The sequence below is a fragment of the Quercus robur genome, chromosome 10, assembly GCF_932294415.1.
Source record: "Quercus robur chromosome 10, dhQueRobu3.1, whole genome shotgun sequence".
Taxonomy (NCBI): domain Eukaryota; kingdom Viridiplantae; phylum Streptophyta; class Magnoliopsida; order Fagales; family Fagaceae; genus Quercus; species Quercus robur.
The window spans coordinates 29,570,818-29,642,906 of record NC_065543.1 but is presented as its reverse complement, the minus strand read 5'-3'; the positions used below and the strand labels follow the sequence as shown (position 1 = coordinate 29,642,906).

The following is a 72,089-nucleotide window of genomic DNA, read 5'->3' as shown; positions in this document are numbered from 1 at the left end:
CAAAAATAGATAAATAAAAGTACGTAAAGAGAAAACAAAAATTGTATTGCAATGTAAATGTAAAGTTTACATATAAATTACTTGTGTCTAGTCATTTTGATATTGACATTCGTGTCTAGCCATTCTAATATTGCCATAAGTGAGGAAATAATCTGCACAATCAATTAAGAACACCAAATCAAAAAAAATAAATCAATAATTATGATGAATTGCATTATGTAAAATATTTTTTATAAATCATATAATTTAAGTAATAATTGAACTACATTAATAGAAAAATAGAAACGCAAAAAAATAAAAAATAAAAAGAAGATAGATATTCTCACTAAAAAAAGCCAAATCCTTCCTTTTGCAGTTCTTCACTTAATTTTGGTTTTTTATTGATTGATTTTAGCATTCTTAAGTAGTCAAATAGAGTAGACTTAGTAGAGTTTTAGTTCAACTCAATTTCTCTTGGATTCAAACTTAATTTGTAGTGGTGTGAAAAATAATCACGCTAACTGAATTAAAAAGAAAAAAAAAATACAGCTACAAACAAGTTCTATAAGAACAAGAGAGATTGTGACTTGCACCAAAAATCAAGAAAAAAGAAGTTTATCAACCCTGTAAATTTATCAACACTACCACTTTCATGGGGACTCCTCTTCCTCACAATCAGAGTTTCCTTGTAATTGTGTGCTTAAATTTCCAAATAAATATCCCAAACTTGGAATGAATCTTTCAATTAGATTAGAGAGTCGAATCCTCTTTGGTTGTGGTATGTTTACATCATTAAAGTTAGAGGTACCTTCTCTACTAAGTCCAGCCTCATTCCCACCAAAGTCATCACGATTTCGCTTAATTTTGATATTTTTTGTTGAATCTTCTAAATCATCCTCATAAGGAGTGATGCTGCAACTACTAGGCCTAACCATATTTTGTTTGAGATCTTCAATGTCTTGCTCAAATACCAAATTAGACCCACATTTTGTAAACTCCAAGCCTAGACCATCGGTTTCAAATATGATCTCAATCTGACTAAATCCATTAGCATCAACTCAATTCAATGCTTGTTTCCAGCCCCTATTGAAAAATAGAGGGGGAAAATATTGCAACCAAAGGTGATGCAATTTAATCTTACAAAATTCATCAGATAAAGGAAAGTTCTAATGGAACACAAAAGCTCATGTATAATTTTGGAATATCTCCAATTAGGTTGGTTAACTGGTTGATGCTCTTGGAATATAAAAACAGCACATACAGCAATTCCCATCAATTTATTACATAAATCTAATGGCACTTGTGCATTCACTAAATCCCCCACACTTTGATGGCTAAACTATTTTGGAATTTCAATTCTAGGAATTTGGAGATCACATAACTCTTCATGTCTCTAAAACAAACAAATCATGATACTTAGAACTTTACATAAGAGAGAAAGAGACCGACCTTGATGAAAGATCCTTCTTATTGCGTAATCGATTAAGAACAATAAGAACCTTCTTATTGCATATTCAATTCCCTAAAAGATTGACTCCCTTAGGAATATTCCATATGTTTATCTTGCTTTCCATAAGGATTTTAGAAAGGAGTTGTTTCTGTAAAGAAACTAGATGTTGATTTTTAATTTCTTCTCTAATGTTAGCAATAAAGATTCTACTTTCAAAGTTACTACAAATTATTTTATAAATTTCTTCTGCAAGAGTTGTTTTGCCCATTCCACCCATCCCGCAAATCTCTACAAAGTGAACACCACTCAACCCTTCATCCAAATATATATCCAACATTTCCTTTACACAGGAGTCTATTCCAACCAGGTCCTTAGAATCAGTACTAGAGAATTTATTATTCAATTCACTAAATATGCTTTTAAGGATTTCTTGGATAATTATTGATTCATGCCTACAAAGAAGATAGCAAAAAAAAAACATTTTGATCAGACAAAGGTCGTCATATTATGAACCTAAAATAGTTAGCGTAGCTATAATCTTAGCAAAATGAGACAAAGTTAGCCACATCATGAACACAACATTTAAGATAAAAACAATCTTACTTCGTTCAGTGGTAAAAATGGAATTCAAAATATGTATAATATAGCACTGTATTTAAGGTTTGATTTGTTTGGCAAATCATACAGTCTAATCAAGAAAGCTTTAGGCCTATTTACTTGTGTTAGAACATATGTGAATCATGTTAGAAACATATGTCATCTAAAATTGGCTAATCCTTTGACAAAATGCACTTTACTTGTAATTGGATAGATCTAGGATGTGTTTAATACTTTATGAAATAAGAGTTCAAGTCCAAGTGTTAAAGTCATGCAAATCTGTTCAAAAAACAAGTGAAGAAGTGCTGGAATTTAAAGCTTGACAGCTAACTCGATAGATAGCATCTATCGAGGTTTAAAATGGATCTTCAGCCTGATGCTCGACAGCTACTTGATAGATAACATATTTATTAAGATTTATGAAAATCAGTTTTTCAGATCTAATTTCACACATATTGTATAATTATTTAGGCTTTCTTTTCTCACAACCCTAAACATATATAAGGATTATTTTAAGGGCCGTCACAGCTAATGCAACTTAATGCAAAAAAATTTCACAAGCATATTATGACTGGAGACATATGCCCTAGTTCATCTTTCTTTTGAAGAAGCTGCTGCATTTGTATGTCGTAGGGTTTTGTAACCAAAGAGCTTCGTGATCTTCATCATGTTGATAAATTAAAAAACTCTGTAGCCAACATCCTTCTCAAATTGGTAGTTAGTCACGTACTTGGATCTGTGCATTGATTGGTTAGTCACATACTAGCAACCGTGCATTGAAATGGAGAGATTGTCACAACAGAACAAGTCCAATTGAGTATTGGGATAAGGGGTCAACTGTAGGTTGGTATAAGGTACTGGGATTCCTTTACTTGTAACCTCTTGTTGTGATAATAGTAGATTCTCGAGAGTGGTAACCTTAAAATCACCCGATAGTGTTTTTGCCTTAGAGGTTTTCCCCATTTGTCAACAAATCACTGTGTCAACTTTATTTTCCGCTGCATATTAACTTAGTTGGTGATTTGTTTGTGCTACCATACGTATTGCATGTTATTCGGATTAATTAACTTGGCTAATTAATTAGTTAATTCATCACAAGAGGTTAATACATTCTTGGCCTATTAAGTGGTATCAGAGTAGGCACACGCTGATTAAGGTTAATTTTTGTTGTGTGATCCATTGACCCTTATTGTCATGGATAGAGGAAAATCGTTGATTATACCTCTTTTATTTGATGGTACTAACTATGCATACTGGAAAGTATGCATGAGAGCTTTCTTGCAGTCATGAGATGAAAAAGTGTGGCAAGCTATGGAGATAGGCTGGACAAAGCCAAAGGAAGCGTTGGTTGATTAGGATGATGCTAAGATCAAGGCAGCTAAATTCAACTGCAAGGCATTGAATGCTTTATTCAGTGCAATCATGAATGAGGAGTTTAAAAAGATATCCTCTACCAAAACTACCAAGGAAGCATGGACTATCCTCCAGGCAACCTATGAAGGAACCAAGGCTGTCAAGAATTCGAAGCTTCAGAGGCTTACTACAAGCTTTAAAGAGATCAAGATGGAGAAGGATGAGTCGTTCGATGAGTTTTATGCCAAGCTCAAGGATATAGTGAACTCAACCTTTAATCTTAGGGAAACCATTCCTGAACCTAAGATTGTTAGAAAGGTGCTTAAATTTCTACCCGAGAGATTTCATGCCAAGATCACCTCAATTGAGGAATCAAAGGACATTGACAAAATTCCTTTGATAGAGCTGTGTGGCAATTTGCAGACCTATGAGTTGGGGTTGACAAGGATTAGGAAATCGAGTAAGGGAAAGAGCATGGCACTGAAAGCCAAGAGCGGTGACATTGATGAGTCTTCAGATGATGAAGATTATATAATGAAATCCTACATTACAAGGGAGTTCAAAAAGTTTATGAAGAATGCCAATGCTAAAAGATTTGACAAAGTGATGAGAATGCAAATTGTCATATTTTTCTCCCTTAATGTTTAGTCTTTTATATTTATTTTGGTGTCTAAATGTACTCATTATTCTTATATTTTGATTTAAGATGCAAATGGAGGCATTAAATGCAAAACGTAGCTAATTGGGTGATTCTGGACAGCTTTGACATCGCTTCGTAATCTGAGCAAGCTCTGATTGAGATGATTCAAGATGCTATGGAACGCCAAGATAAAGCTCTATAACTTTCATGTTTTGAGTTTTGAGAGATACGAGTTGATCAAGGTCGAAATTGGGCTTGAAGTTGCTGCACCTGCACTGCTGACGTTCTGGAATGTTCCTTTGCCTGAAATTCTAATACGCGTATCTGATGTGGTTTATTTTTGGAAGCCTCCAGATCTGGTGCACGAAATTTCCAGCTGAAAAACATCACTTTCTTAGTTGTATTAGGACTTTGTTTTGTTTTTAATATTTTTCCTTAATTAGTTAGATTTGGATATTATTATTGAGAATATTTTTAGGAGATTTTGTAGGCTTGGAAAAGGGGGAATTAACGTGTAAAAAGGGGAGGAGAAATCAGAATTAGACACACACGCCTCTCTGTCCCCTCTTCTCTGATTTTTTTCCTTTGAGTTTTCATCATGGCTTTGATTGGTTAAACTTTTATACTTGGTCGAAGGAAACTGAAGCCTTGGAATCAATAAAACTGTGATATCTAACTTGTTTTTATTGTTTGATTTATGCTTTGAATATCGGATGTTCTTCTGAGCTTATTTTCATGATTGTCTTGTTTAATTATTAGGAGGCCTACTAGTTTATTTTTTGTTGCAATCTATTGCTAGGTTAAATATCAAATCTATAATTATTTGATCTCTCTAACTTATGAAGCAACCAAGATTTAATGATTTGCTGCGTCAAAAATGATTAGATCTTAGGAAGAATGCTCGACTAAATTAAATGCAACCGCTTGTGTTTGTGCTGTTTAGTTTCATCAATCTCTCTAATTCTTAAGGCTGCTACTAGATTAAACCTTTAGTGCTTGTCTTGGGTTGTTTAGTAGTTAGGGTTTATTAGATCGCTTGTTTTCTAATTAACTTCGACTAAGGAGAGATAGGAAAATAGTTCCAATGGTGAATATTCAAAGTGTGAATTGATATATACTTGCATCGATGATCAGTTGTAAAATTCCGATGGGGGATGTTGACTTGGACCAAGGTTTTTTCTCTTGATTGATTTCGATATTTTAATTTGAATTGTTCCTTAATTGTTTTTCTTAAAATTGTTTTCATTATACTCAAACCCCCCCTTCCTTATTCACATAGCATAAAACTAGGCTAGATACTCTCCGTGGGAACGATCCTTACTCGCATTACTACATATATTTTTAGGAGTATAGGTTTTATTTTAGGTTGCCTGCAACAGCACACCATAAAGACCATAACCAATCTAGCTTATCTCAGTTCAAAAGCCAAGACAAAGGGAAGAAAGATGCTAGGGATGGTAGTCAGTACACTGTTCCCTCGAGACCTAAGTGTTTTGGATGTCAAGACTTTGGACACATGAAACAAGAGTGCCCTACGTATCTTAAGACCATTGGGAAAAGCAAGGCACTTGCTGCTACCTTGAGCGACACTGAACCTGAGGATGATTTAGAAAATGAGGATGATGGAATCCTGAATGCCTTCACTGCCACTGTAAATTCTATTGAGGGGATTGTTGAAGATGTGGATGAAGAAAAGAACTTGGTGGAGTCTAAGTTTGAAAAAATGGATAAGCAAGATGACATCCACACAGCCTATGCAAAATTATACAAAGTCTCAAAAAAGCATGAGAAGTTGTATAGGTTGGCCACCAAGAAGCTCAGTGATGTGGAATTTGAACGAGAAGAAATCTCCACGAAGTTTGATGAAGCCAATCAGATCATTGGAGCACTGAGATTTAAGAATAATTTCTTAGTTAAGAGACCAAGAAGCTTGAAGTGGAGCTGTTTCAAGTCAGAGCTCAGCTGGAGAGGACTTCAAGTGCAAAACTTGATGAGATGCTTAACTTTCAGAAATCTGCTTCAGATCGAACCAGTTTGGGGTATGATTTCTCTTCCTCTAATATTGCTTCTTCTAGTACTACTGTGTTTGTTTCTCCTATTAATAATGTTGATTCTGAGAACAATGATGTGAAAAATGTTTTAGCTAGTGAGAAGTCTATCTTAGGAGCACCCCCTAAGCTTGATAAGAAAGAGATTAAAAACCCTAGGGCGAAGAAGAGCAATACTCAAAAGTCTAAATATAAGAAGTAGCATCTCTGTCATCACTATAGAGCAACTGGACATACTCGACCTAATTACTATAAGTGGTTAACCACTTAACAGAGCAACAGTATGATCTCATTGGGAAACCAGAATGAGTTTCCATCCTCTCTTGCTCCTCTTGGAGATCTACTTAAAGCCCTCATGTTCCTTTCGAACTTGAACGGTTTCAATTCTTCCCCCTCACCACTAGATCAAGGGTTTGCTAAACGAAAAAGTTCTTCCAAGGTGTGGAAGGAAAAAGGCTCCAATTGATTTAGTCACTTTTTCTCTCTCTCCCTTTCTTGTTTTTAAGTATGCACTACTTGTGTGTTTTTGCTTTCTTGTTTTGAGTCAATCTAGTTTTATGCTTTGTTTTTTTTAACTGTTTTTGTTTGTTTGTTTTCAGTTTTGCTTTATCTTGTTTTTCAAAAAAAAATAATAATAAAATAAATTGAAAAATCAGAAAAATACAAAAACAGTGTGTGTCTGTGTACATTGGTACTTGTGTACCTTGGATGGCCATTGAAATAAAGTTTTCTAAACTTTGTATCTTTTGTAGTTTAGATGAGCATCTTAATGCACAACTAAAAGAGCTTTATGGCTCATGTTTGTGATGAGTAAGATTAAGTAATCTCTTGTATTTAACACTCATATCACTCTTTTTGACAGGAAGGACAAGAAAATCTTAAGAGAAAGTCATAAATAACCATCTCACCACTTGTTGAGGACTATTTTTTCGGCCCACGTGGCATTACTTCATTGGTAACCCATGCCACATCAACATATTATGGATTTTTTGGGTAAATCTATTTAAAACCCAAAATAAGCTCATATCTCATTCAACTACATGGATTGGGCTCACATGGCCCATGAGATCCTTACTTCAAGAGGCGAATTTATGGCCCACATTTCCTTTTCATCAATTGGGATCATAATCCATGATATCATCAACATCAACATATGGATCGGGCTTAAGCAATGAACCAAAACTCACGGCCCATATTACCTCTCTTACACTCATGGCAAGCGACTTCTTCAACAAGAGCCCTTATTTACGCAAAATAACAACAAAACCTGAGGTACGTCATCTCATCTTCGGCTTATGACCCAAGCTCATAAGTCTCTTTGGGGAAACTCTGGGAGTCGTGGCTTGGAGGGCCAAGAGGTATGTTCAATAAAGCTCCATCGGTTTAAAGTTGATAAAAGAAACATGTTGCTTGGCGTGTCTTCTCCAACTTCCTAAACTCTGACGAATCCGTGTGTAGTGGGTAATATATGGTAAGCGTCTCTTATCACGTAGCACTTAAAATAATAGAATTCCTCATTGCTCTTTTCCTAAAGCTTAATATTCATCATGTGACAAATACTCAATATCTCCGACCGTCTAACTGTTGGGAAGATAACTGTTCATTCAATCCATAACTGTTGCTATACATATTTAGAAACTTCATTATTTTATTCTACACAAATCTCATTACTACTTTCAGCTAAAATCCAACTCAAACACCTGGCCTAATCTGATTGGCTATCTTTTATCTCCAACTATATACAAAATATTCATGATATCTTTTATACCCAGCTACTGTTTGCCACAATCTGACCTTATATGTCTCTGCCAGTTGCCAGAACAGAACATTAAATACTCTTCTTGCTCACCAAGATTATGTCACAACCCAATGAGACCTTGACCAAATCTCTAAAGCTTCCTTAGCCTTCAACCAATCCTTCTATTACTTGCTAGAAATGTGTTGTAATGGAACCTTGCACCAAAAACACAAACACCCGAAAAGGAAACATTTCCAGCTGAACCCCAGCAATGCATTCAGCACTTGACACCTGACTGGAAGTGATATCATCGGCCATTTAATGTTAAAATCCCAGCAACCAGCTGTTATACCCAAAATAGCAAGATACCCTTCAAAGAGATCTTACCATTTTTAGCCAAATCTATCCAATAAATGCTGAATGACCTCTCTAGCAATCTGAAATCACCCATCTGACCTTATTGGCTTCTGCCCAAAGCAAACAACTTTTCCTGACAGCTGGGACAACTTTTTCATGATAACTATCACAGCTTTTCCTGACAACTAGAACAGCCTTTTTCAGAATAGTTGTGACAGCTGACCCAGTAGTTTGAACATCATTGATTTTTCCATATTTGGCTAAAACCAAAACCAACTATTGAAACTACCTTTCTCTTGTTGAAATACCTTCCTTTTCTGTTACTTTTTCCCCAGTAACTCTTACCCGAAATAGCAAGAATATCTTAAAGCTAAACATACCATTTTTGGCCAAATTTTAAGATGGATTCTCTAAAGATTCATTGCTGTTTGGGACAGATTTTGGCTGATATTCTTTGCTAAAATACTCCCTTAAACTCAACTCTAAAGGGGACCCTTCATCCATACCTCAAGGGGACACCAAGGGAGGAGAATAACTCTCTCATAAGCTTCCCTATTCTTTCTCCCTTTAATGATCTTCTAAAGCTCTGAATGAAGTTCTAAGCTTCTGAGTTTTTAGTTTCCAAATTAGGAACTAAAACTCTTCAGCCCTTAGTTCATAAATGCCTTCATATCCCAGCAGAAAATCCCAGCAGCTTTGCTAAACACACTACAATACTATTACTCTCATATACTCATTATCTCACTCTCCATATTCTGAAAATACATATATCTTGCTGCCCATATTTCTAAACATCTTTTTCTTCACTTCTCTTACACAATCTCATACACACTTACTACACCATTACATATAACACACCATAACTCTTCTAAGCTCTGCCCTCGTACTCTCTCACTCTGAAATTCTACTGTTTTGCTGCCCATAAACACATCTCAATACTCTTCCACACCTATCTTACTGCTCCTATCTCCAAATGCCTAAACACATCTCCATACTCTTCTCTTACAAAATCTTTCCTCTTGGAAAGCAATCTCTACAACTTTTCCAGCAGTTATAATCTCATATTTTTACTATCTTTAACCTCCATATCTCTCATACTTCATATATCATACATATTACAAATGCTACATCCCACTAAGCATCTATATCTTTTACCGTCTCCACACTTCTCAAGATATGCCAAACACTCATACTAAAAGCCCTTCTCATGGAAGGCATGAACTCCTATTACTAAAGCCCTTCTCCTAGAAGGCCCCAAGATCTTATATCAAAGCCCTTCTCTTACAAGGCACAACTACTTCTTACATAAAGCCCTTCTCTTACAAGGCACAACTACTTCTTACATAAAACCCTTCTCTTAAAAGGCACATATACTCCATACAAAAGCCCTTCTCATGGAAGACAACTCTATTCATAACTTCACAACAATTAAAAGAGCATTGTTAAAGGGAAAACTTATTTAAGTGCATGATAAGAGGGGCAAGCTTAACCAGCCCCTACACACAGCTGGACATACTCTCTCTCTCTCTAGTTGCACCCATTTTTCCCCCTCAATCTTGAAGTTATCATGGCAAACTGCCTCTCTACCGCTGGGGTCATTCTACTGGAATCCCATCAGCTCACAGAAGCTGTACAGCTGGGCTACAAACCATCAGAGATAAGTGACCTTACTTCCTTATCTTTAAATTTACATCATTGAGTATATGATTACTTTACCTCTAAATAAATAATACTATATTTCAACTACTATTACAATTACTAATCAAAGCTATCATATCAAACGCATATTAGATATTTATTCGACCATTATCACAATTCTTAGACTTTGGCTTTAATAATTTTATAGGCTTAAAAAAATACGCCGGTAGCCGTTAGATCACGTGGCCCAATGTTGAGTTCCGGACGCAACTCCCCAGAAAGAACCCAGGCCTAATAAGATTATCCCTCCAACAGACCACACGTGGCTGGGCATCCGAAAAAGGCCCTCGAACACCACTGTTGCTCGCCAATCATGAAATGGCATATGTATGCTTCGGCATAGTAAAAGTGCAATTTCAAAAGCTTAACATTATTGGGTATCTCTTTTTACTCTCTTATATGCTATGCTTTACAAAGAAAATATGCAAAGAAAAATAAAAGCAAAAAGAATCAAAATGTTTTATACATGATTTCAAGCGTGCCTTCTAAGAGATGTGGGAGTTATAAGATGTATCTCAAAAGTGATTGTCCCCATTAAGCAGTTATGATTGTATATGAGTTAAAATGATTTTCTCATATCTAAAATCGTCATAACATGTAGACATTTATGTAATCTTGTGATATTTTTCACACACAACACACAATATGTGAATCATGTTAGGAACATATGTCATCTAGAATTGGCTAATCCTTTGACAAAATGCATTTTACTTGTAATTGGGTAGATCTAGGATGTGTTTAATACTTCAAGGAACAAGAGTTCAAGTCCAAGTGTTAAAACCATGCAAATCTGTCCAAGAAACAAATGAAGAAGTGCTAGATTTTAAAACTCGACAGCTAGCTCGACAGATAGCATCTATCGAGGTTTAAAAGGGATCTTTAGCCCGATGTTCGATAGCTGCTCAATAGATAACATATCTATCGAGATTTACGAAAATCAGTTTTTCAGATTTGATTTCACACATATCTGTGTATAATTGTTTAGATTTTCTTTTCTTACAACCCTAAACATATAAAATGATTATTTTAAGGGTCATCACAGTTGATGCAACTTAATACAAAAGTTTTTCACAAGCATATTGTGACCGAAGATATATGCCCTAGTTCATCTTTCTCTTGAAGAAGCTGTTGCGTATGTACGCCGTAGGGTTTTGTAACCAAGGAGCTTTGTGATTTTCATCATGTTGATGAACTGAAAATCTTTGCAGCCAACATCCTTCTCAAGTTGGTGCTTAGTCATGTACTTGGATCCGTGCATTGAAATGGAGAGATTGTCACTACAAAACAAGTCCAATTGGGTATTGAGGTAAAGATTCAACTATAGGTTGGTATAAAGTACTGGAATTCCTTTACTTGTAATTGCTTGTTATGATAATAGTGGATTCTCGGGAGTGGTGACCTTAAAATCACCTAGTGGGGTTTTTGCCTTGGAGGTTTTCCCCATTCGTAAACAAATCAACATGTCAACTTTATTTTCCGCTGCATATTAACTTAGTTGGTAATTTGTTTGTGCTACCACGTATATTGTATGTTAATCGGATTAATTAATTAACTTAACTAATTAAATGGTTAATTCATCACAAATGGTCAATACATTCTTGGCCTATCAACTTGTTCAAGACAATTTTTAAAACCTGCTCATCAAAGCAATTCTGTAGGAAATGTGAATTAGTGAGACAATGAGGATAAAATGATTGTTCGGGGGCCTATTTCGGATGACCAACCACGTGTGGTCCGTTGGAGGGATGACCTTATTAGGCCTGGGTTCTTTTTGGGGAGTTGCGTTCGGAACTCAACATTGGGCCATGTGGTCCAACGGCTACCGGCGTATTTTTTAAGCCTATAAAATCATTAAAACCAAAGTCTAAGAATCGCGATAATGGTCGAATAAATATGTAATATGCATTTGATATGATAGCTTTGATTAGTAGTTGTAATAGTAGTTGAAATATAGTATTTATTCAGAAGTAAAGTAATCATGTACTTAATGATGTAAATTTAATGATATGGAAGCAAAGTCACTTATCTCTAATGGTTTGCAACCCAGTTGTGTAGTATCAGTGAGCTAATAGGATTCCAGCAGAATGCCAACGGTAGAGATTAGTTAAGTATGCCCCTTTTATTATGCATTTAAATGAGTTTAAGCCTTAGTTAATAGTTGTAATAGTAGTTGGAATAAAGTAATATGTATTTAAATGTGAAATAATCATATACTCAATGATGTAAATCTAAAGATAAGGAAGCAAGGCCACTTATCTCTGATGGCTTACAACCCAGCTATGTAGCATCAGTGAGCTAATGGGATTCCAGCAGAATGCCAACGGTAAAGGCTAGTTTATCATGCATTTAAATGAGTTTAAGCCTTGGTTAATAGTTGAAATAGTAGTTGGAACAAAGTAATATGTATTTAAATGTGAAATAATCATATATTCAATAATGTAAATTTAAAAATAAGAAAGCAAGGTCACTTATCTCTGATGGTTTGCAGCCCTGCTGTATAGCTTCTGTGAGTTGATGGGATTCCAGCAAAATGACCCCAGCGGTAGAGAGGCAGTTTGCCATGATAACTTCAAGATTTAGGGGAAAAATAGGTGCAACTGGAGGGAGAGAGAGTATGTCCAGTTGTGTGTAGGGGCTGGTTGAGCTTGCCCCTCTTATCATGCACTTAAATGAGTTTCCCCTTTGACAATGCTCTTTTAATTGTTGTGAAGTTATGAATAGAGTTGTCTTCCATGAGAAGGGCTTTTGTATGGAGTATATGTGCCTTCTAAGAAAAGGGTTTTATGTAAGAAATAGTTGTGCCTTCTAAGAGAAGGGCTTTTGATATAAAATCTTGGTGCCTTCTAAGGGAAAGGCTTTAGTAATAGGAGTTCATGCCTTCCATGGGAAGGGTTTTTAGTATGAGTGTTTGGCATCTCTTGAGAAGTGTGGAGATGGTAAAAACATAGATGTTTTGTGGGATGTAGTATTTGTAGTATAAGAGATATGACGGTTAAAGATAGTAAAAATATGAGATTATAACTGCTGGAAAAGTTGTGGAGATTGCTTTCCAATAGGAGAGATTTTGTAAGAGAAGAGTATGGAGATGTGTTTAGGGATTTGGAGATAGGAGCAGTAAGATAGATGTAGAAAAGTATTGAGATGTGTTTATGGACTGCAAAACAGTAGAGTTTCAGAGTGAGAGAGTGTGAGAGTGGAGCTTAGAAGAGTTGTGGTGTGTTATATGTAATTGTGTAGTAAGTGTGTATGATATTGTGTAAGAGAAGTGGAAAAAAAGATCTTTAGAGATATGGGCAGCAATATATATGTATCTTCAAAATATGGAGAGTGAGATAATGAGTATAAGAAAGTGATAATAATGTAGTGTGTTTAGTAAAACTGCTGGGATCTTCTGCTGAAGGATGTATGAAGGCTTATGAATGGCATTTGTGAGCTAAGGACTGAAGAGTTTAGTTCTTAATTTGGAAGCTAAAAACTCAGAAGCTCAGTACTTCATTGAGAGCTTCAGATGATTATTAGAGGGAGAAAGAATAGGGAAATGTATGAGAGAGTTGTTCCCCTCCATTGGTCTCCCTTTTAAGGTGTTGATGAAGGGTTCCATTTAGCTGAGTTTAAAGGGGTATTTTAGCAAATAATATCAGCCAAAATCTGTCCCAAATAGCAATAAACCTTTAGAGAATCCATCTTAAGATTTGGCCAAAAATGGTATGTTTAGCTTTAAGGTATTCTTGATATTTCGGGTAAGAGTTACTGGGGAAAAAGTAACAGAAAAAGAAGGTATTTTATCAAGAGAAAAGTAGTTTCAATAGTTGGTTTTGGTTTTAGCCAAATATGGAAAAATCAGTGATGTTCAAGCTACTGGGTCAGCTGTCACAGCTGTTCTGAAAAGGCTGTTCTAGCTGTTAGGAAAAGTTGTGATAGCTATCATGAAAAAGCTGTCCCAGCTATCAGAAAAAGCTGTGACAGCTATCATGAAAAAAGCTGTCCTAGCTGTCAAGAAAAGCTGTTTGCTTTGGTCAGAAGCCAATGAGGTCAGATGGGTGATTTCGGATTGCTAGAGTGGACATTCAGCATTTATTGGATGGATTTGGCTGAAAAATGGTAAGATCTCTTTGAAGGGTATCTTGCTATTTTGGGTATAACAACTGGTTGCTGGGATTTCAGCATTAAATGGCTGATGATATCACTTCCAGCAAGGTGTTAAGTGCTGAATGCACCACTGGGATTCAGCTGGAAATGTTTCCTTTTCGGGTGTTTGTGTTTTTGGTCCAAGGTTCCATTACAACACATTTCTAACAAGTAATAGAAGGATTGGTTGAAGGCTAAGGAAGCTTTAGAGATTCAGTCAAGGCCTCATTGTGTTGTGACATAATCTTGGTGAGCAAGAAGAGTATTTAATGTTCTGCTCTGGCAGCTGGGAGAGAAATATATGGTCTAATTGTGGCAAACAGCAGCTGGGTATTAGAGATATAATGAATATTTTGCATATATTCAAAGATAAAAGATAGTCAATCAGATTAGGCCATGTGTTTGAGTTGGACTTTAGCTGAAAGAAGTAATGAGATTTATTTAGAATAATATAATGAAGTTTCTAAATTTGTATAGCAACGGCTGGGGATTGAATGAACAGTTACCCAGCAGTTAGATGGCTAGAGATATTGAATATTTGTCACATGATGAATATTAAGTTTTAGAAAAAGTGCAACGAGGAATTCTATTATTTTAAGTGCTACGTGACAAGAGATGCTTAACATATGTTACCTGCTACACACGGACTCATTAGAGTTCAGGGCGTTGGAGAAGACACGCCAAGCAACATGTCTCTTTTATCAACTTTAAACCGCTGGAGCTTTATTGAACATACCTCTTGGCCCTCCAAACCATGACTCCCAAAGTTTCCCCAAAGAGACTTATGAGCTTGGGTCATAAGCCGAAGATGAGATGATGTACCTTGGGTTTTGTTGTCATTTTGTGTAAATATGGGCTCTTGTTGAAGAAGCCGCTTGCCATGAGTGTAAGAGAGGTAATATGGGCCGTGAGCTTTGATTCATTGCTTAAGCCCAATCCATATGTTGATGTTGATAATGTCGTGGGGTTATGATCCCAATTGATGAAGAGGAAATGTGGACCATGAATCTGTCTCTTGAAGTAAGGATCTTGCGGGCCATGTGAACCCAATCCATGTAGTTGAATGAGATATGAGCTTATTTTGGGTTTTAAATAGATTTAGCCAAAAATCAATAATATGTTGATGTGGCATGGGGTGCCAATGAAGTAATGCCACGTGGGCCGAAAAACAGTCCTCAACAATGATTAGTCATCATCAGTTGTAGTTGTTGTGATAAGTGTCATGGTCGTGCACTGTTGCAAATCATACCAATAGCCTTTTGAATCTGAAAATTTACAGCTTTTAAAAATGGTTCCCATCTTTTTAATTTCCAAAAAGTAATGCTCTTTTTAACTTGATTTTTTATTTGTTATAAATTTACTTTTGGAATTTATCTCCATTTTAAAATGACCTTATTGACACCTAACTTTGTTAGTAAGGTTACCTACAATCTATTGATAACAGTTTCATACTACCGCTAAAAATTATATGGGATGAGAAATCTACTACGAAAAAATTATATATGGGTATTTTTATTTATTTATAGAATATATATATATATATGGGCTTTTAGACCCTGCGTATTAAGAACTTTGGAAATAATAAGCTTGTTAATTAGGTTTGTCTACTTTGGAAATTATAAGCTTGTTAGTTAAGTGTGGGGCAAACTCATGGTGGCCTGGTAGCGGTGGCCTTGAGCAAGGTGTACTGCCCTTTGGGTCCATTAGAGGCCGAAGCCAAAGCTTTGGAGGAGACCATGGACTTCATTTGGGACATTGGCATAAGGGATGTTCATTTTGAATGTGATTCAAAAATTATTGTAGATGCCGTGCTTGGTGTTAGCAGTCCTTAAGTGTCCATCTATAACATCATCATAGGCATTTGTTAGAAGTTACAAGCATTCAGGACTTCACAGATCTCACATGGTAAGTGAACAGGGAACCGGCTAGCTCACATCTTGGCTCAGCATGCCAAGAGTATTGAGAATTATGTAACTTGGATAGAGGAAAATTTAGCTTTTATTGAGTCCGCTTTGGCTCAAGATGTACTGAATTTATCTTCTTGTTAATAAAGTTATTGTCTTTTCATAAAAAAAAAAAAAAGTATGGGGCAAACTGGCAAAACTTAATGAATAGACTACCATAACTCAAAGGTTCTTCAACCAAAGTCTAACTTGATCTTATAGTTTCCTAAGTTCATAATATAAATCAGGGGACAAGCTGAAATTATCTCTAGTTGGATTGGAGTTGAAAAAGCTAATAAAATTTGTCTCGTTAATCAACAGGATAGTCAGCAATAGAGTTTTTAGGGTAGAAAATTACATAATAATTTGAAAAAAATTATTCTGCAAAAGACAAATGTTACCTATCATGTAAATGCCATCAAGAGATACTGCCCACTTCTTTCAAAGCAGCCTTCCATGCTTATACATCCTCTATGCTAACCTTGGGATCTTTTTCATGTTTAGCAAAGTCTTCAACAAGAGTCCCCAAAACCCATATTTCCATTTAAAAAGAGTGTGAGTGTCTTTTTAGGCTATTGGGCTAAGGCTTTCTGCAAAGGATATAGAAGTTGGGCTTGGCCCTCTCTGTAGGATTCTCTTGGAACCAATCTGTGCACAAGACCAAACACTCCAAACAAAGATATATATATATATATATATATATATATATATAGTAACAACAGAATAACTGTTAGTCTGAGAATATTAGCAGCAGAAATAAATAGTAATTACAGCAAACAAAATCATAAAAGTAAAAGGGCTCTCCACAAACTTAATTAACCTTATTACCCCACAAGGCCATATAGTTATGTAGTTTGGAGAGTGGGTAAAAATAACTATCCTTTTGATTGAGATGATAGAGAGTATGGTTTTGTATAAGGTAGGAAAAACGTTGCCTAGTAATGGATGTTAGGTCTGCCGTGTATATTTTATTTTCTCAACTCTCTATTCTCTTTTTACGTTTCACTTTCTTTTCCTCTTTCTCTCTTCTTTCACTTTCAACTCAATATTCAGATTTTCTTGATTACTATCTTGTTCTTGTTCCCACCATTGTTGATGTTCCCATATTCATGGGTGCTATTCCTTTTAGACCCAAGATCAAGACTACATGAATTCCCTTTTTCTGTCCTTGCTTTCCATCAACCATTTTATTTGCTGTAGGCATTTAGCCAACACCCACAATGTACCGTTTTAGCCATGTGCAAGTGGGTTCAATTCCACTACCTTCTAGTCGTTAGAAGTGGGTTTAATCCCACTACTTGCTTAGCGACGGACTTCCTTCCTCTTTTGGGCAAAAGCCAATCCAGCCACAATACCCTTGTCTCTCTCCTTCCCTTAACGACAAAACCTCATTAATCTTTATTGCCATCACTTCTTAACATGCATCAGATGGTTCCCAACGATTTCTTACCTGCTTTGGTAAATATACTTTTCTAGCAGAGTATCTCCCACAAGAGGTCTTGGCAGGATACCAAAACTAGGTCTTTTCCCCCCTCCATCGAACTACACCATCTGTTCCTCTCTAGCTGTAAGCCCTGCTTCCCTTGCATTGGGTGGGTTGTAGGTCAACGGGGCTCCAACTGCTGTACTTCTTGTTCTTTGGCTTCTTCCTCTTCATGTGCTTCATGCTGCCTTTAATTTTGTCTTGTTTCCTCTTTATGTGTTTCTTGCTACCTTTGATTTTGTCTTGTTTCCTTTTCACGCGTTTCCTGTTACTTTTGATTTTGTCTTGTTTCTCCTTCATGCATTTCTTGCTGCTATGAATTTCTCTTGTTTCTTTATGCATTTCCTGCTACTATGGCTTTGCACGGTTTCACCTTGCTTTACCTCTGCAAAATTAGAATTCATCCCCTTATACAAGGGCATTATGGGCTTTTTGCCATATATTGGGTTGGGCTTGTTGACTCTTTTGCTTTCTTTTCCCTTCATTTATTCACTACCATTGGGTTGGGCCTATTGACCATTTTGCTTTATTTTCTATTTATTTATTCATTATATTGGGTTAGGCCTGCTAACCCTTTTTTTTTCTTCCTTTAATTTTGCTGGACCTCACTTATTGGGCTCTATTTTGTTTCTCTACCTTTGGGGGTTTTTAATACCCATTTTACTCCTTAAGAAGGGCCCCCTATTACTTATCTCTATTCTCAACATTACTCTTCAAGAAGGGCCTTTTATTACTCCTCTCCCAAAAGGGCCCTATGGCCTACCTTGGGCTTTATTTTTTATTCTCAAAATACTTATCCTTTTTAGGCCATCACTTGGACTTTATTTGTGCATTCTCTTCTCTTTGGGCATTTGGAATGCAACTTGATTACTATCTTTTTGCTTATACTCTAATCCATCTCTTGGGGCTTTCTTGGGCTTTTCTCCTCATGAGCTCTTAGATACAAATTTGCAAAAATTGGTATTAACAAAGAGAAAAGCAAAGATAGAGAAGGATATAATTCCCATATTAGTCAAGCCAAAGTTGTCTAACTCTAAATATCCAAAGTTGCTATAGTAACTGTGTATATTTACATAGTTATTGTTCATTTGCGTTAGTATATTTTATTATTTTTTCTCTCTCCACATATCTGATCTCCTTCTCTCTCGTCACTTTCCCTTCACTCTCTTCCGGCCAAAATGGGAATTTAACCCTGATTTCCAAACATTATAATTAGTAGGCTGCATTTTTAAACTATATTTTTTACTAGCATCTCGAGGCTAAGAGACTTGATTTCAGACTATAAATCGAGTCTTTGAAGGTCGGTTTTCATGTTCTGATCGGGTTTGAGTTGGCACTTTTTCCACATGGCGTCCACTTGTAAATCGAGTCTCTAAGACTCGATTTACATCTATATTACATTTATAGTAAAAAGAAAAGATTTTGGCCTTTACACCTTCTCACCTTAATAACAAAGAAAACCACAATGACAACAGCAATTCTGAAAATATGTGTTCATCAGAGAAAAAAAAAAAAAAAACCTAAAAACAGAAACATGGGTTGCAGTGAGAGAGGCCTGGGTCTCGAGCGGCCTGGGTCGCGCTGGGCTGGGGTCACACTACAACCAAGGTCTAGCGCGGCCTAGGTCGACTTGAGCTTGCATCTCCATTTCTTCTTCTTCTTCTTCTCTCTCTCTCTCTTTCTTTTTTTCTTTCTTTCCGCGTTTTTGCTGTTTCTGCATTTTGTGTCTTCTGAGTATGAATGTTTGTAATTATTATTTTTGGGTTAGAAATTGAGTCTTAGAGACTCGATTTTCAGGTAGACGTCACGTTGAAAAAATACCACATTAGATGTGATCAACCCATGAAAATCGAGTCTCTTAGACTCGAGATGCTAGTAAAAAAATATAATTTGAAAACGTAGCCTACTAATTATAATGTTTGAAAATCAGGGTTAATTACCCTGAAATGCCCTTTCTTCCCCTCACTCTCTTCTCTATCTACCTCATCAGACATGCTCTCTTCTAAACACAAATATCTCCACATACCTATCATCAAATACTTTAGCTATAGAAATCTGTCCCTCCAAACACAAAATTCTCACACAATCTCAACATCAATTACTTCACCTACACAAACCCATAATCAAGACCCACACAATCTGGGTTTTTTTTCTCTTATTTGGCTTCAAGCTTGGTGGATTTTTGTGGGTTTGCTAGAATTGATGTTCAACCTTGGAGAATTTTGTGGGTTTGTTGGAATTGATAATAGAATGTGTGGGTTTTGTTTTGGTATTGATTTGCGCTTCTGTCTTTGGCTGGGTTTGGTTGATGGGGGTGGTAAATTGAGGAAGATTGATTGAGGGAACTAGGAAGATAGAGAGAGATATGAATTGAGAGAATGATAAAGAAGAAGATGAAAGGGAAAGTGTTCAAATGAAGGAGGAGAAGAAAGAAATAGACAATAAAAAAAGAAAAAGAATGAGAAATAGAAAGGGAAAGTCTTCAGTTGCCATGTGTGCCAAAGTTAGTGGGTCATGGTAGGTGTGAAATAATTAAAAAAAAGTGAAAAAATATTATTTAAATAAAAGAGGGGTAGAGTAGACGAACTGATGTGGGTGTTTTGTAAAAGTGAGTGTGTAAAATAAAAAAAATATGTTTTTTTTTTTTTTTTTTTGCAAAATAGACAAAAATTTTACATTCATTGACGCAGATGCTCTTAGACTATCTATTTCACACAACGTTTCATTAAAATATCAATTTTTCTTAATTTTTTTTTGAATTGTTTTTCTTTCTTCACACACAATAACCATTATTCACACTCTTCCTTTATTCTTGAGATGCGTAAAGAAAGAATAAAAAACTAAATGCAAAGTGATTAGTTTTAGTGTAAATTTACATAGCTGCTATAGTAATTTTGCAAATTTACAAAGTTTTAACTTGATTGATGTGGATGATTTTACCGCTTAAATGTGTAAATTTGATACATTTTTTATTTTGTACCGTCTAATGCAAATGCTCTTACTTATACAACAAAATTTATCTATAAAGAAGCCTAGACAAAATTCTATAAAGAAGCCTAGACAAAAATTTTACAAAAGAAAATTGAAACTTATTAATGTGGAAAATTTTTAGTGGGAGATAAAAAAAAAATGGTGATATTAGTAATGAAACAAATCAGTGAAAACTCGCCTCCTCCTATGCCAAAAAGTTATCAAATTTTGTGTAATATTAATCCGTATCAACATGTATAAAAGGGGTTATCAAAAAAAAAAAAAAAAAAAAAAAAAAAAAAAAAAAAGAAAAGAAAAGAAGGAAAACCTGTACAATCTCTGTTAGGTGGCCCAAAGCCCAATAACTAAACGAGGTCAAATGATCCTTTCCTCCTCACTACATAAGCAAAACCCGACCCCCTCTCTCTCGGGCAAGGGTTTTTCAAAACCACCATGCCTACTGTCAGCATTGGAAGAGATCGTCTCTTCGAGGCTCTAGGAAAAACTTACAGTCAGCTTTCTCTCTCTCTCAATATCCAATCACAATTTTTTATATTTATATTCGTTTATAGGAGAAACATTTGGATTGTATTGAATCAATCTCACAGCGGAAGAAGAGTTCAAAGAACTTTGTTCCAGGTTCGGGATTAAGCTCGATGACGTTGCATACGTCGTAAGCACTCGCATTTCTTTCTCTTTTAAAATATTAATTTTGAAATGATTAATTACTTTTAATTATTTATTTATTTAATTTTTTTTTTCAGACTTCTGAAAAGGAAAAACATTTGGATAAAGGAGCTAAAGGCAACGGAGAAATTATCTACAAAATTATAGTACCTGATCATAGGTATTTTATTAGTCGGTATATATTTTTTTGGGTCTAGTGTCGTAAGTCTGAGAAGTTTTTATTATTATTAATTTTGGATAAGTTTGTTTTGGCGGACATGGATTAGATCAGTAAGAAAATGTCATATTTTGTAGGCATTTTAAAGAGACACATAAACTACTAAAGATAACTTTGTCATTTTTCCTACCTATGTGCCACATGTCATTTATTTATTTTAAAATGGGAGAGAACAGAGGAGCCGGACCCATAGATTTAGTGCATGCATTTGTATGTATGCATTTGTATGTATGTACGCATGCATGTATCTACGTGGCTTTTTGTTTATTTGGGCAAAGTTGCTATTTATTATCTCTTAATAGAAAAATAGATGTGCAGAATTCGATTAGAATTGCATGTTCTTAGAAAAAAAAACATATAAATAATAAAAAGTTACATTTTTAAGTTGTAACAGCAGCTGGTTTAATTTTTTGAAATTTTAGTTTGAATTTTAAACTTCTTCATTTATATAATTTGTGTTTTGTTGTTAAATAACTTTCAATTAAATAATAAAAGGGAGTTTTTTTTTTTTTTTGATATATAGATAATTGTTTGAAGAGGGTGAAAAATGAGGTGGTGAGTTCAAAAATCAAAGGGGTGTGTAACTTATCAATAAAAATGAAAGAAAATACTCTGTATATAGATTTGATAATATTTATATTAAATTTTATGGAGGGCTCTAAAATTGATTTATGGGTCTGTAAGAAAAGGAGTTTTTGCATCAAATGTCAAATATCATCAATTGGATGATTCTTTTTGATATATCTTACCATTTATGGACAAGTAGTGCATAACATGGCTGAAGGAACTTAAACTATGTTTTTCCTCATTGATTCGCAAGTTGACATAACGAATAGTAGTTATCCTGTGCGATATACGGATTAATTAAAAATGCATGTAAATAAAAAATATATATATATATTTCTATTATTTTCGGAACTATCTCAATAGCTATTGAGCAATTTGAAACTATTATAGGGTTTCTCCCAGTTAATTAAATAATTTAGTTACTCGAAACTTTTGATAATAGAATTTTAATCAAAGCAGAATTTAAAAATTTTGAAACCTAGGTAACAGAGTTTTACCAAGAGTAAACTATCCTAAAAATTGGTAATTCGCTTGATATATTTTTAATAGATTTTAATTTAAGGTAAACTATCTTAATAATTAATGAGAGTGTAGCCATTTGTCACAAAGAGAAGATAGCACTTGGCAAAACCAAAACTTCTAATATCCCAATTTTATTTTTTCTATAGCATATATATATGATGTTATTTTCACTAATAAATTTTGCTTATATTACTTTGTAATATTATTTGTACTTCGGTTTACATCATGAAAAAGTCAAGGTTTTTCCACTTATACACTACTTATTGTTGTTGTTATTATTATTATTATTATAGTCTTATTTCTTCTAATTTTTATAGTCATATATGGATTTTGCTTATAATTTGAGTTGGTTTCACAAGTGAATATTATGTCTTTTTTATTTTCATTTTTATAAAAAATTTTCTTAGTTTTATCAATTAGTTTAGTCTTGTGTACACTTTTGTGGGATATGCTAAAAAATTTGAAGTTTTTAAGTGGGTAAGTTGTCGACCTTCTTATGTACCATAATTTTTTCATTTATTATGGATATGAGTCTTTGAAATTAGTTATTGTCTTCGCTTCTCACATACTATTTTTTTTGTGCTTTATATCATGGATTTGCTTATAAGTTATAATCTGAGTTTTTCAAGTGAAATAGTTTTACAAAATTTCATCTTCTTATTGGGCATTGCTTTTTTGAGCAGTGTTGGTAAAAGCGCACTTAAGCCCAAAGTGCAAAGCCCCAAAGTTCTAGTGCTTTTTGCCTCTAAAGCAAGGTGCACTTAAAGAAGCGTGCTTTAGGCGCAGTTTTTTGTGCTTTAAAAAAAAAAAAACCAAAATTGAATTAAAACTTTAGAATGTTGACATTATTGATATAAGCCATTGATTTGGCATATTTTTAGTGTAACTTACTTAAAAAAAAAAAAAAAAAAATGTAAGTTTGAGTGTAACTTGTCCTAAAACCCACAACCCCCTAGTTCTTCTCTATTTTTATTTTTATGTGTTCTTCTCTATATAAAATGTTTTATATCAATTTATATGATAATTTGATTGTATTATTGTTGTATTTCTTATTAACAATTATTTTTAAATTTATTAAAACTTTTTTTTTTTAATATGCGCTTCACTTCAATTAGGTGCGCGTTTTGCATTTTGTGCCTAGGATCAAAGAGGCCTTTGCACTTAAGTGCGCCCTGCGCTTTTAGCAACACTGTTTTTGCTAACTCAATGTGGTTAGTTCATTTTTAAAAAACCTTAAGAGCTAAGAGATTTTTATTTAATTGTTGTGGAGCTGCTTGCTAGAATTTTATATTTTGATAATAAAAAATATGAGAGCAATATTAATTATACTCCTCTTTGATATACATGCACAGATCTGATTTGCTTTCCCTTGAAGGGATTGCTCAAGCGCTTAGAATCTTCAATGGGCAGCAGGAGATACCAACATATAAAGTGGCTAACATCAGTACAAAATCAATGATTAAGATGCATGTGAAGCAAGAGGTTATTATCTTAGAAATTCACTAGCCTATTGTGGAGAAAAATTGCCCCTTAAGTGACCCAGTTGATTTTATGGTATTCGAACCATTTATCTCTTTTCCCCTTGCAGACGTGTTCAGTTCGTCCCTATGTTCTTTGTGCTGTTTTAAGAGACGTAACATTTGACACTGCAAGTTATAACAGCTTTATTGATCTCTAAGACAAGCTTCATGAGAACATTTGTCGGTAATGAATTCTGAATTCCAGATTCACTTATCATTTGTAACTTGGCATTCTGTGTCTTCTAACTGATTGTACAACTACAGATTGAAACACTTTTGAACGATTAAAAGTTAAATATTTTTGCTGAACTATTGATCATATTTTTCCACTAAATCTAAAGATGAAATGGTTAGTCATTTTTGGTTCTAGTTTTTTCACAGTTTGTTTCAAGGTTGATTTGCATGGGTTATGCATGGGATGTATAAACAACATGGTAATAACAAATAATGCAAACATCAGAATGCATAATGGTAATCTTAAGAAATATTCACAATGGTTTGCTTAAATGCATGTGGTTTTATATTTACTCTCAATTTTCATCTAAACTTTGAAAGATATATTTGTTCTTCCATACTGTTTAGTAGCCTTGCACTTAGATGTAGGGTCTTTATGAGTTGGGTTTGGTCGGGAGTATCAACCTGCTATCCAACCCGATTATGTCAAGTTGGGATTTGGGAAGTTTACAACCAGTGCTTACTGAAACGATTGGGTTAAGCTTACTGCTATCGGCGAACATTTAAGGATTTGGATAGATCCAATGACCAAATGCTCGCTCTCTTTTTTGGTTCTCTTTTTGATTGGACTAAGGCTTGGGGACTCATATCTAGTGATTCTCTTCCTTTATTCCTTAGTTCTCTTCTCTTTTGTTCTTAGTGTTTTTCTTCCTTTATGTTTGTTCTTCTCTTTCTTTTCTTGTACGTTATGTTCTGCTAGTGCTTCTTTGCACTTAGCAGTTTTTTTGAATATACATATCTCTTACCTATCCAAAAAAAAAAAAAACTGAACATTGTTTTCAGTTTGGCTATTGCATCTGATTAGTTTTGTTAGCTTGGTAAGTTGACAATGACCACAAAGAAGACTCTTAAGGGAGAGAATTGGAATTAAAAGAGGGAGAGAGGGGGGCTGATGAAAGAAGCAACAATGAGGGTGTTGATCTTTTCGTTGTAATAGGCAGCCCAAGGAAGCATGGACATGGCTCCTTGCACAAACTCATTATACAACTGCATGGTGTCATGGTGTCAGTTGATTATTATTATTATTATTATTTTATTTTCAAAATTTTGCCCACAGTTAAGACATGACGGAGAAACGATTGCGACACAATGACCAGAAAATTGAGTAAAAAATAAAAAATAAAAAGATCAAATCTATTTAGTTTTGGATGGCTGGGGGGAGATATTTTCATTTAAAGATTTAACATATTGAAGATGGGCTTAATGCCTTGAAAGGTTGATGGGATGGGAGAAACAAATTAGCTAAGAGAGGTAGAGATGACACTTATGAGCTCTAGCTTATTTTTTTTTTTGATAACATAAAAATTTTATTAAAAAACACACAGCCCAGTACATAGGAAATGTCACATCCTGTCTTAGTAAAAATAAGGTGGAGGGTGAAGTCGACCTGCCAATAAAACATAAGGAAAATTTTTGGATTTGCTTTGTCTCTAGTTGTTACATTTCATTGAGTCAATGGTCTTAAAATTATTTTTCTTGATCATTTGATATCTTGTCTAAAGATTTGTTAAAATTAGCAAAAGAAAAATGTATCTTTCTAGATGCCTCAAAGTTTCTTTAATGACTACCTACATCATGATACACAATTACATTTCAACAGTATTTACGGTATCTTTCTATGCAATATGAAGTTTTGGTTTGGTCATTTGCTCAGTTTGCAGATGATAGGCTTTTGGCTAAACAATGTTTGATATATTCAAAGCTGGAAAATCTTAGGTAGTTGGTTCCAGTCAAGTTGGCCTTGAACCTTTTGCATGTCCAAGTGGATAGCAAAACACCTGGCATACACCTGCTTGAACCAGGTTCATTTACAGAGTCAAAATATTCTTTATTGGCTACAATGATGAAAGGCTGGGGTGGGTTAAACAATGTTATCCATGGATAGATTTTTGCTTGAACATATGTTATATGTTTTCCATGTGGTAATTTCACAGCTCAAATTAGGATAAAATTGCTTAGTGTAGTGTGTACACTCCTACGTTTTTGTGTTAAAATCTGAACTAACAAGTAGTAATCATGTGTCTTCACCACTTCGATTCTGATGCTAAGCTGTATTACACCTGTCACTGTCTTTATTATGAGCAGAAACTTGTTTTTCTGTACCATGTTCTGGCTAACCTCATATTGTTATATGTCTAAATCAAATAAGTACTTTCGTTGTATTACTTATCCAAAACAGAAAAAAAGTTACCTGCATAGTGAACTTCTGTAGGATGTAGAGTTGTTTCAATCACCAAAATGTTTGTTGGTATAAATACTATTAATTTCCTGTTGCTGCAACCTTGGTTTGTTGCAGTTGTCAATTGAAACTAAAATGGTTTGGCTCTGTGATTTTTTTTTCAACTATGGGGTATCTGCCATGTATCTTTTTCTGCTATTGTGTGCGTGTGACCCCACTTTAGTTGGGCTTAGTATTGGTTAAGCTGAATTTTTATGCTATCATCTGTTTTTCATTGCTTTGTCTTGAATTTATGTTTACTTTTGTTTTATTCTTTTGACTTTTCAATTGGAAGGTTCTATGAATATTTTATGTAATTTATCTTTCCACATGCTTGCAATTAACATTTGTTTTAGGCAAAGAACCCTAGTAGCGATTGGGACTCATGACCTAGATACATTACATGGCCCTTTCACATATGAGGTAGATATTTCTTGATAATAATTCTCCTTTCTCATGGCATGTTACATGATTTCTTGGTGTTTTGTTTCATTTGGTATTGTCGTAGGAATGAAACTATTTCTGAATGTATGGGTATGATTGTTCTTTCATTTGAGTTCCTACCTTTGTAGAAGGAAGAGGGAAGGTCCATTTCCAAGCCAAGAGTTTTTCTGGACTTACCAACCATCTGGTCCTCTAATACTTAAAAAAATGCATATGGAGTGGAGATAAAACTTTACTGACTCTACTTCCTTTATGAGTAGTCTGTGTGGCCTATACATGAGTTTTGAGTTAGGAACTTCTTATTCTGAATGGTTGAATTAATTTATTCCTCAATCTTTTTTGGCTTGTCCGATCCTATGATAGTTAAATTGGTTTTTATATTGTTAGTCTGAGGGTCTTGATGATATTTTTTGTTTTTTTTTTTTGTTTTGTTTTGTTTTGTTTTTGTTTTTGTTTCTGTTTTTTTTGTTTTTTGTTTTTTTTTGTTTTTGTTTTTGTTGTTGTTGTTGTTGTTGTTGTCGTTGTTGTTGTTGTGACTAGTTGTGGGAGAGTTTAATTCTAGTTTGTTTAGCATATCCACAAACGTTTTCTGCTTTGGCAAGTTTTCTTTCTCTCTCCCTCTCATATTCGTACAAGGTTGTTGTGCTTAAATCTGCTTAGTGCAAATGTTACTCGTAGGCTGTATGAAATGAGGTAAGACACATTACTGCATCAGTGACTCACAAGAATCTCTTTATTTCAGGCTTTGCCGCCTTCAAGTATAAATTTTGTTCCACTCAAGCAGGTAATGTTTATATTTTTAACTCAATTATTTACAAAGGACATAGTTTTCTATTGTTACTTTGTGAGCAGGACTGGTACCTGATAGGGTCATTAAAAATAGAATTATGCTCGAGAGACTGAATGTCATTCTATGCTTCTGATTAACAGAATGTCATGAAATGCCTTCCTTAAAGACACTGTAAAAGAATGACTTTTCCCTGATGAGATGAAACTTGAATTCTTGTAAATTATAATTCCAGGTTGTCTAATGTGGTTAGTTTGGCAGGAATGTAATAACCATATCTTTGAAGATAATGAGAGATCCGTTGATCTTTTAAAACATCTTTTTGGTACTTTATTTTAGTGGGCTTGTACTTGGGGTTTTATACAATGTATTTCAATTCCTACTTTCTTACAATTTGTTAGCTTTAGCTTGAGCTTTTTGGATTTTTTCATGTTCAGAGTGTTCATCATCTTGAACACAATGTTCATTTTATTCAATAAAAGTATTATTACCTATCTAAAAAAAAAAAAAAAAGATACACGGAGTTTTGAACCAATCTGGTTCCCACTGGTGTATTGCTTGACATCTAAGCTATCCTTTCTCCTGGTATGATATCCAATTTTCCAAATCAAAAGTATGGAATCACGTGGTAGACAGCTTCCAGAAGCAGACAGTTTTTGCTCAATTGCAAGCCTCTTTGTTTTTCTTTCGGTGACCTTTTTTTGGGTTGTTTTGGCACACTTCTGATTTTTGCGTTTCCCTTTGCCAATAAGATTCAGTCTGTAATGTTAGCAAGTTAACCTACATATTACTTGGTTATGAGTTTCACTTTATCTGATTCATTTGAGAACTTCCTGTCATACCAGAACTTCCCATACTTTCGTAGATAACAGTGGTTTATGCAAATTTGCTTTTCACATTTTATATCTTATTTCATTTTTTTATGGAAAAATAGTGTGAAGTTGCAAAATCAATAAACAATGTTGGAACTGATTGCTTGTAACTTTGTCTTTTGCAATTTAGGAGAAGAATTTCAGAGCTGATGAGCTGATGGAGTTTTACAAAGTGAGTCCTATATTGAGACTTTTCTTGTTAATATACCTTGACTTTGCAATATTTTAAGTAATTGTTATATAGTCTTTGTGCATAATTCTCAGGAGCTTTATTTTACATCGTTCTTGATTGTATAATTGTTTCATTTCTTAATGCTTGTTTCACTGATTTGGCAGTCAGATTTGAAACTGGAAAAGCTTTTGCACATAATTGAGAACTCACCAGTGTTCCCTGTGTTGTATGACAGTACAAGGTACGATGGTTTCTTGATGTGTATGCAAGCATAAGAATTTTTAGCTTTTTTACTGTACAATTTATTTAAAATGTTGTTATTTCTTTATTATTCTATCAATTTGTTCTCCTTCCTCTCCTTCTTGTAGGGTATTTACAGCACTAAATTTCTTTTAAATATTGTATTGGTAATATAAAGTTTGATGCGTTAATGTTTTATTTCCCTTTTCTTTCCTAAATGTATTTTACTATTTTTTATGCAGAACTATTTTGTCTTTGCCCCCTATTATAAATGGTGCGCATTCAGCAATCAAATTAGAGACAAAGAATGTATTCATTGAATGTACTGCCACTGATCTGTCAAAAGCCGAGAGATTGTTTTAAACGTAATGGTAGGCAATTGAGAAATTCCTGTTCAAGTTTTTTTGGATTGGAACTCTGATTTGTAGTAGTTTAATTAATGATCTTCCTCTGTTCTCTTAGGCGAAAATGCTTTCAGAATATTGTGAAAGAAAGTTTGAAATTGAGCCAGTTGAAGTGATATATTGTGATGGCAAGTCATATATTTATCCTGATTTATCTGTCTACAATATGGGCGTTTCTCTTTCCAATATTACTGGTGCAATTGGAGTGCCCTTGGTGGTTGATGAGGTATTGCAATATCTGTCCAAATAATTATCTACTTTCTTGATTAATGAAAGTTTAAATGTGTTATTCAAGGTGGTGGTTGCTGTTGTTGGTGTGTGTATGTGCTTATTTATTTACCTTACTTCTTCCCCCATAAATACTCCCCTGGAGCTTTAGAAGTTTTTTTTTTTTTTTTCTCTCCTCTCCTCTAAGCTTTTCACTCCCTCGTTGCCCTTCCCTTTATTCCTTAAGAGTGTCCATACTAAGATCGTCTGCCCATGCCTCTATAAGTATCCTCATCCTTTCTTATTTCCATATTCTCTGGGTGCTATGCGTAGATTTGCTAGGTTAGTAGACACCCCCCCCCCCCCCCCCCCTTCTTTCGTTTTGGCTTTTAAGGCCAGGTATCCCATCCCTCATGATGTAGAAGTAGTGTTTTGTCATCAAGACGCTATGGCTGACGAGCAGGAACAAGGAGCCATTTTTTTTTTCCCTTTAATAGTTGTAATAGAGGGTGGAGTTAGGTTTCCTCTTAGCCCTCTCTTAATACACCTTTTTAGATTGTATAGGCATAACACTAATAAGTGTATTCCTATCCTTTTTCGTGTGGCCGGGTGTGTGGTAAAGTTTAATAGGCAATTCAGCCTAAACCTCACCCACCACAATATAAATTACATCTATAATTGTTGCGGTAACTCGAATTCAACAAGAATTCACAAGGGAAATTCTTGAAGGTTATTAGGAACTAGCATGCTAGGGAGATCTCATGCTTGACCTCCCCAAACAAACCAAGTTTGTTGGCCAAAAGAGGGTTTTTTTTTTCTTACTTGGTGTCTTCTTTTGTTCCTCTTTCTATGGCTTTTGGTGTGCAGATTCTCGGCACGTTAAGCTGAACCTGAACATTGTGGAAGTGCTTGACCTCAACCGGATTTTTTGGTTCGAGGTCTACATCCATTCTGACGGTCAACTCCGCCCCTCCCACCTAATTCTCGACTACATACCCACTTACAGGGGTTTTCAAGATCCTAGGGATGCTATAAAGGCTAAGCACCCCCTCCCTTTAGTCCTGTATGACTAAAGGGATTTTTGCCTAACATCCAGACGTACAAAGCTTGGCAAGCTAGTCCCCGACTAGGACGAAGTGATTCTCCTCCCCCTTTTTCGGATGGTATAGCTAACCTAAATTTTAGAGCCTAGGATAACTAACTTGCTGAAAATCGAGAAGTCAACGTAGCGACAGAGGTTGCTGAGGGATCACACACCACAATTATGGTGGTTTAGTTCAGAACCTTGGAGGTTGAGGATTTTGTGGCTGCACCCCATGACGACATAGGGCAAATCCAATCAACCCCATCCCAACCAACTGTGGTGATCACTCCTCCATCCACTTGGCGAAACAAAGAGGCCGCGAGTGGGTGAAGGCCCCAGAAGCCAAACGGTCACTACTGTTGCCGAGCTTCCTACTTGGACAAAGCCTCAATCCACCCCTCTTGTCCAAAGCAGTGGAAGTAGCTCAACCCCTATCCCGCAGCCCCAACCGTACACATGAATTTAGGCTACACGGTGGCCCACTCCCCTTTGATCTCCTCCCCTTGCCCCCCCTTACCCTTTCCCCCTTTTTATTTTAATTTTTACATTTTGTCTTTATGTTTACATTTGTCTTGTTTTATTCATACTTGCCAAGGGGTCCATATGCTGGAGGTCTGCTTAAAAAAGGCCACCAAGACCATGAGAAAGAGACAGCCCTTAGGCAGGTATTGGAGAGCAAACTCCAAATCAGGGCAGGTGATGTTCCTGTCGAGATGCTGAGAAGTTGGGATGTTCCAGAGTCATCAACTTAGGCTCCTCTTGAGGGGATCCCAGCTGGCAGCAGTTAAGGCAACCCCAGCCTAGAGTAGCTCCTATCAACGTGGAGGCCCAAGCCACTGCAGCTCGGAGGGAAGTGGTAGAGCTGGAAGATGATCTGCCTCTCCCAACTAACACCCCCGTGGTGGACCCTCCCTTGCCCCTTGTGCCCCAAGCTTTTTCGCCTCCACTGAACCTCGCTGATACTGAGGATAATCCCCCTCCCCTTCCAAATGTAACCAAGGAGGGGCCTCAAGCCTAGAAAGCCTCTCCTCCACCCCTTCTGTTAGGTTGTCCACGGGTCGAGTCAGCTCGGGTTTGGGCCCAACCCGCACTTGACCCGATTGGGTCGGGTCACTGAAAAACTGACCCGCAATCAACCGAAATATGGGTTAGACCTGCTGGGTCGGATCATCGGTTTGAACGGGTTGAATTGAATGGTTTGGCGGGTTGGACCTCTTATTGGGCCTTTTCATAAATTTTATTTGATTTAATTTTTTTGGGCCTTTCCGGCCAAAATTATTGGGCTTTTCAAGGAATTAATAGTTTTTGAAGCTTGCCATATCAGATTGGGCCTGTTTTTTACTAAATTTCTTTTAAAATGGGCCTTCATCTCTACTTGAATTTCTCCAAAACTCCAAATTCATACTTCCCAAATATTGAGTATGAATTCAAAGTAAAACCTAGGTACCTGTTTAAACCTCAATAGAATGTAAAACCTAGGCATTAATTAAACAAATAAAAACACAAAACCACCTGTTAATCATCCACACATTATAACAAATATTTTCCAAATTGCCTAAGCCTTAAGGCTTGGGCAGTACCATTTTGTTTCCACATTCGTCAATCTGTCAAGGTGAAAACATACCTAGTACCTACCAACCATTCCACACATCAAATAAATTTCCAGAACCACACAGGCTGCAAGCACTACTAAAAATACTACATCTTCATAATTCGATATATAAAGCCATAAAGGCAGCAGAGAAGGCAGTTACTGCACAAGGCAGTAAACTACCAAAGCAGTAGGCAATATTTCTAGCAGTATATATAATTAGTTACAATTATGAAATACTATGAGTATTTCCAAAAAATAGATTTCCTAAGGCAGTAAAGAACTACTCTATTATCTATAGTTAACAAGTCCATAACTTATAGAAAGGAAAGCCTACACAAATGCTAAGTTTTACTTCCTCTAAGCAAGACAAGAGTTCATGTATAATTAGAAAAGCTACACATCTGTCCAAAAAAGCTTCAAAATATATCCAAAAAAACTGCCTCCTATACAAAAGGCGACCTTCCATCCTCCTACAAAACAAGGGGAAAAAATATTTATCAATAATATATAAAGACAAAGAACAAGAGCTACAAAATAACCAAAAGGGAAGTAACCAATATGAACAAAAATTATAAGGGCAAAAACATACCCAATCAGTGATCATTCATCAATATTAACTGTGGTATGAGTACCACCTTTGTTTGAACAGGAACTAGAACTTGCTGCTGTTGTTGCTTGATTTAAAACTAGAAAAAAAAAATTGAGACAATAGATTAAACACATTTAATAACACTTAGTAGACAAGAAGATTGGAAGTTAAACATATTACCTAATTCATGAAATTCATCCTCTAAGGCCTCCATCTCGTCCTTTGACTTGTGAAAAGAAAATGGGACATGGGCTTGCAGCCAGTTTTGAGCACAAACAAGATTTTGAACCGTGAGAGGGGAGAGTAAACTTTGAAATGGATCAAGTATGCGCCCTTCGGTACTAAAAGTTGATTCAGAAGCAATCGTAGAAACAGGTACAACCAGCACATCTCTAGCCATTTTGGACAGCACTTGGTACCTATCTGAATTGGCTTTCCACCACCCCAAAATCTCAAATTTCACATCCCTTCTACTCTCACAATTTTCAGCCAAATATTTTTCAATCTCATTGCTACACCCTATATTCTCAGCCTCTAAAAACCGCTCATATCGTGAATTAACCATCGCATATGGATCACTACAACCAATTGTATCACCTTCCATATGTGTCCTCTCATTCTCACTTAGTGGTACCACATTTGGTGAATCAACCCTAGAGTAATCACCATACAACCTATCCATGAAATTCCTCACCAAATCAACCATCTCATCAGCCACTTCATCCTCATAAATTTCAGAAAAAGAAAACTTCAAAATCCTCATTTTCTTCCTTGGATCAAGAACCACAGCCACATACAAAAGCTTATTATTTTTATCCCCTTTCCCCTAGTACTTTTCAAAATTAGCTTCCATTTTAGTTGCCATGTTTTTCAAGAGATGATTTTGAGATTTAATTTAATGAGCAATATTCTCTTGAATCACAAATATCTCATCAAAAAAGGTATTTGAAGTCACATACAAAGAACCGGAGAACTTTTTTGTTGCATTGTAAAAAAGTTTCAAGAAACCCACAAATGTCCTACAATTCTGAAAATCTATCCTACAAGGAGATCCCAAACCACCGCTATTTTCCTTGTTCAAAAAGTATGAAGAATAGCTATCATCCTCAAAGTCCATTCTTAGGAACACTTTCTCAAATTTTTCAGTAGTATCTAACATAAGATAGGTAGAGTTCCACCTAGTAGGTATATCAAGAATTAGTAAACACTTGGATTCAATACCTAATCTATCTATAATACTCCTAAAAGTTTGATTTCTATTTGGTGAGGACTTCACATACCTCATCGCTTCACGCACCCTAGCAATGGACGCATCAATTTCTTTCAAACCATTTCCCACAATCAGATTTAAGATATGTGCACAACACCTCATGCGCAAGAACTAATGTTCTAAAATAGTTCCCTTCCAATCTTTAGTTACTGTTGTAAAAATTTAATGGTATTACCATTAGAGGAAGCATTATCCACTGTCAAGGTGAATATGCCATCAACACCCCACTCACGTAAACACATCTCAATCTTTCTACCTATAGTCTCTCCCCTATGGTCTTCCACTTGACAAAAATTCAAAATTCTCTTATGCAAGTTCCAATCATTATCAATAAAATGACCTGTGTGGGACATATAATTCAGATTTTGAATACTAGTCCATGTGTCCGTAGTAAGGCACACCCTACGACCTTTCAAGGCTTTCCTTAGTTTCTCTCTCTCAACACCATAAATGCTAATCACATCCCTAGCCACAGTTTGACGAGATGGGATATCCCTAATTTGCAACTTAGGTTGTAAGGTTGTTGAATATTTTTGAAACCCATACCCTTCAACAAACCTAAAAGGCAACTTGTCTATTATAATCATTTTAGCAAGTGCCTTCCTAGAAGCCTCAACAGTAAAGACTGTTGGTACAAGCTTAAACCATTCCTTCCCATTCTATTAGGGTTCTTAACACAGTTTGGTGTATGATTCAATAAATTAATAGTACCATGACCCTTACTATTAGCACGGTAAGTTTTTTGGCAATAATGGCAAACAGCCTTAAATTGACCCTCACTAATTTTTATTTTTTCAAAATGATCCCAAGCAGTAGACTTTTTCCTATTATTACCACAATCAGCAGCTATCTCACTCACCTTGGTTTAATAATTAGGTTTAGGTGGAAGTGCCTTAGCATTAGTTGGAGTGGCAACAGGTTCAGTTTGGACAGCAGGTTCAGCTTGGGCAGCGGGTGTTTGGGAAGGGGGCGCATCACTAGAGGGTTCTATAACCTAAAGACATCAAATTTAAGCATTAGCAAACAACCATAAAAAAAACTAATACTAAGAAAGATCATTATGGTTGACCTCTTAAAGGGCAAAGTCACATACACTGGAGCTTTGTAGAATAAGAAATATCATTATGCATAAGAATTGACTTCACAAGTACTGATTTCATTTAACACTCAGTGTTCTGTATCAAGGTAAATTACATGGCACTTCATGATTTCATTTAAATTACAAGTATGTATGTTTAAGAGTCAAGACAAAACTAAGAACTGATATAACTATAAGCATCTGAAAGAAATTGTCCTTGTTCAAAACATGGAGGCCCAAAACATTTTCCCAAACCTTTTTTTTTTTTTTTTTTTATATAAAACCAGATCATAGACACAACTTCAGTTGAAGTAATCTCTCATTGTCTTTAGTTTGTTCTCTCTCTCTCTCTCTCTCTCTCTTTCTCTTTATTTTTTTATTTATTTATTTTTAAGATTACTTAGTTACACATAGCCAATGGTTTTTAAACAAACTTCCTCAACATCACAGTGTTCTTACATGGAAAGGAGGTGCTTGAGCTCAAACTCACTACGTATTTGTTGTAATGTCTCACTTTTCACAAATGTTGATGCAGATGTACAATAAAAGTAACGGTGCACTAATCACAATCCGTCACCTCAAATATATTTTTACTTCAAAAAGTTACCAACTTTGTTTGGTGTCTGTATTATTCGTTAAATCCTCACCACTCTTTATACAATAAGGCAATTAAATAATCTTAAAAGCATAAAAAAAACAATCAGAAGAATCTAAATAACTAATAAAAAAGAGAAAGAACAGATTTTTAAGGTTGTTTGTGCGACACAAACCAGTTGACAAGGAAAGCAAAACCGCGGTCACCAAGCTTGAAGGCAAAGAGGCGGCGAACGGTGCCCTTGGTGCGATGGACCAGCGATAACACTCCGATCCTCTGCTCAGCGGGGATATGTGTGAAGATGAGAACCAGCAAGGTTTGGTGTTTGGTCCGTTGGAGAGTTGGAGTGTTGGAGTGAAGTCAAGTGTTTCAAAATATAAGAGAGATTTTGAATCAACCCTTGAGACTAGAGAGCAGAGAAAAGTAGAACAAAGAGAAGAATCAGATTGATTTAAAAGAGAAAGAGATGAGGGTTGAGGGCCTCTTGAGGCTGAGGGAAGGTAACCGGCCATGGCTTGGGGAAGTGAAAATTGATTATGATTTGAGGGTTAGCCGTTCTGAACCTCTGAAGAGAGATTTTGTGTGATTTTCTTTGATTTTCTTTTGTGTGTAATTGTGTAGGAACGATTTTGTTGATCTTCAGAAGGATCAAGACCGTTAATCACGCTCAAATCGCACGGCCATGGTTCATCCCACCAGTGTAAATGTGTAGATATAGTGTTTAGTCCAATCACTCTTAGGCTTTGCGTGTAAAAGTCTTAGCAATAGGCTATTTGATTTGAGACTTTGCTTATAAAACTAAAAAAACTCAGTGCTTTAAGTCCAATCAGTCTTCTCTCTTCAGTCTTCAAGAGTTCCTAAATCCTTGAATTACCCTTTTTTTTTTTTTTTTTTTTTTTTTTTTTTAAATATCGGTCGGGTCGGGTAATATGGGTTTTTTCTTCCTTAAACCGCTACCCGACCCGAATAATCGGGTTTTGAAAGAAGCACACCTGAATCTGACTCACTATAGGTTTCGGGTCGACCCGTTGGGATTCAGGTCAGTCGGACCCGGTCGGTTTGGATGGGTCAGAGAATCGTTGGACAGCCCTACCTTTTGTAATAGTTCTTTTTTTAATATGATGAAAGATACTTTAATTATATTCGCTAAGTTTTCTTTCTCAATATATGCTATTTATGTTTGTTTTTCTTATCTCAGTAAAACAATAGCAAATGCTGAATTGCCAAACATATCAACGTTGTTGAACATAATTGACCAGTATAAGATACAACCTTGTAACTTGTTCTAACAACGTAACTTGTTACACTCTGAGAATAGCACAACGTAAGAATGGACGGTTTACTTGGTTTCTAACTCATGTATGGCTGAGGTTAGGAGGAGACTAAACTTGTACCTGTTCAAAGGAATTTTTAGGTTTCCACCTAATCAGTGATTGAGGTTAGGCTGATGCCAAGCTTCTTTCCTTAATGAATAGAAATCTTAGGTTTTTACCTAGTCAGTGACCGAGGTCAAGCTTCTGTCCCTAATGAATAAAATCCTTAGGTTTCCAGTTGGTTAGTGTTCGAGGTCAGGTTGAGGGTAGGCTTTTGTCCTTAATGAATAAAACCTTAGGTTTCGACCTAGTTAGTGATCAAGGTCAAGCTGAGGCCAAGCTTTTGTCCCTAATAAATAAGATCTTTAGGTTTCCACCTAATCAGTGACCAAGGTCAGGCTAAAGCCAGACTTCTGTCCTTAATGAATAGAATCTTTAGGTTTCCTCTTGGTCAGTTACTGAGGTTAGGCTGAGGCCAGACTTTTGCCCTTAATGAATACAATTTTTAGGTTTCCACCTAATCAGTGACCGAGGTCAAGCTAAGGCTAGGCTTCTGTCCTTAATGAATAAAATCTTTAGGTTTCCACTTGGTTAGTGATTGAGGTTAGGTTGAGGCTAGACTTCTGTTCTTAATGAATAAAGCTTTAGGTTTTCACCTAGCAAAGACATGGTCTAGTAACTTCAAGTCCTCTAATTTTCAAGATTAAGTTATGGAGCCCCCCGAAGACGAGGATTCAATGAATTATAGAAAAGTAATTCTAGTAAAGAAAAGTGAGTAGAGCTCTTGAATAACATCATTTTCTATTTACATTGCAATTACAAGCGTAGCATAACTTAAGCCAAAATCATGAAAGTCTAAAAACCAGTACAGCTAGATATTAGTAAAAGTACTTCTTGAGATTGTTGATGCTCCATGTTCGAAGTAAAGGCTTCTCCTCCAAATCTTCTAAGTAGTAAGCTTTTGTTGCTGCCACTAAAGTCACTCTGTATAGACCTTCCTAATTTGGACCGAGCTTTCCCCAGGTTTGGATCCCTCGTGTTTCCCGCTACCTTCAGTAAGACTAAATCACTAGGAACGAATTCACAAGGCTTGACATTCTGATTATATCCTCAACAACAATTTTGTTGGTGGTCAGATAACCGTATTGATGCTCTCCCTGTTTTCCTCAATGAGGTTCGACTGTTCGACCATCATCTGGCCGTTACCGTCCAAGGAGAAGTTGTTCGTTCTCATGGTGGGAAACTATGAAGTATGGACACGGCTAGGAAGGTGTTGCACCGGAGTCTGACGCGGCTGCTCGCATGTCAGTGCCGCGTCTGAGCTTTTTTTTTTTTTTTTTTTTTTCACGAATTCATGTTGACTTGGCTCATTCGTGCCGACTCGACTTCTATTCTTGCCGAACCGGGACGATTCAGCTAGAATTAAGCCGTATCGGACGAATCGGGTCATATCAGCTGGCGACCAAAATGGCCGAAACAGGCCGAAATCGGCCTTGAATCATGCCGGAATAGTCGAAATCAGCTTTGAATGAGGCCCAAACATCCTAAATCTACCATTCCTCAATTTTATTCTGAATACTTGTTGCTTCTTTTGTGTTTTCTTTTTTGTTTTGTGTTTCTTACCTTCTTCTTTCTTTGTTTTGTGAATCAAGGCATAGTAATATGTTTTTTAAGAATATTTTAATAGTAAAAATATATAGAAAATATAAATATAAATTTTTTAATAATTTTTTAATCACCGCACCTGCACCCTATTTTTTCAAAAATTGCTGAGTCCCGCACCCGCGCCCGAATCCGGAAACGCACCCGTGCTTCATAGGTGGGAAGACCAATTTCTAAAAGTATCACCGTCTTTGTTCCATAGGTCATGGAGAAAGGGGTTTCACCAATGGATTTTCTATGAGTAGTCTTGTAGGCCTATAACACGTTAGGCAACTCCTCGGCCCATCTCCCCTTGGACTCTTCTAGCCTCTTTTTTAGTCCATTCACGATGAACTTGTTTATGGCTTTAGCCTAGCCTTTACCTTAGGGGTAAGCCAACGTGAAATGCCTATTCTTAATCCTTGTAGTTTTCGGGAACGGTCCCACAATATCCAGCCTTCATTGAGCAAAAGGCCATGGGCTAGATAGGGGGTTGGGGGCTCTCTTGGGCTGGTGGATGTTAGGTGCATGTCTCTGGCATTGATCACATTTTTTGACGTACTCTGGGGCGTTTCTCTGCATATTTGTCCACTAATATCCTTGCGTCATGGTTCTGTGTGTCAGAGTGGCCCTCAGTATGGCTCCCACATATTCCCTCATGTAGAGAAGACCTTTAACCATGTCAGCATGGATGCACAACAAGTATGGTCCCCCAAACAATCTCTTATATAGTTTCTTCTTGGTTGATAGCCAATACTTGGGAGATTTCCTCCTTGCCTTCTAGGCCTCCTTATCCTCGAAAAGCGAGCCGTCCGAAATAAAAACGACAATAGGATCCATCCAACTAAGTGAAGTGGCAATGCTTAACACTTGGTCAGTTTCTTGGTGAAAGATATTGGGGAAATCGAACGACTATATTGAGATGATTCGAGCTATAAACCCGCTGACCAAGGAAGCCAGTGTTGCTAAAGAGTCTGTATAGCTATTCTGTCCTTAGGAGATTCTAGTGACCTTTACCTTCTCAAATTGGGCTTGTAGCTGCTGTGCTACCTTCAAATACTTTGACATTCTTTCATCTCTTGCCATAAAAGCCCCTTGAATTTGGCTAACAACTACTAGTGAGTCCAAGCACACTTCCACTTCCGTGGCACCTACCTTCACGGTGGCTCAAAACCCTACCAACAATGCTTCATATTTGGCTTTGTTGTTTGATGCCTAAAATCCCAAACTCATAGAATGCTCCATTCTTATGCCCTTGGGTGACTCTAACACCACCGTGATGCTTGATCCTTGGGCATTTGATGACCCATCTATACATATTTTCCATGGATGGGCTGAGATTTGTTGCACCCTACATACAACCATGCTTTTGGGGTGAGAACTTAGCAACAAAGTTTGCCAATGTTTGCCATTTGACCAAATTCCTTGGTTTGTATATGATGTCAAAAGCCCCCAAGGTAGTCCCCCATTTGGCTCTTGTTCTAGTGAAATCTGATCTTCTTAGCAGTGCTTGTAAAGGATGCTTAGTCAAGACAAATTGTATGAACCTGAAAGTAATGGAGAAGCTTCTTGGTTGCATGAATCAATGCTAAAGCTACTTTCTCTGATCGGTCCCTTGACAAGCGAGACGGACTTCAACATGAACCCCTCTTAACATGATTGCTCACTAAGCTGTCCTCCTGATAAGACTGCTTAGTAGACCTTCCCCTCCGTCTCCTTCTAGCCTCCAATTCCCATTGTCAAACATGAGCACGTAGCTCCTCCATTTCCCTATCCCTTTCACTCAAATATGATTCTTTAGTTTTGATGTAGGACAAGGGGGAACAAACAAAATCTAATTTAGAACTGTTGGGTTAGATCTGTTAATACGTCTGTTTTGAGGGTTTAGTGTTAGGTTTTGGTGGGAAATAGGCTAGAAAATAAGAGGGATAATAGGTTTTCCAAAGAGGACAAGGATTAGTAGGGTTTGGGGATGAAACAAAGGAGAACAATCAAGGTTTGGGTGGTTGTTCTTGTGCTGTAAACAGTAAAATAAAATAAATGATAAATATTTAGGCATCACTCCTAAACTTCCTAAACATCACACCTAGTTTTTCTTGGCATCAAACTTCGGAGAAAACTGCATCACACAAACCATAAAAGAGAGCTTCATAGCTCTTAAATACTGAAAACATTAATCATCTTAATAGAAAAGCATTATGACTCTTTAAATAGAAGTCTAATACCTAATTCTTAAAACCCTAATAAGACTTGGACTTGGACTCCTTAGGCTTTTACTACTAAGCCCAACTAAATAACCAAACTTAAAACAAAATAAGACCCAAATAAACTATAAGCATAGCCCATTCTAGAATATTTGGAAATTACATAATTGCCCTTGATGCATAAAATCAAATAAAATATAATAAATCCTTCTCACGGACTCCTACATCATTCTCCTTTAGATGATTAGGGACAACATGTTGATCAAGAACCACAGGTTGTTGACTAGGGACAACAGAATCGGCAGAATTTGGTTTGCAGTAGCATAGGCTTTACTTTAGTCATTATCATCACCTAAATGAAATGAGGCTTGAGTGTTTTGGATTATTGGTTTTATTTGCAACTTTTTATTTTTATTTTTTCTTCTATTATCTTATAAAAATAAGGGTTATCTTGCTGCACTATTTTTATCTATTGAATACTTGGTAGATAATCTGTGAAATTATTTTTGTATTTGTTTTTCCCAGGAAAGAAGCTAGCCAAATGTTCCACAAGATCCACCTACAGTTCTAGTGGAGAATGTTGGAGGTTAGGCTATATAGCTTGTTCCCAGGCTAGTACAACTTTTGTTTCCTACTAAATTCGGGTTATTTTGTTTGTAGTTGTTGGTGGAGCTGTTGTTGGTGGAGCTACATTGACGCAGGACAACCAGAACAAAATTGAAATAACGGAAAAAAATAAAAGATATGACCTAGAAGTCAGCATCTAGGCCTTACTTGGAGTCAGCACCAAGCAGGGAAACCACTAGGAGTCAACACCTAGGGTAGACCTGGAGTCAACACCAGACCAAAGAGAGACCAAACGGCCATTGTTTTCATTCATCAAAATATCAACCATCTCCTCAAGGAGTACAATAGGTTGCTTATAAAGGATTACTAAACCTTAGTTCTAATTGGCTAGGAAACCCTAATTGCCTTATTACAAAAATAACCTTACTTTTAAATTAAAATACTAAGAGCCCAATAAACTACTAGGACCTAAAACATAAAAATACAATTGACTTGCAAACATAAATAATATTAAATAATAATTCTCTTTCATCTCCCGCATCATTCTCCTCTGGTTGGAGAAAACTTGACCTCGAGTTTTAAAGCATTGAAGGATTAGGAGGCTGACAAACAACAGTTGCTTCAAGTTTGAAATCAGCTTAGGGAGCATGGGGAAAAGAAAACCTTGAATTCCACCGCATCAAACTCATTTGGAATAAGAAAATCAATGTGTGGAATCAGTATAATCTCTTCTTGAACCTTATGAGCCATAGGAAGCACTTTGGTTTCAACCTCTTCGACTTCACCAAGATGTAGATCTTCAAGGACTGTGGTGGGTTGATCAGAAGCACATTCAAAAATTTCAACTTTCACATCATGTGCACCCTCTAACATAATACTCTCTTTAGGCGCCATCTTTTCACCTTGCTGTTCTTCAATAGATTCATTTCCTTGCACGCTTGTTAAAGCAACACTTGTCGAGGCATGTACGTCTATGTCAACATTAGGCTTTGGTGTTGCTGGTGGATTCTCCATGACCAAGATATCACCATCAATGTTGTCTTCTATGGGGGTAGCAATAAGTTCATTATGATCAATTATCCTTGGTTTCTCAATTGAATCGAGTTGAGTCTTCATTTGCTTCATCTGAGCAGTCTTGTCTTGAATCTCTTTCATGAGCTTTACAGTTAATTCCGTTACTTTCCTGGTAGATAATTCCTTGGTAGATTGTTCAAAAGTGCACTGAGGACATGATATGGGATGAGGATGAGGATTCATCGCATTTGCTTCAACTTGAAAAGTACCACACTGAGATTCGGGTAGATACTTAGCTCAATAGTATGGTGACAAATACTCATCGCAAAGCTTTTCTTTCATATCTTCCCACACAGTAATGGCAGGTTTATAATCCATATAGCGGAAACGTTCAAGATTCTCCCAAAACCTCTGTGCTTTACCTATTAACTTTGACTTGGCATACCTAACCTTTATGTTATCTGCAAACTTTGCCTGCTCAAAGAATTGCTCCATCCCATTCATCCAGTTGACAAAATCTCGTGGATAAGCTTCATAACCATCAAAAATAAGGTGCTTCTAATATTTCCATGATTCTCTGGGCTGCTGTGATGTTCTCTGGACAGGTAGTGCTGGAATTGGGCTTGGACTGGTCTGGACTCTGCTTGGTCTTTTTTTTTTTTTTTTTTTTTTTTTTTTTTTTTTTTTTTTTTTATAATGAAAGTTAATAAAATACGGTACACGAAGGACTTAAAACTTAGAAAAAGTTACAGACTGAGGCTGAACTAAAGAAACTAAAGAAACAAACAAGGGACTCAAAACTGAGAAAGAAAAAAAAAAAAAAATATATATATATATATATATATATATTTTCTCTGCGATGAGAGTCTTCTGCCGTCGTAGGGGACTGACGCTGGTGGCGGCGCAAAGGAGGCGCAGACAATGGCAGGTGGCTGCTTGTCTCGGATCTAGGCAGCGGCTGTGGCTCGTCAATCGCAATAGCGGCAATTGATCGTCAATCTCAGCAGCGATGGGTCGACAATGGGTTTTGACGGCTGGGTCTTGCGGCGGTGAGTGTTGATTTGTGGGTTCCGGTGGCTGGTGGCTGATGGGTCTTGCGTGGGTTACTTTTTTTTTTCTTTTTTTTTGGTTGTCTGTGGGTTGTGGTGGCTGGCTGTGCTGGTAGTGGAAAAATATACGGTGAAAGTTTTTTATTTTTTTAAATTTTTTTGTCTGGTTCTGGATTGACTTGCGATGATGCTTCAAACGGATCGATGTTTGCTCTGATACCAAAATTGACGCAGGACAATCAGAACAAAATTGAAATAACGGAAAAAATAAAAGATATGACCTAGGAGTCAGCACCTAGGCATTGCTTGGAGTCAGCACCAAGCGGGGAAACCACTAGGAGTCAGCACCTAGGGTAGAACTGGAGTCAGCACCAGACCAAAGAAAGACCAAACGGCCATTGTTTTCATTCATCAAAATATCAACCATCTCCTCAAGGAGTACATTAGGTTGCTTATAAAGGATTACTAAACCCTAGTTCTAATTGGCTAGGAAACCCTAATTGCCTTATTACAAAAATAACCTTACTTTTAAATTAAAATACTAAAAGCTCAATAAACTACTAGGACCTAAAACATAAAAATACAATTGACTTGCAAACATAAATAATATTAAATAATAATTCTCTTTCATCTCCCGCATCATACACGAGTGCATAACCCATAGGATTTAGAATACTTGCAAGATTGTAAGTACAATTATGTTTAAAAATTGTACTCAAATTCCTTTTAATTGGTATGTATTTGTTTTGTTTTGTTTTTTTTAATAGGTAACAGAAAATATTAATAATAAAATGTTGGAGGCTAGGCTATAGCTTGTTCCTAGGCTAGTACAACTTTTTGTTTCCTACAAATTTGAGTTATGTTGCTTGCAGCTGTTAGTGGAGCTGTTGGTGGAGCTACACGAGTGCATAACCAACAGGATTTAGAATACCTACAAGATTGTAAGCACAATTATATTTAAGAATTGTACCCAAATTCCTTTTAATTAGTGTGTGTATATATATATATATATATATATATTTTAGTTAACAAAAAATATTATTAATAAAAAAAAAAAAAAAAGCCAACTTGAGTACATTGGGGATGTACTATGGGGGCACAAATCAGGAACCAAAATTACAACAATCAAGTAAAACAGGAACAGAAAAACAAGAATGAGACAGCCACACTCCATTCATCGAGTGTCAAGAAAAAAGACAATCTCTAATGTAGAATGTTCACATCCTTCAAAGCTTTTAACATTCCTTTGATGCCAAATACACCATATCAAGCAATGAGGCACAAGTCTCCAAAAATCAATATTGCGATGTTGCCCAAATTTACCCTGTCAAGACTCGAACAACTCAATAACCTTATAAGGCATAGCCCATTGGATTCCAAAGAAACAAAACACAAGTTTTCCAACAAGCCTTAAAAGGTGCTCTAGGAACTCTGACTAGTTCTTTGAACGAGTTACATTTACGTACCATCAATGCTAATATTGGCATGTTTGGGACGCTGACAAAAATAATCAATTAGTCCTTCTACTATCTACTGTGGGCATTATTTATTTATTTATTTTCCAAGAAAGAATTAAGAAATACTCATGGTAACTATTCGAGCAAATGAAATTAGTAATATTATTCAGGAACGTATTGAGCAATATAATAGAGAAGTAAAGGTTGTAAATACCAGTACCGTACTTCAAGTAGGCAACGGCATTGCTCGTATTTATGGTCTTGATGAAGTAATGGCTGGTGAATTAATAGAATTTGAAGAGGGTACAATAGGCATTGCATTGAATTTGGAATCAAATAATGTCGGTGTTGTATTAATGGGTGGCGGTTTGATGATCCAAGAAGGAAGTTCTGTAAATCACAACTCAACTATGGGGCAATGAAGCAGAAGATGATCCACCAACTCCCCACAACCCTTACACTTATAACACCAATCAAGAACAAGCACACGTCTTTTGTGAAGGTTGTTTGTTGTTAAAATCTTACCTAGGGAAGCAAACCATGAAAAGAAAGCTACCCTTGGAGGAACCTTCAATTGCCCTATCTTGTTCCAAGGGAAGGATAATAGAGTAGGAGGATAGAAAGAAAGATAGAATCCTCTATCCTCAAAACCTTTACTCCTTGCTGACTTCCAACAAACCTTATCAGGACCAAACCCCCGCGCAGTTGAAGAGTAGACCATATCCATAAATAGATCAAAAGATTCTTGTTCCCAATCTTTTGGTGAATGATGAAGCTGAACATCCCAATGAATCTTCCCAGTAGACCAACACATAACCTTTGCCATTGAAGAATCCTCTGTCGTCATACTTATATGATAAAGTTCTGAAAAATCCTCTTGTAGGATACAAACCCCACACCACACATGCTTCAAAAGCTTCACTCTAGTACCATCACTCACATCATACAAAAGAAGTGTAGAAAATATGAACAATCCACTTCTAATGAATCTACACAGGCTAACACCATAAGCACTTGTCATCTTCTTCGTGCATCAACCACCCCAAACATTCTCATATTTTGCCTCTGCAACCCTCCTCCATAAAGCATCTGTCTCCATGCCATACCTTAACAACCATTTTCCTAACGAGGCATAATTAAAGCTCCTTAACCATCTTATACCTAGCCCCCTAACCTGCATAGGCTTACAAACCGTAGCCCATTTTACCAAGTGTAATTTAGATTCACCACTAACTCCACTCCAAAAAAAATCTCTTTGTAATTTCTCCATACGATTTGCCACCGTCCCAAAGTATAGGCAGAAAGAAAAGAAAGTATGTAGGTATAGAGGAAAGAGTACTTTTAATAAGAGTCACATTACCCCCTTTAGATAAATACAGCCTCTTCCAACTTGCTAATCTCCCTCCATCTTCTCTAAAATAGGATTCTAGATTGACATCTCTTTAAATTTAGTACCTAATTGAAGGCCTAAACATTTCAAAGGAAGAGAAGATTTCCTATAACCTAACAGCCCCACCAGAACATCTAGATTGTGCACCTTACCAACAGGAACCCACTCAGATTTTCCCAAGTTAATACTTAAACCTGATACCTCCTCAAATCTAGCCAGGATTTCCCTCAAACTAGAAATTTGAGAAGGGTCGATGATGCAGGATCACTAAGAAATTCAGCACTATACTAGGTTTTTTGATGAGTTCTTGAATAGGGATTGATGTTTAAGAGTTTAGGTTAGAAAAGAATGACTATTGGTGGTTGTTTTGGGGCTAAAACACGGGATAAACAAAAAATAACATAAATAAAACACTAGACAATCACACCTAGGTCTTCCTAAGCAACACACCTAGGGTTCCTCGGCATCACACCTCGGAGAGGTTTGCATCACACAAAGCTAGCTTAAAATAAGTTTCTAAATTTTATTAATCAATCACTATATTCTAAAATAACATGATTGCAAAAGAGCCTTTATATAGAGGTTATAGTTATTATTTTCCTAATAGGACTGGGACTCTAAATAACCTATTCCTAGAATTAATAGAAATACTAATAATAATTAAATAAAAGACTTAATAATACGTAAACATAATATAAGACTCATGAGCCTTTGGTACGGCCAAGGATAGCCCTTTCTAGATTTTAGGAAATTACCAAATTGCCTTAATTCTAATAGAACTTAATTAGAACTGATCCAACAGATTCTCAACCTTAAAGACTCAATACAAATGACCTATCAAAGGTGATGAGAAGGTCCAACATCAAAATTAGACCACAATTCTTGAATCTTTGTATATTTAATCTTCTTTTTCCTTGAGCTCTTCCTTGTCCTCATCAATCAACATCACAAAAAATAAGATTGTCATCTATGAATAAAAGATGAGACACCATCATTGATGTACTAGCTGTATTACCGACAAAGGAGCCCAAAACTGTCCAGCTATAGCAACCACATCCAACATACGATTCAATGCCTCCATAACAATATCAAAAAGCATTGGAGATAAAGGATCCTCTTGTCGAATCCCCATAGAGCTTCCAAAGAAATCAGATGGGCTACCATTGAGCAAAATGGAAAATTTGACAGTTGAAATGCAACACAGTATCCACTTTCTCCATTTATTTGAAAACCCACTGCGCTGAAGCATATACGTTAAAAAATCCCAGGACACATGATCATACGCCTTCTCCACATCCAACTTACACAACACCCTTGGAATTCCTGTCTTCAACCTACTATCAATACATTCTAAAGCAATTAAAACGGAGTCCAAGATTTGTCTACCATTCACAAATGTATTCTGTAAATCTGATATAAGCTCATGTGCCACCCTTCGGAATCGATTAACCAACAACTTAGAAATAATCTTGTAGATCCCACCAACTAAGCTAATTGGCCGAAAATCCTTGACCTCCACAACATCCACCTTTTTGGGAATAAGGGCAAGAAAAGAAAGCATTAAGTCTCTTCTCAAGCATAGCCTGGGTATGAAAGTTATGAAACACTTCCATAATTTGTCTTCAAAATGCTCCAACAAGACTGAAAGAATTTCATGGAGAAACCATTCGAGCTAAGAGCTTTATCACCATTAAAATCATTAATCACCTCAAACACCTCTTCCTCATCAAAAGGCCTTTCTAGCCAAAGGGCATCTTCCTTTGAGATACTAGCAAATTCCACATCATCTAAGACAGGTCTATAAGCCACGTTTTCTAAATAGAGATGCCTATAAAAATGAGAAATTCACTCTACTATAGCCTCCGGATCCAAAGACAATTCTCTATCCATCATAAACCTATCTATGGTGTTAAATCTCCTGTGAGAGTTAGCTATATGATGGAAGAATTTAGTATTCTTGTCTCCTTCTCTAATACAAAAGATTCTTCCATCAGAGTAAGTTTTTCTAACTCACCATGGACTCTATCCAATTCCAGATTTTCCTCCTCCATTAGACCACAAGTCTCCTTAATCATCTCTAGTTCACTAGGATCCTTCCACAATTTTTTCACCCAATCTTGTACATTTCCAAAAACCTCCACATTCCATCTTTTTAAATTATTTTTCAAGAGTTTTGATTTATTGGCCAGAACAAAACTTGGAGCACCTTGAAAATGATAAGAATCCCACCAAGATAACACCCTCTTCACAAAACCCTCATCCTTAAACTGCATACTCTCAAATCTAAATGGCTTCCTACTTCTTTGAAAAGAACCACCCTCAAGGACAAGTGATCCGATAACAACCTAGACATCCGTCATTGAGAAACAGTTAGAAACTTATCCTCCCAATCTACAGAAAACAGAAATCTGCCTAGCCTGGCCTTTGAAGCAACTTCTCAAGAATTAGACCTAGTAAAAGTTTGCCCTTCCAGCGAGGGATCAATAAGGCCTTGCTCCAAAATAAAATTGGAGAACTCCCATGCAACAGCAATAAAAGTAGAACCAAAAAATTTGGAAGGAAGCCTTACCACATTAAAGTCACCACCCACACACCATTGAACATTCCACCAACTACTCAAACCAAATAATTCCTCCTAGAAGGAAGCCTTGCCACATTAGTAGCTCGCTTTCTACTTGAACTTCTTAGTTTAGTTGAACCATACTCAACATTCGAAGAGGTCATTAAAATTTTCAATTCTTGTTGACTTTTCTACCTCGATTTGACCAGTTTTGTTTGATCACTTACCACCTGTTGCTGTTTAGTTTTTTTCCTGGCCTCTAGAGCTAAAAAAGATCCTGTAATTTACTCCTCAAAACCTTCCAATGAAGTCCCCATAGATTTCCTAAATGCCTTAATCCAATTGATTACCCATTATGATAACTAATCATTATCAACATTCTCCTTACACCAAATCTCCTTCACAGAAGCATACTCCATTTCCAAAGGAACTTCTATGGCCAACAGTACCACAATGAAAGGCTCACAAATTCTCTCCCAAGTCATCGATCGTTCATCAAATTCCCTAAGCTCATCCTCTAACCCAGTAACAACAGACGTAGAATCTACTAAACCATCACACTCATCTGCCTAGCTACGATATGCCCTTTATTGACAAAAGTATTACCTGTTACAGCTTCTCCCACTATGGCTAAGCAATTAGTCTTGCTCTCTGGAGACCGATAAAGCAACAATGGAAGCACTACCTGTCGTCCATCATGCAGTTGTAACATCTAGTCTTTGGAATTACCCTGAGATTTATCCAAGTCTCCAACCAATTCCCTAGTAGTGGGACAAGGAGGAAGAACCCTTTCAAAGTCGGAATACCCAAGCGAAACTACAACCAAAGCTTCCGATCCCACCAATTCCTCAACCCTAGCTTTTGTCGCAAACTAAGATGACGAAGATGGTAACATTAGCACACTAGGTGATTGGAGCACCACCGCCATTGATATCGGCTTGGTGGGTGACTAATTAGGCCTCCTTGGGCTCACCTAAGCATATTTCTCACTAGCGTTTGCAATTTCCAATGCCGATATGGATGCCTTTGTGTCTATCAAGACCATCGCAAGACAATCAAGTGTCGGTGGCAAGACTACAAAGCTCTCGATCACGGGTTGCATCTTCAAGCTCACGCCTTCTTTGCTTGGGCCAGAAGGACACGATGTCTCACCTAACTTACTAACAGTCGGGTTCCTACGACCTAGGCCAAGGTTATTTTGGTGAGAATTGGATCAAGCTCTAGGCTTTGTAACAATCTGGCTTGACACATATGGGCCGAAATAAGTTTTGTTATTTCCCACAAAGGGAATGTGGGCTTTCAAAGGCAATTGGCCCATTCCCACCGAATCTAAATGAGTTGCCTTAGCCCCATTTGCTACCCACTTAACAGCTTGTTCCCACCTTTTCTTTTTTACACTCCCAAAATACCTGCCTCCTTCCATTCCTTTTCAATTCCACAATCAATCCTTTCCCTAACCAATGTGTGTTCCTAATTACTCACTCCTTGGGAATTAGAATACCCAAGCGAAACTACAACCAAAGCTTCCAAGCCCGCCAATTTCTCAACCCTAGCTTTTGTCACAAACTAAGATGACGAAGATGGCAACATTGGCACGTTAGGTGATTGGAGCACCACCGCCATCGATATCAGCTTGGTGGGTGACCGAGTAGGCCTCCTTGGGCTCACCTAAGCATATTTCTCACTAGCGTTTGCAATTTCCAACGCCGACATGGACGCCTTTATGTCTATCGAGACCATCGCAAGATGATCAAGTGTCGGTGGCAAGACTACAAAGCTCTCGATCACGGGTTGCATCTTCAAGCTCACGCCCTCTTTGCTTGGGCCAGAAGGACATGATGTCTCACCCAACTTACTAACAGTCGGGTTCCTACGACCTAAGCCAAGGTTATTTTGGTGAGAATTGGATCAAGCTCTAGGCTTTGTAACAATCTGGCTTGACACATATGGGCCGAAATAAGTTTTGTTATTTCCCACAAAGGGAAAGTGGGCTTTCAAAGGCAATTGGCCCATTCCCACCAAATCTAAATGAGCTACCATAGCCCCATTTGCTACCCACTTAACAGCTTGTTCCCTACCTTTTCTTTTTTACACTCCCAAAATACCTGTCTCCTTCCATTCCCTTTCAATTCCACAATCAATCCTTTCCCTAACCAATGTGTGTTCCTATTTACTCGCTCCTTGGGAATTTTGGGTTCCCAAGGGCATTACTCCCATTCCCAAGGGAGGATAATCTCTAGCAGTTTGATCTTAGCCGTGCTCCTGTAGCACCTCTCTCCCTCTCCTCTCCCTGGAGCCCGTCTCCCTTACTCCTTCCATGTTCCCCACCGCCCCACATCTAACCATTCTACACCCTTTATACTTTACCATTCTTATTATCAAGTCTTTTAAACTCCATGGAAACAAATACACATATGGAAGCTCCAGACTTGCTCTCTAATGCCAATAAACTCTCCAACCTAGACATCCGCCTAGAGCTCCCTTCAAACCAAGAATCTCCAGGACCATCCAACCTAAATCTCATCGGAAAACCGATAACCTCTAAAGCCATTGGGACAAGTATTATTAAAGACATACTCTTTAGAGCATGGAAACCTTCTCTCCCTATGGATGTCAAGCGAATGGGAAGAGATATCTTCCTTTTCACCTTCTAGCACGAAGCTAACCTTTTTACAGCCTTTCACCGGAGCCTGTGGTCCATTAGAGGCAGCCATCTTATCCTCAAGCGCTGGAATCCCGAGCTTGCCTGGCATGAAGTTGATTTCTCTACATCGTCCTTTTGGGTCCAAGTGCACGGGTTCCCTGCTCTTTGGCAATCTGAGAAGAACTTTAGAGCTATTGGTTCAAAAGCAGGGTGAGTACTAGACTTAGATGTCACAGGTGAAGGAGGTGGAATATGGAGAAGATTCTCAAGAATCCAAGTCGAGGTAAATATCTTCAATCCCCTCCTTCCTAGAATTTTTCTCCCACAAGCTCATCTTGGAGACCTATGGATTAGCTTAAAATACGAAAAGCTTGCTAATGTTTGTTATAAATGCGGCATCCAGGGTCACGAGGAAAGGTTTTGCCATGGTGATACATTTTGGCTCCAAAATCCGACCGGTTCCCATTTCAAAGGCTCCGGCCAATGGCTGAGAGTGGACAATAATGACATCCCCCTTGGGATTTACTCCACCGACATCAGCCCTTCAGTGCATCCACAGCTAGCTCCGTTCACAGCAGAGGTCCCGGATGAGAACGCCACGTCACCCAATCCTAGCAACTCATGTCCTAACAGCTCTATTGGAATGACACCTGGCCTGCTTCCAACGACATTGGATTCGTGCGCACTACCTCTCAAGGACTGTTCTTTGACACAAGCAAGGACTATGGTTACACCGGTGGTACACTCCCCTCCCTCATCATCATCGCTAGCTGATGAAAATGCCAAAAGCAACATGGCGAGCCTTTCAAACCCCACTTGTAGTCTTGTTGCAAGGCTAGAAGCCCTCTTTCTAGTGGGCCTATTAATCCCAAGCCCTCTACTAAATTTATTAGTTCTGACCTGTAGGGAATTTAACCGAAATCCCAACCTATGAGAAACAAAAAAAAATAGAGAAAACACACGCCAAAGAAAGCAATCACACGCACAAGATAATATTTACGTGGTTCGGCAATTTGCTTACGTCCACGGAGTTGTAAAGATTTTTCTATTATTAGGGAAGAATACAGAGTACAACTTGCGGCTACAATATTTTCTCTCTATATAAACACGACAATCGACTCACAATAATAACCCCAAATCACCAAAGTCGGTTCCACAATGGGCTAAACGGGGCAAAAAAAATTTCCCAGGGGCATTGCCCCTAAACCCCCAGGAGGCTTGTCCATGAGCGCTTCGGCTTGTGCCTATCGGCCCAAGCCTCCGCTCCATGGACTAAGCCTTAGTAAATCTTCCATTAAAAACCACGCAATATTATTCGGGTCGGGTTGAGTTGTTGAACCGAATCAAACAAACTAGTCTCCACAAATCTCCCACTTAGAGACTAGTTCAATCACCGACATCAACCGCAATCCTCCAAACACACAATCCCCTCATCCCTAGAACTCTTCATCCTGTCCTCAAGCTAGAAGGCTAACTGAAGTTGCATATAGCATCAGCTTCTCAATGGTGACACCCTTAGTCAACATGTCTGTCAGGTTCTTAGATCCACAAATCTTCTCAAGTATTACCAACTTATCTTCAACAAGGTAACGGATAAAGTGGTATTTTGTTTGTATATGCTTCAACTTTGAATGAATAGCCGAATTTTTGGCAAGAAAAATTGCACTCTGACTGTCACTGTGTAGAATGCCCATCTCCTGCTTCTTACCCAATTCATCTAAGAAACTATGTAGCCAAATCATCTCCTTTCCAGCTTCAGTTGCTGCAACATACTCAACTTCTGTAGTAGACAAAGTAACAATCTTCTGTAGATTTGAAACTCATGATATAACTATACCACTCAGAGTAAAAACAAATCCAGTAGTACTCTTTTTACTATCAATATTACCAGCAAAATCAGCATCTACATAATCCTGCAATTTCAAACTTGCACCTATGAAGCAAAGACATGTATCTGATGAACCCTTCAGATATCTCAGAATCCACTTGACTGCCTACTCATGAATTTGCTCACAACTCCCACTGCATGTGCAATGTCTAGCCTTGAACACATCATAGCATACGTCAAGCTGCCAATAGCAGAGGCATAGGGCACCTTGCTCATATGGTCTCTTTCTTCTTCTGTCTTCGGTGACTGTTCTTTGCTTAGTTTGAAATGACTACCCAAGGGTGTGCTCACTGGTTTAGCTTCATTCATGTTGAACCTGCTGAGAACCTTCTTCACATACTCTGACTATGAAAGCTTCAATGTACCATTAGCCTTGTCTCTAATGATTTTCATACCAAGGATTTGCTTTGCAGCTCCCAAATCCTTCATTGCAAACTGTTTGGACAACTGCTTCTTCAGATTATTAATCTTCTCAATGCTAGACCCTATAATAAGCATATCATCCACATACAACAGTAATATGATGTAAGAATTGTCAAAAGACTTCACATAGCAACAATGATCAGCTTCACATCTCTTGAACCCAATTCTATGCATAAAACTGTCAAAATTCTTGTACCACTGTCTAGGAGCTTATTTTAGGCCATACAAGCTCTTTCTCAGTTTGCAGACTAGATTCTCTTGTCCTTGAACAATGAACCTTTCTGGCTGAATCATGTAAAGGTCTTCCTCCAAGTCACCATGAAGGAATGCTGTCTTCACATTTAACTGCTCAAGATGTAAGTTTTCTGCAGCCACCATTCCCAGTACAGTCTGATTGTTGACATCTTCACAACTGGAGAAAATGTTTCTATGCAGTCAATGTCTTCTTTCTGCTGGAATCCTTTAATAACTAATCTGACCTTGTAATGTTTGCTACCATCATGTTTATTTTTTATTCTATATACCCACTTGTTGTGCAAAACCTTCTTTCCTATTGGCAATTTAGTCAGTTCTCATGTCTGATTCCCCAATACGGAATCCATCTCATCCTTCATGACTAACTCCCACTTGCTTGAATTCTCATCTTGCAAGGCTTCATCATAACACTCTGGCTCACCACCATCAATCAATAGGAGATAATTTAAAACAGGTGAATAACGCTGTGGAGGTCTAATGTTCCTAAAAGATCTACGAACTTCAGCTACAAGTGTATTCAGATCTACCTGTGAATTTACATTCTCCTTATCTTCTTCACCCCTTTTCTGGACAGTACTTTCAGTCAATTCATCTAAGTTGACAAACTCAGATTTCTTTTGATCTATCTCTATAACATCTGACATTACAGTTAACTTATCCTTGTACATAACCTGTTCATTAAATATTACATTTCTACTTCTGATGATTTTCCTGTTTTGTTTATCCCAAAACCTATAGCCAAATTTCTCATCACCATAACCAATGAAAAAATATATTTTAGACTTTGCATCAGGTTTACTATGAGCATCAGAATCAGTATGAACATAAGAAACACAACCAAAAAATTTTTAAGTGTGAAAACTTTACCTCTTTACCGCTCCAAACCTCCTCAGGAAGTTTGAACTCTATCGAAACTGATGGTCCTCGGTTTATCAGGTAAGTTGCAATGCTAACAGCATCAGCCCAGAAAGGTTTTGGTAGTCCAGCATACAACCTCATACTCTTAGTACGCTCATTGAGAATTCTGTTCATGTGCTCAGCCACACCATTCTGCTGTGGTGTCCCAGGAATGGTCTTCTCCATCTTAATTCCCTGTGCAGCACAATACTCACTGAACCCTCCATCTATGTACTCTCCTCCATTATCTGACCTCAAACATTTTACTTTCAAACCTGTTTCTATCTCAACCATGGCCTTCCACTTCTTAAAAGTTTCAAATACATCAGATTTATTTTTCAGAAAATAAACTTATACCTTTCTGCTTGAGTCATCAATAAAAGTGATGTAGTACCTTGAATCTCCAAGGGATGCAACTGGAGAAGGCCCCCACAAATTAGTATGTACTAATTCTAATTTTTCATCCTTCGGTGTCCTGCCAGTTTTCAAGAAGCTCACATTTTTCTGCTTTCCTAAGATGCAACTTTCACACATGTCAAAATCAATGGACTTCAATTCTGGTAGTTTTCCTTTGGGATAATTACACTTTGCCCACCTGTGGTTTGCCTCTAATTCTATGTGCCTACCCGTGGTTTAAATTTTGACACTTTACCCACCTGTGATTCTCACCGTGAGTGTGCCGTAACCCACCTCTGTTAAAATTAAGGGTAAATAAGTATTTTTGTACAAGTTTTATGTCTCTCTCCTCCCAAAACAAAAAATAGCACAAAAATATAAGAGAAAGAAGATCAAAAAGTGGCATTTGTCTCTCTCCCCCTTCACACAAACCTGGAACATGAAGAACATACCCAAGAAAAAAAAAAAAAAAAAAAAAAAAAAAAACGCAGATCAACCACTCTTCGCCGCTTCCGAACTTTCAGTTTCCTCTGTAAATGTGTAAATGCGTAACTCTCAATATGGCAAATGCGATATCCCTATATGAATTGAAGTGGCACAATATCCCTATACTCATTATCCCTATACAAGATGTCAAAGATAAGATTCTCCAAAAATAAAAAATAAAAAAGGTCAAAGACAAAACATGAAAGGCAATTCTCACCTAAAAGCGCATCATGTTCTTACGATTGTAGCTTTTGATGTATGCCTACTCACAAGAAATGGTTCTAAAAGTAATGCATCATCAGTATTTGCTATAGATCTAAAGAGAGGGGCCTTTCTTAAGGCGCCGAGCTCCAATTTCCAAGCCAAAACCAGTGACCAATTTCCAGTCTTTCGCCAACCCAGGTTTCAAAACTTGAAATTGAAGAAAATTTTAAATCACTGAACTTTACCAACCAGACCCCACTCCAACTTCATAGAGCTCGACCCCAGCAAAAAAAAACCCAGATGACCAACCAGATTTTGGGCATAACCCATATTACCAATAACTTCTAAATGCAAAACCCAGATGAGATATAAGTTCCAAAAGCAAAGTCCAGATCACGAAGTGCTTGAGCAAAGTCCCAGTTGAGAAAACTCAAAAGTAAACGATAATCTATTAAAATTTTATGGGTCATGTTCAAAATTTATGGGTTTAATTTTTGGTTAATCTTCAAGATTTTTGGGTTTAGTTTTTGGTTTGGGTTTATGTTCAAAAATTCTGGGTTTCACTTTTTTTTTTTTTTTTTTTTTTTTTGGAGATAATAGACAGAACTATATTAATGTAAAAGAGTAACCATATACAACGCCTGGGCTTGCTCTAGTGAGCCAACTAAAGAGACAAATAGGAAAAGATAAAGCGCAAGACATGTTATGTTCTTCAGATTTTTTTGGGTATGTTCTTCATGTTCAAGATTTGATGAGAGTGTTTTGATCCGTTTTGGGGTTTTTTTTTTACTTATTCTGTGTTAGAGTAACGGAAAGTGAAGAGGTGGGTTACGACACACTCACGGTGAGAATCACAGGTGGGTAAAGTGTCAAAATTTAAACCACGGGTAGGCACATAGAATTAGAGGCAAACCACAAGTGGGCAAAGTATAATTATCCCTTTTCCTTTTGACAGCAACATCTTCATCCCTTTCTCACTTATGTGACCAAGTCTGCGGTGCCATAGGCTTGTATCAATATTTTCATCAGCAACTGCAATTGTGTCTCTTGGACATGAGGTCATATACAGAGTACCAGTCTTCTTTCCACGAGCCAATACCCTAGCTCCTTTTGTAACCTTCCAAGTACCACCAACAAATAATATTGCATGTCCTTCATCATCAAGTTGTCCAACAGAAATTAGATTCCTCCTCAAATCAGAAATATGTCGAACCTTCTCTAGTAACCAAACAGATCCATTGGGCAACAATATCCGAACGTCTCCCATACCTACAACATCCCAGGCTGAACCATCAGCCAAATACACCTTACCAAAATCACCTGCAACATAATTCTGTATGATTTCTCGGTGTGGAGTGGTATGAAATAAAGCTCCTGAGTCCAAAACCCAATCATCAAGTGGATTGTCTACTACAAGAAGTAATGCATCCTGTACCTCTTCTGTTACAGCATTAGCAAAATCATCTTCATTCTTCTTCTTAGAACTTTTGCATTACCTCCTAAAGTGACCTGTTTTCCCACAGTTCCAGCATTGTACTTGTTGGCCTGATCTAGATTTCCTTCTGTTCCAATTAGAATAACTGGAATTTGATCTGCCCCGGTTTGAATTTCTGTCATTACCTCTGCGTCTTGTCTCAAGGATTAGGGCAGAACCAGATCCTGAAGTTTCGCCTGCATCTCTTCTGCAAATCTCCTTAGCCAGAATTAAATCTTATATATCATTGTACTTGAGCTTTTCCTTTCCTGTAAAATTGCTCACTGCCATCCTCATTGCCTCCCGATTGTTTGGCAAAGAAACCAAGACGATCAGAGCATGAATCTCATTATCAAAATTAATTTCTACAGACGACAATTGATTTGTGATAGTGTTAAATTCGTTCAGATGTTGTGCTACTGATGCATTCTCTGCCATCTTCAAATTGAACAATTTCTTCATCAGATGCACCTTGTTGTTTGCAGACGACTTTTCATACATATCGGACAAAGCCTTCATCAAATCTGTTGTGGTCTTCTCCTTTACAACATTGTGTGCAATAGACCTAGACAAAGTTAACCTGATAACTCCCAGTACTTGTTTGCCAAGAAGAGCCCATTCCTCAGCCTTCATAGCCTCAAGTTTTTCCCCTAGAAGCAGCAGATGCAACTTCCTCCCATAAAGGTAATCCTCAATTTGCATCCTCCAAAATCCAAAGTCTATGCCATCAAACTTTTCTATTCCAGACGTCTTTCCTGCTTCCTCTGCCATTACTCCCACTCAAACCTAACCCTAGGCTCTGATACTAGTTGTAGGGAATTTAACCGAAATCCCAACCTGTGAGAAACAAAAAAAAAAAAATAGAGAAAACACATGCCAAAGAAAGCAATCACACGCACAAGACAATATTTACGTGGTTCGGTAATTTGCCTACGTCCACGGAGTTGCAGAGATTTTTCTATTATCAGGGAAGAATACAGAGTACAACTTGCGGCTATAATATTTTTTCTCTCTATATAAACACGGCAACCGACTCATAATAATAACCCTAATCACCAAAGTTGGTTCCACAATGAGCTAAACGGGCCAAAAAAAATTTCCCAGGGGCATTGCCGGAGTGTTCATGGACTAAGCCTCAATAAATTTCCCATTAAAAACCACGCAATATTATTCGGGTTGGGTCGAGTCGTCGAACCAGATCAAACAAACTAGGCTCTACAAAGCCCCACATGACCCATCCCACCCCCTAGCCCATTCCTTTAATCCTGAACCCACTCCACAATCACCCATCATAAGCCCACCCAACCATATTAGCCTTCCCACACAAAACTCTGAACAGACCCACAACAACGAAAACACTCCATCCACTCACTCACAATTTCCACCTTCTTCAATCCCTAAGACCAAAACCCCACCATCAAGCAACCTCAAGCGCAAAATCAACAAGGAAGAGATTGCTCGTTTCGCAAAGAGAATTAAGAAAACCATTGTAAGCCCTGAACCTGTGCTCTTCAACACGGAGACAGCCACTCTAGTTCCCCAATGGAAACCTCCTCCATTGGGCTGCATAAAGCTCAATGTTGATGCTGCAATTTCTGACTCCAACTCAGCTATTGCAGTTGTTGCAAGAGAAGCCAACAGAGAAATTATCAAGGTATGGGCAAGATCCTGTCCTCCTGGCTCCTCTCTCCTAGCAGAGGCTACTGCCATCCTCTAGGCAGCCCAACTTGCCAAAATTGAAAGATGGGATCACGTCATCATAGAAGGGGATTCTAAATCTTGCTTGGTTTATCTCACAACGCCTGCTACCCCACAGGACTGGTCTATTAGCGCCATCATTTTTAATATTTTAGAGTTTAAAATGTCCTTTCATAGTTGCAATTTTTGTTGGGTCAGTAGAGTTTGTAATTCGATAGCACATGTTGCTGCTAGATTGTCTCTGACTTCTTCTGAATCTTTTGTTTTCAATAAACAGTCTTCCTCTGGCAATCATTGCTGCCTGTAAGACAGACTGCTCTTTGCCTTAGTTTGAATAAATATTGAAGCTTATCAAAAAAAAAAAAAAAACACTTCAAACCGCTATCTGGCCTACAAATGGGTTTTGAATTGATTGATTCTTATAAAGCTGATGCCAGACACTAGTGTAAGGGATATAAAGGAACTCCTTCAAAAGAATCTGCATAATGAGTATGAACCATGAAGAGTTAACATCCTCATTGAAAGTAATAAAGCATACTCAATGACAAGGAACTATTATTTTTTATTTAATTTTTTTTTTCAGGTATTGAAACTGAAACCATTCCCTGGTGTGGATGTTGCTTCTGCCGTGAATATTTATGGAGGCAGCGAAAGTGATAAAAGCAGCGAAAAAGGTCCAGACAAGAGTGTCCATGAGTCGTTGACTGGGATGGAGACATTGTCCTTGACAATGGTTATGTCTTTACTCATTTTATGTATTACCTTGGTAGCTACGTCAGCAACCCAAAACACACACCGGGCCTATATCCTGGAATGCATTGCTTTTGTAGTAGGGTTGTTTGGGTTTTTGTGCACAAATGTTTCGATTGTGATGAAGAGAAGGACACAGAAAAAGCGATGGGCATATATTCTGATTGAAATTGCAATGGCATTGGATGTCTGTTGTGCTCTTCTTCTTGCATCGGCAGTGGTTCCACCCCACTTTCTGCCGTTTACATATGCAGCAGACGTTTTGGCTATCGTGTCTTATGTTATGCTTGTAGTTCATTCCAGGTATTGACTACATATACTGTTTTCCATCGGTTGTAAATATTTTCAAATGATGAAAGCTTAGAAATCACTGTCTCAATTCAGTTTATTGGAATTTTTGCAGTTAGAAAATTTTATCATTGAAAATTTTGTCATTGTATAAATCAGAAGTAGTGTCAATTAAAAGCTAATGAAGTAAACAATCAACTGGTAAACTATAGCTTCTATACTTTACATGTAGAAAAATGATATGTTTGGTGCATTTTGCAAACTCTGTCCTAATTAATTAATCAAAGTTTGTAAATGATCGATCCAGCTGTTTGAATATTACTTTTTTTTTTTTTGGCCTAAAATTTATAATTTTATGCTTGTGACAAATTAAATGTTTAAATTTCCTCCAATTTTTTGTCAGATATCAGATATGTTGCATTTATTTGATTTCTTATGATTTACTTGGGTTTCTTAAGATTATTAGATCTTTTTAAAGGTCATGCATCTTGCATTTGGATTAATATTGATATATATTGGTGGTGGTTTCTTTTTTTTTTTTTTTTCTTTTTTTTATTATTAATTTGATAAATACAATATGAGAGAGAAAAGATTTGAATCTTAAATGTTTTCACTAAAAACACTAAAAAATTATAATTAATTGAGTTACGAGGATCTTGGTGAAATTAATGGATTTAAATTGAATGAGAATTTTTCTAATCATTTTTATTTTAAAAATTGGTAGGGATCTATGGCAAACATCCCACCATCTTAGGTGGTTTTATATTATATATATTATTTATTCTAGTAGGAAAAAAAATGTCGTGCGCGCGTGCACACACATATATATATATATATGTATATATTATGTGGAAAAATTCCATTAAAACTTATATAAAACTTATATATTTCATACTTTTAAATTTGTCACTATGAAGTCACACTTTTATAATTGTGTCAAATAAAACCTCACTCTTTACTTCGATCATTAGATTTTCTTTAATAGTCTAACTAGAACACAAAATAAAATTGCATATCAACATGCATTTTACTTGATAGAAATATGAACGGAACCTAATTTTTTTCCCAAAAAAGAAAGAGAACCTGGCGTTTATAAGGGAAATCATGAAGTAGTAGTACCTTGTGAAAGTATGACGTTTAATTTGTTATAATGATAAAACTTTTTTTTTTTTTTTGTTAAATTGGTTCTAAAGTTTTAGAGTGTGTCAAGTAATTACACTATTTTCTCAATATTTTTTTTATATTCTATTTTCTTTAAAAAGTTGGTCACAAGAACTTTAAAAAGTTTAATTAGAAAACAACTCTATACTCTATCATTTGTTCTTCTTCATCTTTTAGTTTTATGTTACTGTTTTGGTTTTTATCCACCAAAAAAAAAAAAAAAAACAAATCCTATTTTGATTTTGCTTTTTTTCCCCATTTAATAGATAGAATGAAATTCCAATTAAATGATAATATATATTTTAGAATTTCCTCTTTCATTCTGATAACCATCAAATTATAAAGGACAATCCCATAAAAAGGGGTAAACTTTAGCTACAACATAATGAAAGAAATTCCTTCAAACAACTTAGGTAGCATATTATAAAATAACAAGTTTCCTAATCAAGTGTCAACTTAACAAAACCCTTTCCAACTTAACATTGTCCCCCTCAAAAAACTTAACATTAATTGTTAAGCTTTCCCTCACCCTTTCTCTCTCTCTTCGCCGGTTCCCCCACCCCTACCATGTCTTCGTCATTCTCTCTCTCTCTCTCTCTCTCTCTCTCTCAGGTGCATAAAAACTTATTGAATCACATTCTACAATTTTTGAGTTGTGATTGAATCCCAATAAGTTTTTCTCCCCACACCCCCTTGCCCCCGCCCACACGCAAACACTACTCTATCTAACTCATCAAAATATCCAATTTCACAAATTGACCTCTTATTACAGAATACCCAAATCTTCAATTCAGAATAAACCCATTTGTAATCTTTGATTGCATTGTAAACACCACACCCAAACTCTTAAACCACCGTTATTGTCGACTCAAGCTCCTATCGAACTTCACTTTCTTTCAACACTTGCATCCCCACCACAAGCCCATGTCATTCAACCCATTGTCATCAACCTTGAGCTCCAACATAAGGACCACTAATGGGAGAGGCAATCATGGAAAATACAAACCCCGAGTTGGTTGTTCACAACTTGGTTCTGTACCAATTGTAACCTATTTTCTAATCATTGAGTGAAACTACTAAATTGTTGATAGACTTGATATTCTTTTGCTTTGAGAAAGAGACTCCTTGGAAGAGGTCTCAATTGAAAAAAAAGTGACTCTCTTAAAGTAGTTACAACCCATTCCATCTCTCAACTCATCCATGCACTCACATCTTAATCCGATCAACCATATCAACATTTCTCTCTCCATTCCAAAATCTTATTGCATTACAATCAATCCCTAAGCCATTTATCTTTGAGAACCCATCCCACATCTCACCCACACTTCCACATTCAATTATAAACGAATCAAATAACCCTTGAAATCCTATCCCCTTAACCTTTTTATTCAAGATTCCACTTGAATTTTTGAAAGAACACTCACCAATTATTGTGTTCCTAACACTTTGCCTTAATGCCTCTTTCTATCTCAACACTTTCCCAAATTTGTATTATCCCTCTCTCTATCTCTTAACTCATCCCCATTGTCACACCAAACTCTCATCACGTAGAATCCCATCCCTATTGACCCTTTCTCAATTGCTTCTCAATCTATCCAAAGAAAAGGAAAAAAAAAAAAAATTCTCACTATAGTCTGAACGGTGAACTTTGTGAGTTCTCAGTACATTATAAGTTCTCCATCTTATCTTTTTGGTTAAGTCTCAATATGATTTTTTTTCTTTTTTTTGAAAAACAAACACACCAAAATAGATTAAACTACGTTTTAACACCAAGTCATTTTATTAATCTACAAGGTACAAAAAAAACAAAAACTCATTTTTATATATTGTAATAATACTCTATACTATATATAAGAGGATTCCCCTCTTTCAACTGGACTTTTATATGGTTCAAAAACACCCTCATTAATGAAGGGTAACTTCAATTAAAAATAAGGTCATAAATGTCAAATAACAAATTTCATTTTGAATTCAAAAAGAGAATTCCTAAAATTTAAGGTTTTTTTTCCCTTCACGTTCAAAAAAGAAATTATATAGTTACTACTTATCTCTAAAGTTTATCCTTTTTATTTGTTTGAAAAAAATATATAAATTTCTAAATTATAATAAATGTAAATTATTAAGTATTAACATTTACCCAAAAAAACAGAAGAGCCTCTAAGCACTCGCTCATTCCCTTTTTTCAATAGGATTTTTATGTAGTTCAAAAATACATTCATTAATGAAAGGTAACTTCATTTAGAAATAAGGTTATAAATGTCAAATAACAAATTTCATTTTGAATTCAAAAAGAGAATTCCTAAAATTTAGGACTTTTTTCCCCTTCATGTTCAAAAAAGAAATTATACTTACTGCTTATCTCTAAATTTTTTTTTAATTTTTTTTAAAAATAAATATATACTTCTAAATTATAATAAATGCAAATTATTAACCTTTACCCAAAAAATAAAAAATAAAAAAGCCTCTAAGCACTCGCGTAATAAGATAATGAATTGAGATCATGACTTCCAACTTGCAATTTCTAATGCGAGAATTCTTTATATATTGTAGCATCTATACTACTATTTAAGGAGGCTTCCCCTGTTTGGACCAGATTTTTTTTTTTTTTGGTTCTAAAATACCCCTACAGCCTACATTTAAGTAGGGATAAAACTTGAGGATAACACAGTAAAAATATATCTCTAACTCTCATCTAAAACATTTCGTACAAAATATGATTACTCTCCCACAAACCCACTTCTTCAAAGCAACTATACGTTTGTTGTTATTTTTTTTTTTTCCTTCTAAAAAATAAATCATCCTTGCGTTATCTTCAAATCAATTTAAAAAATAAATAATAAAAAAAAATCCTCAAGTTTATTCAAAAAAAAAAAAAACCATGTTTCTATCAAAAAAGATATCTATCCTGTTATAAAAATTATAATATATATATATATACACACACACTACTCTTTAAGGGGTTTCTTTGGTTTATGTTTCTTAATTTTGATACACAAAATACCCTTAAATTTACTAGTATAATAGAGTTAGACATGTAAAATTACTAATTTAAAAACTCCTAAGTTTTAGTTAAATTTAAAAAAGCAGTTTCTTCTACGATTCTATACACGTTTCACACCTCCAATCAGTTTCCTATAATCATTTGGTAGTTACAGTATTATCTGAGCTCTATCCATCTCAATCCTCATGTCTCATATTTTATACAAATTCACAAAAAAGAAAAAAGAAAAAAAAAACTTATAAAAAAAATTGCTACATTAAGAGACAAGCAAGTTAGGATTGCAAGGGAGGCCAACGATCAAATTAGAATTAAAAAAATAAAAAATAAAAAAAATAAAAAAATAAAAAAATAAAAAGGTAGACTACTCAAATCTTTCTTTTTGTTATTGACATTTGAATTATTATCATGTGTTGTGATTTCTGTGGGTTGTGATCCCCAAATACTTGACAAGAAATTGTAATTCTCTTTATATACACTAAAGTTACAAAATTTTTAATTCTTTGAATTTTTCTTCATCTTTTGTTTTTTTTTTATAGAATAAGTGACCAATACATATGGTTATATGTAATTCTGTCAAAATCCAACACTGTGATTTTTCTTTTGAGAAAACGGTGAAGACAAATGTATTTTGGTTCTAGATGATGAAGTTTGTGGTGATATGTGAATTGAAGTGAGAGATGAAGATAGGATTGAATTTTGGATTGGATTTGTGGTTGATATTATGGAGGTGAGGCATTCTCATACGCTGATCTCAATGATCTATGTACAAATCCTCATTATCAAAATTCACTATGTGAGAGATCGTAAAAGTGCCTCTAAAAAAAAGAAAAAAAAGAGAGATTTTTGAGTGCTTTGAAAGACACCTCTCTTTTTGGGTAAGTGATGTGGAGTCGCCACTTATTTTTTTATACAAAAAAAAAATTAATACAAAATACATGATTGAATTGTTTCATTCTCATTGATTGAATAAAAAGAATACATATTTGACAAATTGAGCATTACATGGCTTTGGGTCCTAGTTACAAACCACCAAATAATTATATGGCTTTTTGTCCTAATTACAATCTACCCAAAATGAAAAACAAAGATAAAGCCTAGGTCTACCTATTTAAAGACACTAAATTTGGAGGCTAGGTTACGGAATGGGAAGGTGTTAGGCACCCATTCCGCCCAGACAGAATCTGGTCTTCTAGACTCTTATGACCAATATACCTCTTTATGCATGATATGAATGATATGTTGCATACATGAGATGCTTAACCAAATTAAGTCACATAAATCTATTTATAAATGTGTTCTCCTCTTTAAAAAAAAAAAAATTCAAATCTATTTTTGTAAAAAAAAAATTGTTTTGATTCATACAAAAAATCAGATATGTTTTGGTATAAGTAAAAAAATAGTTTTTGGTGAAGAAAAAAAAAAATCAGATCTGTTTTGTAACAAAAAGAGCTATATTTGTAGAGAGCTTTAAAAAATCAGATCTGTTTTTTTTATGTGAAATAAAATAAAGAAAAAAAAAATTAGAAGAGAACTACACTCATGAAATAAACCTATGCTACTTGCATCAAACAAAACAAACAAAACATCACTACTCATGACCTTTTTTATTTCAAAATTTGCTAGGTTTAAAAAAATTCATATCTACATCTAAAGAAGATATAGATCAATTTTTGTGTTAAAAAGAATTCAAACTTGCATCTAAGGATGATACAAATCGGTTTTTGGTTTTTGAAAAAATTCAGATCTACATCTAAGGAAGATACAAATCTGCTTTTTTTTTTTGAAAAATTCAGATCTGCATCTAAGGAAGATACAAATCGGTTTTTATTTTGAAAAATTCAAATCTGCATCTAAGGAAGTTACAAATCTGTTTTTGGTTTGAAAAATTCAGATTTGCATCTAAGGAAGATATAGATTTGTTTTTTTGGTTTTTGAAAAATTTAGATTTGCATCTAAGGAATATACAAATTAGTTTTTACTTTGAAAAATCCAGATCTGCATCTAAGAAAGATACAAATCAGTTTTTGGTTTTTGAAAAAGGATGTGATAATAAGCAGATTTTTGAAACTAAAAATATTGACAATACATGTTACGAGCATTAGAAATTAAAACTAAAATAATATCTACTCATTCATCATCAAAATAAAATAAAATAAAAAAAGAACAGAAAAAAGGGTAAAGAAAAACCACCTCTTGCATGGACGTACTCTTCTTATTAAGGGAATATTTTAGGGTTCAAAGAAAAATGTTCAATTATCTTTGAAACCTAAAATACCTTGCTTACAAAAAAGAAATTCTTAAGGCTAGAGACTCCAAAACTTCTTTAACGAAAGAGAGAAAATAATAGAATGGAGAGTCAGAAAAAGGGGAAATCAGAGAGCATGAAAAAGTGTGTTGAATTTTGAGATCCATTCTCTATTTGTAGAGGCTGGAAGACTCGAAAAAATAGCATAGACGATTAGAATATGAACTGAGACACATCCTTCCACTAAAAAATCGAAAATGATGTGTTTTAATGTCACCCGAATTTCGTCAGGCGAAAACCCTAATGTGTGCCATTCGGCACTTTGAAAGTGGCGATCAGCACTCCAAAAGTAACGAATGGCACTTTTGGATGCCAATTGCGCTTTTGAGTTCGGGTGTGTTTTGGACTCCTTTTTTAGGTTTTCTTGAACTGGGACTTGCACTTAGACGTATTTTTAATCCGTATTCTAAGATTTTAACTCTTTTCTTGATAATTCAGGTCTTTTCAGCAACAATTATCTTGTAGATAAATACTCTAAAATAAATCTTGATAAAGTCTAGATTATCCACAATTTTATTGTTATCCAATTATCCTCTTTATTCCCATGCAAGCAATCCTATTTTTGACACTAATTATCAACCAATCACAAAATTATTTAATTAATTTTAATTGTTTAAACAATTAGAATTAATTTAAATTAATCATGCATGGTATACTCTACCTAGAGACAATGCATGCTAACTGTGCAAACTTGATCATGCGATATCTTTCAATCTGACGGTCCGATTTGGAAACCGGCGAGATCATTTTTATTACATGCAATGAACAAATTAATGCGTGTAATGCAATCATGATTTTTGGGTACATGGATGGTCACTCCAGTCATCTTCCTTGATTAAATCATGGGTGCAAAATCAAGTGTCTTCAAAATGCCTCTCATTGACAGAGCTTGGAAAGCGAATGCCAATGTAAGACAAAGACACTGATTTTAGTGGCCATGATTTAATTGAGGTTGAATTTTCAAAGATTACCTAGCCCTCAAACCTAAAACTTTGGAACATAGAACTAGTGCTTTACCTTTTGAAAAAAATTGAAAAATTGTGAGTACTTGATCTACTTGATAGCTTATGAACTTTGAAATGATTCTTGATAATTGAAGTGATCGAAAGGCTTTTCTATCTGGATCTTGAATGTGGATGGTAACCAAGGGGTTTTTCTACCTTGGATCTTGATGAAAGGTAATCAAAGGGTTTCTCTATCTCGGAACAGGAGCTGTGACGACCAAGGTGCTTTTCTATGTGGTTCTTGAAGAAAGGTAACCAAGGGGCTTCTATACCTCAGAACAGGAGTTGTGATGACCAAGAGGTTTTTCTACCTTGTTCTTGAAGAAAGGTAACCAAGGGGCTTCTCTACCTCGTAACAGGAGTTGTGACGACCAAGGGGCTTTTCTACCTCGATCTGATGTATTGAGATATCGATCAAAGGACTTTTCTACTTCAATCTGAATTGTTGAAATGTGATTCGAAGGGCTTTTCTACTTCAATCTGTACTGTTGAAATGTCGATCAAAGGGCTTTTCTACTTCGATCTAGACTGTTGAAATGGTGATCAAATGGCTTTTCTACTTCAATCTGGACTGTTGCCTGCAAAAAGTCAAAATTTGGGATTAGACTTTAAATGATGAGAGCTTTGTTGTTCCCTTGTTTTTGAAATGTGAGATTTTCATTTGTCCCTTCTTGATTTGAATTTTTTTTATTTTTATCAAGAAAACTTTGATTGATTTTTGTGGCTCTTTGAAAAAGATTTTATTTTTGAAACTTGAAGCTTGAAATTGGAAATTGGAAATTTTGAATTTGAAACTTTGAAAATTGAAACTTTGGAATTTTGAGACTTGAGATTTTGGATTGAAACTTGGAACTTGAAATTTGAGATTTGAAAATTTGCAACTTGAAATTTCAGATTGAAATTTGGAACCTGAAATTTGAGATTTTGAAATTTTTGCAACTTGAAATTTTGAAAATTGAAACTTGAGATTTTGAAACCTTGAAATTTTGAAACGGGAGATTTTGAAATTTGAGATTGAAATTGAAAATTAGAATTTTAAACTTGGAAATGAAAATTTTGAATTCAAAATTTGGGATTTGGATTTTGAAAAATTTTGAATTTGAACTTGAATCTTTTATCCTTAATCCGCTCCAAGAATTTTTTTCTTCGTTTCCTTTTTTTTTTTTTTTTGGAAATCGATATCACCCTTCTATTTTCATGATTTGATTTTTGATTTTTTTTTTTAGAAGAAGAAAAGAAAATAAAATAAAAGAAGAAAAAAGAAAAATAAAAATAAATTTTTTTTTTGGCGAGTTGACTCAGCAACTTGCTGAGTTTTAAGTGTAGGGGCCGAATTTTGGCCCCCCACTATTGGCTTGTCTCATCTTTTTTTTTTTTTTTTTTTTTTTTTTTTTGCTTCCTCCTTCCTACAACTTTCTTTCACCATTAACACTATTCATATTCTTCTTCCACTTGATTTTCCTTCTTCACCTCACCATTTCTTCAAAAAAAGAAAAAAACACTTTTCTAAGCTTCTCAACCTTCCTTCACTCATCTCCCTCAATATTTTTTTAGATCCTTGTGTTCTTGAGCACTTTTGCTACACACCCATTTTTGGTGAAACCCATTTTCAAACCAATCTTTTCTTTGCACCAAAATGTCTTCTTCTTCCAATGGACCGTCTTTTCTTACTTCTCATGGCAAGAAATATGATCCATCATTTGAATGGAATGATGAGGAGGGGCTCTTTCAAGACCCTAAGACCCATACTCCATATTCTTGTTTCATGCTTCATTAAAAGTTTGATGGTGAGACATTTTCATTTTGTTGTGTGATCTTGTTGGAATTTGGGGCATTGTATGATTGATCATATTGTAATGTTGGCTTTAGAACATTTTTGAGGTGTTGTATTTTTTGGTCATGGTGTAATTTGTACAATTTTGGTGACTTATGGAATTTTGCCAATGTTGGTAATTTGTGATGTTGTTGGATGAATTTTGGGGGCATAGACATGGTGAAAATTTTGTGTTGTAGGCTTGGATGAATTTATTCATGATGTATGTGGGAAATTTTGTTGGCATGTGTAATTTTTGTGGGTATGAATATGGATAAATTTGTGGGCCCGTAAAATTTTGTGGATATGGAAGAATTTTATAGTATGAAATTTTGGCTATGAAAATTTTGTTGGGTATGAAATTTTGGACATGAGGCATTTTTTTTTTTTTTTTTTTTTTGTCGTGCATGGACATGTAAGAATTTTTTATGGTTACTTTTGATGGCTATTTTGGACATGTAGGAATTTTTGATTGTGTATGGTTATGGGAAAAATTTGGTAGTTGTCATGTGAAGAATTTTGATTGCGGTAAAATTTTGGAGGGGCATTGATTTTTTGGTGGGACAAATTCCTTTTTTTTTTTTTTTTTTTTTTTTTTTTTTTTTTTTTTTTTTTTTTTCAGGTGCATGATTTTTGGCCATGGGAAATTTTCATGGGTATGGAATGAGATTTTTGTTGGCATAAAAATTTTGGCATGGAATGAGAGATTTTCTTCTTTTTATTTATTTTTTTTTGGCATGTGATTTTGGCATGGAATGATTGGCTAGATTTTTGCGTTGTAGAGCCTCAAGAGTCAAGGTAGTCTCCAAATATTGAAGAGCATATGGGAAGCATTGTTTCCTAACATCAGGAATATCATCAATGATGCAGGCTTCGGTACTTTCTTTGAAACTTTATTAAATTAGGAGACTCATGAATACAAGGATCTCCAATTACTCCTTGCCTTGTCAAAACGCTTCTGAGACACCACATGTACCTTCCATTTTCCAGGCATTGGTGAGGTAATGTTGACACCTTACAACTTTTCCGTTATCACCGGCTTGAGGTTGGGTGGTGAAAAAATCTATGTCAATGACTCCCTTACTCTAAATGAAATTAAGAAACGTCTAGGCGTAATGCCTTCCAAAATGAGGAGTAAAAATGTCCCTTTGATGTGGCTATCTGAGAACATTGCAAAATGTGATACCGTGGCAAATGGTACCCGTATGTTCATGCTTCTCTTCATTGGGACTTTCTTGTGCCCAAATTTAGGTAGTACAGTGAATCTGCGTTATTTATGGAGCTTGAGAAACATTGAGCAAATCAAGAATTATGATTGGGGCGGTATGGCTTATGCTACCCTTTTGCATTTCATGACTCAACTTTCCAAGCGTAGCCTTTCAAGCTTGGGGTGGGGCTCCATTTGTATGGCAGGTGAGGTTTGGAATTTTTGGCTATGTGTGGGTTTTGGAAAGTTATTTAAGCTATGTTGTAATGGTGTTGTGATTTTTTTTTTTTTCTAGGTTTGGATGTATGAATACTTTGGAGTTGGTCCTGAAAATTGAGAGGAGGTTAACGACATTTTTCCTAAATTTCTCCGTTGGTTGCCTAGATACCGTTTGCCAACGCCCTCTAGGCGTTCCTTGGAAATTTGGTGTCAGGTGATTTTACAATTTGACTGTTGATGATGTGAGTCCTTTTCTTTTATGTGGGATCTTTGGTGTTTGATTATGGCTTGGTCTTTTTCTCATTTTGGGTTCTTTGTGATTTTCAGATGTCTTTAAATCCTTGGGTTGGAAGTGAAGAGTATGATGAGTGTGAGTGGGCTTTGGAGCTAAATAGCTATCAGGCATTGTTTGAATGTAGGCATGGGAGGTTTTGGTATCTTGGTGATCGGGTGTTGCCCAAAGTTCAACATGTGTACCCCCCTACCACAATTCCGATGCCTCCTTGTCTTTCTATCCGGTTGGTTGACCTTCTGACTAATTAAGAGATTGCTCAGGCTCATGTTGGCCTTGTTGTTTCAGGAGTACCAAGGTCTTATTCTGAATTTATTCGAACTCATTTGCAAGGTTGCTTAGCTGGCATATCGGTATTTCTCTTCCCTTCTAAAGTCAAATTTACATCTTGCATATTCTTTTTCCATATTTCTGCTTGGTGACAACATTTGCATGTTGGATTTTCAAGCTCCATCTTCTGAAGGAGAGGAAGAGGAAGAGATTCTCTCTCCCCACCATGCTAGTAGCTCTTCTAGTTCTTTCATGGAGACTTATCCTCATTTTCTAGCATGACAATTTGAAGTGATGAATCCTGATGGAACATATAGTTCCATGCCTTTGGATAGGCCAGAGCACACACCAAACGTCCCTTGGCCCGATCCAGTATGTTCTTACATGTTCAGTTCTTTGTCCTTATGTCTTCTTGGCTTATTGAATGGCTCATGTTCCAGTAGATTTATGCTTCAGGTTGATGTTGATCTTGTGGAGGAAAGTATGCAAATGATCAGAGACTTGCAAATGTTGGCTCGTACTCAGTCTTCCCAA

General features: G+C 36.2%; 2 long non-coding RNA genes across 2 annotated transcripts; one reads left to right on the top strand and one right to left on the bottom strand.

The window, feature by feature from the left end:
* The first annotated feature begins 27,533 nt into the window (after positions 1-27,533).
* On the top strand, positions 27,534-28,862 carry LOC126702284 (uncharacterized). Its single transcript, XR_007647704.1, has 3 exons — positions 27,534-27,577; positions 28,583-28,624; positions 28,789-28,862. It is a non-coding gene; the product is annotated as an uncharacterized LOC126702284 (long non-coding RNA).
* Positions 28,863-32,538: 3,676 nt separating this feature from the next.
* LOC126703663 (uncharacterized) lies at positions 32,539-32,999 on the bottom strand. Its single transcript, XR_007648154.1, has 3 exons — positions 32,923-32,999; positions 32,743-32,839; positions 32,539-32,623 (listed from the first exon to the last, which is right to left on the bottom strand). It is a non-coding gene; the product is annotated as an uncharacterized LOC126703663 (long non-coding RNA).
* Between the last annotated feature and the right edge of the window lie 39,090 nt (positions 33,000-72,089).